Genomic DNA, 72,089 nt, shown 5'->3' on the forward strand with positions numbered 1-72,089 from the left:
TCAATGACCGGTGGGCTAATATTCAGACAATCAGAGCCTCTGATGTCACATCAAACTGGTCAACCAATGTAGATTAGTTGATTGAAGATGAATATGATGAGCTTAAAGCCGTATTTGAAGCTGCAGCGATGTTGGTCATCACGCGGTCGACTCCACGCAAGCTGTCACACCACGCTCTATGGATCGAGGGAGAATTCCGAAGGTTATTGAAGAGTAAGAGACAGTTTGAAGGCTTCTTCCTAAAAACTGGCCACCGATCATTTAAATGTGAGTGCTAAAAGGTTAGGAACATCTGTAAATGGCTATGCTTAGATCTCGTAAAACTTATGAAAGACTGTTATAATTCCTCCTATTAGGACCCAGCTATTCTTATTGCTGAGTATTTTGGGACACCAATTCACTCGATAAGTCCCTCAGCCAGGACACGGTTGAACAGGAACGTAATTTTATCCCAAATAACAAGGGTAGATGAAAGTAGGAATTACAATAAGAAAACGTTAGTATACTTAGAGTTTTTACATGAAAAGATTCTAGAGTCCTATCCAAGTATTATTATTATTATTCACAAACATCATATGGGTACATAAGTGCTGTGAAGAAACCATTTCGGGTTTACGTCAGTTTTTTCTCATCTTTAATTTGCCTCGGAAGTTTCTGTCTCTTTTTAATGACAAAACTGGCAAGTCCGATAGTTTATCGAAATATTTAAAACAATGTAAGCCGGTTGGAATTTCTTACGGATGAGAATTTACCAGTGAGAAGTAAAATACCGCTTAAGATAATCAATAGTTACTATATTTTTATGTCTGTAGAGCAATATTACGGACAAAACAATGGATGTTTCTTCTTCAAGTAAAAATTCTGTCGAGAAATATGCCAATTGTAATCGAATTGAAGTAATTCTTGATCTCATATCTGAACCAGATAATTGCAATGTTGCAGTCACTCCGGAAACCAAACTATCTTTTGATGCGAGTTCTGAAGATAATGACTATTCAGAATGCAAATTACGTTTGTCATCAAGACCTGGAGTATCAGAAGTTCATTGGGGACTAACAGTAAAAGCACGAGGTCCTTCAAATACTTCCCCTTTTGTTGTTGAACGCGTTAAAATTGGTAGGTTTTTATATGTCACATGTTTTCATGTACTTCGAATTTTTTCTCTCCCCATTCATTTTTACGTTTGAAATAGTATAGGATTGAGAAAGAAATTTAGCGAGTGATTTATACAGCGACTAATTTCACTCATCTTATTCTCCAGTTGTCTGTATACAAAGTTCGTCACGCTGTTTCCCACCTACATTCGTCATAAACGACACTTCTCGGTGATTCATTCACCTAAAATAATTTATGTGCCTATTCTTACTCTAAAATTGTGCCTCAAGACTGCATGAAGAGTCGATCGTAATAATTTTCAATCTTTTTAATTTCGACAGTCGAGATCATGAGTCAATTAAAGCTAGACCACCATGGAAAACCTGGAAGCACTGGACGGCCGTTTTGCTCAAAAAATTTAATTCTTAGCATTTGGTGGCGACCAGTAGTTGAATGGGTACAATAAATTAGTTGTAAGTGGGATCGATTTTTGGCGACACAGTTTCTAATTTGAAGTGCCACACATCTACTTTGGTTTAGCTAGTAGTCTATTAATCTTAGTTCCCATACATAAAATTGACCTAAACCTTCAATATTTGGAACCTACTTCTAGTAAATAAGTGACATAGATTAATAGTGGGACACAGAACTCTCGTCCAACTATAGTTGTAACTTCATCTCTTGGATTATGTCACAGTAGTTAACTGCGACACGCAAATATTAGGCAAGAACTAGAACAAAATATAGTATCTTCTATATCCTTTGACTGAGTCAGTCAGTCATACGCAACGTGGAACCTGGCACATGTATACATCTGTTCAGGTTGCCACTCCTCACTGACATAACATTCTCAAATTGTCAAGGTAAATCACAGAGTAGTGGTGCTAGTAACAAATTCAAACATACATAGGTTGACTTTCTCATCATTCGTAATGTGCTCCATAGCTTAACCAAAATATAGTTTACAAATACAAAATGAATTGAGTGAGTGCGTTAATTAATTTACTTATCTACAGAACTGAATTAATGGGCTTTCTTTATCTACACTTAGATCTTGAGTACAGATTTTCCTCAATATGTATATAAATATATATATTGATTTTCTCTTTTAGTGCTGTTGAATTGTTTGGTAACTTTGATGTAATAATTTGTTAGTTCAGACATTACTTTTGTCTTTTAGCTGGTATTTTGCATTATGATATCCAGATTACACTAGGTAGCTTTTCTTAGTTTCCTATCAATTTTCTGTCCCCTAGTATAGCTGGTGACATTTTTTGCTTACAGTGAGCACATAACTTTACTTGTTCTGTTCAACCTGTCTTTTAGTCATCATTATAATACTTTCAAATGCATAAAGCTGTCGAAAGGAGTTTCGCAAACTTCAATTGCACGGTTAGGTTTTTAAGATGAATTTAACCGAAGCGAACTAATGATGCCATATCGCATGGATCTCTGTGTTTTTATGGCTACCTTGGTAGGTAGTTAACTGCATAACAATTTTAAATTACTGTTGTCGTATCACTAAAAGTCTGTTGTTTTCTTTTTACTTCAGAAAGCGTTAAACTTTTCATGATATGGATATTACATTTTTATCATTTACTAAGATTTTCCAGTAAAAACCTAATTATCTCGTGAGATCGATTTCAATGCACGTATTTAAACATTGAAATTTACCACCCTTACTTAACTTGGTGGTCATTTTTTACCTAAAGTGTGTCAGGATTAGCATTAACTTCTAAATATTTTCAATTTAAGAGTTTGGAATAAAATTTCACCAGATTCTGAACTTATCGTACAAGAATCTTCTGAAAAAATAATTTACTGTAAGGTTCCTTCAGCACCTCGTGATTTATTTTCGCCCTTATGGTAGTACTAGTGTTCTAACAGGTATTCTCTTTCACCTTCCTTGTTATTAACACACAACATTTCAAACTTTGTGTACAACTATAATACTTCATTATGTTCCTGAGTTTTGCTCTTTCGCTGGGTGTATCAAGAGACTATGTTATATTATCATGAGATAAAGAGAAGATCCGTGTTTTATTGGTGTAGGGGGATTTCTGGAGATTGCAGAATTTTCATAGCTCAAATCATAAACCGATCTTATCTAAACACCACTGAATACCTTGAAGCACTGGACGACCGTGTCATTTTAGACACTTGCCATCGGATACCTCTCCCGTAGTCTAGAGGTTAAGGGTCGGCTAGTGAGACGGCTTTTCAATGCTTCCAGGTTTTTATAAGTGGTCTAGTTAAGATTCGTTATTTGATCTATATCTCGGTTTTATGGATAAAAGTTCTTCGAGGATTTCCATTAGACATAAAAGCTGAGAAACCAAGTAACTAAAACTGTACATTTTTTGTATAATACTCCTCAGGTAAGTGAGCTTATTGTAGTTCATTGAGAAATCGAACTATTCTGTTTGACATTTCTCAGACTTTCTTTATTCGTTTACATTTGTTTCATTAACATGCAACATCTAGGTAGTTCTGCAGATATCTGTGAATTTCAAAAAGGTGATATATTAGCTTCTATTGATGGCATAAACCTGGGTATCGGTCGAAAGAACACTAACAAAAACACAAGTCAAGTCGCAAACTTACAGGATCTAGAAAACCTGATGGCTCGGTTAGTTTTGGCCAACAAACCGATTACTGTTTCGGTCTTCAGAAAAATGGATGAGTTTGGTAGGAATTTGTGGTATTTTTCTTAAGATTCATAACATTGTAACTGACTTACTAATTAAGGCCACTTTATTGGATGGAAATGGTATTGTCCGTAAGATGAATATGTCTCAGGAATGATCCATAGGAACTGTGTGGAAACAGAATTCAGCTCCATGCGTCACAAGCTATCATATATACACGAAGACGTTTAGATGATCCAGTTTCGAAATTATGGTCCGTTTTTCTCATTTTTGACCTGCCTCGGAAATTTCTATCTTCTTTTTATGGCGAAACAGGCAAAGTCGCAAATTTATCGAAATATTTAAAACGATATAAAGCGAATAAAATATTCTGTAGATGTGAATTAACCGGCAGAAAGCAACCCCCAAAACATTTCAGAATACCACGTTCAAAGTCACATCGTTATTAGACAGAAATAAAATAATCTATATACTGATTTCTACACACTTTGTAATAACGCGTGTAGTGGTAAATACATTGATTTACTATAAAAAGTACACTGAACGTAGGTTAACCGGATTGATACGGGTAGTATAATTATCGCACGACACCAAACTTCACATATGTCATGTTAAACGTGGTACGTACTTAGTTTACGTAAGAAAGTATTGACCTTAAAACCTCAAAATGGACGAAACTCACACTTGTCGCCCTGGCAAGATTCACAATGCATAGGTTAAAAAAAATATTGGCCTAAATTATATCATCTTCTTACCTCATCGTGTCACTCTCTTCAGAACTAATTATTCCGTACACCACCATGAGAAAGCCCAAATAAACAGAGAGCGGGATTTCTCTTTTCTCAAGTGGTCAACAACTGAAACACTGTACTTGAACGAGTGGTGTCGGCCTTTTTATGAACACTTTAAAGGCTAAGCCCAAAATCCGACGTGAAACAGGCTTTAGGAGTTTTTACAGTTCAGTCAATCTACTATTTCAATTACTGAAAACTGAATACTGAACTATCAAAGTAAATATTATCCCATTTCAATGTTCCTTTAGCACAGTTATTTTGCTCAGGGTTGAGCTTGTCTTATTTGTGACGTTGACTTTGATCTGCTTTCATCCATGTTTTTCGATCATCCCTTTACCCCTGAACTTGAGAATGCCTAAACACTGAAGGTTTGTAATTGATTTGTTTCTATAATTGTAGGAAAGAACAATATTTCCGTTGATTTGCAACTATAATCAATAAATTCTCACTTGATTTTGGAATTTACATGGCCTTGACATTGTTTTGTTTGAGGTTGTCATTCTGTGGAATATTCGTATCTCGATCATCAGCGTAGTCCAGAAATTCAGACGCTAAACTATACTCTGTAGTCAAATACGTCCCGAAAATTAAAGATACAACAGTTGGAGGTAGGCCTGTGCTGTTTCTCATGCTTAACTCAGTCCTGATGGAAGCCGCCAGTTCTTATCCTACCTGAAATTTAATAAGAATATTTTTATTGTGGTGGCGAAATGTGTCATCATTTCCTTCTAGACCTCAGGCTTATGGGTCGAAAATAAAATAGTTTGTGGTGGAAATGACAACGAAAAAAAGACTCCATATTATGTTTGCTTGAAGGGTTGGTGCAACAACCTTATAGAAGCTTCCATAATATGCTCTAGACCTGCATAAACCCAAAGCTGAAATTTTCAAGTTCCGGAGTGGAAGGCAAAATTGGATCAGAGGTTAGTCTTCAGAGAGTACGAAAAATTCAACTGAATTAACTTGAATTGAGTGAAATCAATTAAAAGTCGGACGACTTCAGATTTCCGTCAGAAAAAATTCTGAACAGTAGCTTTGCTAAATTCGATATTGCATCGTGATCCTTGTGTTTACTGATAAGTTCTTGTTAGCGAAATTTTCATAGCGTAGCATTAAATGAAGCCTTAAAATAAATGATTCTGCAAGCCTTCAATACTGGTACTGATACACTGAACGAACTTTTGATGAGTCCGCTCGGTCATACATCAACACCAGACAAACATTGGGAGTACTGTGCGGCGCATTTCTGGGAACAACTGCTTATCATAGATCACATACTTCTAAATATATTGACGAACTCCCAAATATGTCTTTGAACTCCGTCATTCTGGTTTGGCTAAGTGTGTGTCACCCTCGAGTATAAAGGTGTTATTGGCAATCGTATTGAATATTCGTGACACCTTTAACGATGCAACTGTTCCTCATTTTTTAAAACATTATCCTTTAAAAATTTTCGTTTATTTGTCATTCTTTGACTCATTGTGTTCGATTCAAAACAGCTTTCCTGTTAAGGCCTGTGAACCGTAAAGGAGCATCATATGTTGTGGGTAATTTCAACCTATCTGTCATTTTAGTGTGAGCAAATAAAAATGTACCCTAACTAAAATAACTTCGGCCACCCTTGGAGCTATTATTTTGGCTTGTCTAGGTGTAACAAATATGTTAATAAACGTGTGATAAAATTTCATTGGTTTTCGTAACTGGTATATTAATAATACCATCAATTATTCTGTGTTCACTTATAGAGCTCTCCGCAGTTGTTAAGTGAAATGTCATGCTGTAAGTAGTGCATCCCCATGGGAAGCCTTACTCTAGTGTCCAACATCTTAATCCAAGATAAAATAGTTATTATATATATCCGAGTATTACTGTCTGTCATGAAGCGTTAAGCTAGATTCAGCAAAATCTACATTGGAAAGGCAATCAGGTCTTCACGAATAAGCTAATTTTGATAACCACTGCTTCATCACTTGATAGCTTTAATAGAAGACTCGACGAACACACACTAACCAATGGATTACTATCTCCCTCTTGAACCGGCTGCGTCTAGCGCACATCTCATGGATTGCCACGGTTATCATTGTCGCATATCAGTCACTGCCTTCTGACTTTCTTATTATCATCTCCGTTTCTCTTATTTCTTCAATTCTGTCTCCTCACACACTACCCATACGTAAAATATCTATGTATTTCTTCAAAGAATTTCTTCTTCTGGCACTTGAACTCTAGCTTTGTTATTTTTGCATTACGACCAACCAACTTTGTGTCTGATGGTATGATATCTACTGGTATCCAGAATTCCTACTGCCCTGAGACAGCTGCACTCTCCCAAAACACTATATAGTAAATCTGTGATTAAATACCGGTTTCTGTTTTCATATTAGTTTGTGATAAACATTTATATTGAAATAATTGTTTCCTGTCTATCTTATTTTCAGCTGGCTTCACAAGTGCTACCAGATCTAACTTTAAGTTTTTATTCATCAAACACAATTGTTATACCAATGGTACGTAATCAACCTTTCACATGGCGTTGTGGAATCACACGTTGGATGATTGATATGATATAGTGCATTTTTTGTTTACTATAAGCAATCTCGCTGTTTTGGTACTGCGTTTGTAATGCTGAAGAGTAACATTTTTCTTTCTGCAGAACACTGAGAATGGAAATCCAACATCAACCTGATGTACTTATCCATAACGCATCAGTCTTTTAATTACGGCAATGCTGATACATCGTGACAGACCGGTTCTTGTCATCAACTATGATTTAATTGCCTTGAAACTGGGTTTGCCTTTCAAAGTTGACTTAAAAATTGAATAGGTGCGTAGAAAAGTTTGAGAACTTATTATTAAATCGACAAGATTTTCTGTGCACTCGACAATTTTGCGGTTTTCTGAATGTATTGAGGTTTGATCACACAATCTAGATGAGTTTCCTCAAAGGTGTCGAAAATTCTGTGGAAATATTGAGGAGAAACCCAAAAATTTGCGGGACTTTTTCAAAATATTGTGCGATTTTGGTGTTTTCTCGATAAATATAGACCGATTTCCCTAGTGTTATGAGATTCTAGGGGAAGTATTGTGTAGATCTCCGAACTTTCGGGGTTTTTATGCAATTTCCCCCATCCCGAAAATTCCATAGCAGATTCCCCCGAATTCCCCTAAAACGGACAAAATTTTTCCAAAATAGGGAGATGTGGATATGAACAAATCCTCAACAAACTACTAAACTGACTAGAATTAGTGCAGTGAAGTGGATGGACTACCACTCACTGGAAATTACCAAATACCTGGAACAGTGCTGAAGAAAAAAAAGCGAACGCAAAGAAACCAATCGGTTTATACAAGGTCGTCATTAAGATATTGGATATATTGGAAAGCGGCTAGTCCAAATCTAGCTCGCCATTCAAGGTTAAACATTCCAGGTTTTAACATGTCAACGACCTGTGGTACGTAACTAATAGTTTCTGGGGATCTGTACATGAACTGTCGGACTTAATGTTTGTATATACACCGTTCGGGGATCATATTGATACTTTTGAAGCTGTAGTAATTAATACGGAAATCCATTATGGACTTCTCGAAAGCAAAGTAATTTTGATGCTCAGGATCTTAGGGAAGATTAAGTCTGTTCATATGCCACATTGCGACTGGTTCTGATTCACGATGTACAGTGTCTTTAACAGTTAGTCACAGTAATTGCGAGGGCACCAATCAAGTACACTTAACAGAAACTATTGTCTCTACCTACTCTTATGGCTTAGATCAGTGGGATCATGTCCTGGTGCTGGGTTTTAATTTGGTTGCTCATGAACCAGCAATAGTAATGAGTAACAGGACCATTATTCACTAATAAGATTCGAAGGTTTATGTGTACAGGGGACTAGAAGAATGAGCTGACCATTAAGAGATAGTGGAAATGTAATCAGGGTACAATTCTGTTGTTCACTGTTAACCCGTAGTAGGATTACAATGTTGACAGCTGAATTATCTAACTTACCAAAATAAAAAAGCTATAACAAACAACAAAACAAGATGAAATAATGATAGGAATTGCTCAGACTGGTTGAGGTTTTAATCAGCGTATTGGTAATTTGAGTTCATAAGAAAAAAAAACCCTCAGTGGATGTTCGAGAGAATATCCGCTTTTACTAACATCAGTTTTTGAGCAAGTAAGATATCTGCTCACTCAATCAGAAAATAACTGCGCAACAATTTGTTTCGTGTTACTATGTTTCTCATCCTTTTCCATTTAACTCTTTGTTGCCTTGATATTACCACCTGTTAGTATTTTCTTCATAACTGCAGTGGTGTTTGGTCTGCCGTGAGACGCCATACTAGACTTCATATTTACCCTTTCTGGCGAGATTACACTTTATGGACGAAACAATGGAATTATGAATAGCAAGTTTGTGTTCCGGCGCGAAAATCACTCATCTATATAATTACATTGCATTTTGGGATTATACTTGATGTCAGTTTGTGATAAAACCCGTACCCCAAATTCTAACTCAAAATCATATTACTAATTTATAACCCTAATAAGTAGGTGGGTTGCCCTAAAGTCACTTTAGCGCTGCTCGAAGGTTGTAGCCTCACCATATTTGATTTGTAGTGGTGGGAGCAATTTTCAATATTTAGTAATGTTCACAAATGATAATAGCGGATAAATGTTCAAACAAAGACAGTCAGTTGTCTAAACAGCTAAATTCCGAGTTAAAAAGGTAGTACAGCAACACATGTGTCTAGTTTACTGTATTCAAGTTTTACTGCAAATTGACCTACTGGGTGCTTACATTTTGCTTGCTTGTGGAATGGAATGTATTTCAATACCTTTTAATGTACAGTATTTTTTATAAAGGCTAGCCCTATCTTTTTCTTCGTTTTAGCTGCCTAGTCTAACAAAGGGTAGTTTTTCCTGAAATGCTGATATCGAAAGCAGTATCATTCATTCGTAGGTAAGTTGTAGACATTCATTTTGATAGATTAGAAAGTAACGTGAGTTTATATCATTGCATTTCAAAATTATTGGAGGACCTAATGTGCTAGAAATAAGAAGAGCGAGAACTGATTTGTACTAGTACAAATAGATATTACAGACTGATACTTGCTTTGGCTACATTCCATTTGAGACATTTTTCTTCGAAGTTATTTGATTAAAGTCGTATCTAAAGGTAGAGATTTGTTAGGCCCTTATGAAATAACTGGTTTATCGAAAGATATTAATAAATGGGGTTAGTGAGACTTGTTTTCATTTTATCTTCTTGCGGGAATAAAATGGCTTTCACATGCCAGCTTTTAGTTTATTAATCTAGCTAGAAACTTACGTACCAGTGCTGGCAAAATTAATTTTCCTTACTCCGTATTTATACGTAATTTTATTTCCTGTTTGAAAAAAATCGTAAATTTCTCAGGACTTTTATAAAAGGCATAAAGTTGGTCTAACCCCAACATTACAGTTCTGCAACGAATTTTTCAAGCATATATTTCCTCTGAAACCATATAGTTGACCAGAACATGCAACTTAAGTCATCTAATGAGTGCTGACACAGACAATCAGCTTTTGATGCTGTACACTACAAAACTTGGCAGCAAATCCAACTGTAGATGTCTTCCGAAAGAAGTTTGGAGAATTGATGTACATCTAAAGCTATTATTGTGGGTTGTATTTCTTTTTACATGTATCTCTCATCTAAGTGAGAGGCAAACCAAGAGTAGTTAAGTGGGATTTTGTCTCAGAATATACGAGCGCTAAATTTCGATGTGCATTTTATTCTTACGGTTCATCCTCAGAGATTCCCTCTCTACGTTGACCGAGCCAATAATTATCTGTTGGTTAAAGCGATTAGTCCACCCGTAAGCGTTTAGACTATAGTGCACTGCAGAGGATCCAGAAAGGTGCATCGATGTCTAATGTAACAAAAATTTGTTTCAGCCCACTTGGGTTTTGTACGAAAGAAAAACATATCCACTGAGTTGTGAGCTAGATCTATTATATGCTACTTCATTCGTACAATAAGTACAAACTGATTAATGTACCACCTTAGAGATGGAACAATGATCACTAAGACTATTTCGTCACTGAATAAACACGGCGATGTTTCTCAATAGTTTTGAGCATTGTTTCCAACAGATGGACTACATACTTGAACTTAACTTTCTAAGGTTCATGGAACCAGACTGTGTTACTGGACTTCGTACCATATATGAAGACTATATTCGAGTAAGCAAATAAACATCATTATTTGTTGGTAACTGAATATCTTTGTGTTGCGTATTCATAATTAATTTAATATTGATCCTTTTTTTCTAGATCACTTCAAATCAATGCAACCCGTGTTTATAGGTCATCGAAAGAATTGGTGGAAAGGTATTTTTATTTTTATTGAAATCACTTTAAAGTGGTGAGTCAGCTATAACTCTTTCTCCCGATGGAGCGGTTGTTGTTTGTTGGCATCCAGTTAGAAAAGTTCCTTATGAGTGTACTAAAGTAGGTTTTCTTAGCCTATCATTTTGTTTTAGCCTATTTCACATGACATTAAATCGCTACGCACTCCAACTTCTCCTCTAAAAATCAATGTATCCGATACAATTATCAAAAATTCTGCAGAGCCTACTGTAGTAGAACTTTCAAAAGCTTTCGGTGTTCCATGGTTTCATTTTCGACCTAAGTATGTTAATATACAACACAATACGTATTCTTTCTTTATTCAGGAGAAGTCAAAAATCTCGTTCACCTTACTTTTGGGCCCCACCTAAAGAGCGAAATAGCTTGTAGACTTTGAATGATAAACATATTTCAATTGCCAAAAAAAGTTTCGTAAATTAAAAATCATTAGTTTTTTCTTGTCGTATATCTTTACTTAGATGTTTCAATGCTACTATAAACGTACAATAGTAGTATTTTAAGATATCTTACATATATTACGATTATACAGTTTAAATTACGATATTTTTAAAAGGATTGTACATAAGTGTGAAGACAGAATCGCATGCAGGGAAAATTAGATGATAATATATATATGGTATTTCATAGGACAGCTAACGAATCAATTGTGAAAGTAATAGTAGCAAAATAAGAGAATTTTGCCAAGCAAAAGAAAATTATGCATACAAAATTGTAGCTTCAGTTTTTATGAAAGATAAAAGTGCATATTATACCTCAAATTTGTGAATAAGTAGGAATCATCCTACAAAGCCTTCTAGTGATCTAAATTTCCCGTTTGAAACCGTCGAAATCACAGTTATTAAGCTCGAATCGTCAGTCACAGTGCACAATATTGAGAAATTGTGTTCTTTTGGTGAAAACAAGAAAAACGAAGGCAGTTTACAGGACATGATGCTGAAAGAGATAAACAGAGATTTTAATTTCATGATGTCAGTTTCATTGTGTTTATCTTCCACGAACCTCTGCATGTAAACCAGTACAGAAATAACACTTTTGTGTTGAAATTTAAGAAAGCCAACTAATTTGTGTTTTTACAGTAAGATTACATTCATTTTTTGAAATGAGGCAATCAAATCGCTCCAGAATCAACAAAAAAGTGGTTTTTATGAAAATCAACTGAAGATTTATAACTTCCTAAGAAAACTTGTTTTTATAACCACACGGTTTCAATCTAAAATAGTTTACATTTAGATGAAAGTAAATAAATGGAGCTGACTAGTCAAGTATTTCCCCTGTATAATTTGTGTAAAACTTGTGGATTTTAATGGGTGATGGTTAAAATATGGTTTAAACTAGTGTATTATATGTAAACTCTTACGAATCAGTTTAGTGTTCTGGAGTCAAGGGGTTGTTGGTAGTCGAAAGGAAACCCCAAAATTAGTTTCTGTGCTGGTTTGCGCTTGTACTCAAGGTGTGCCTATAATCTCGAAGAGACTGGTGCTCTCTAGGGGATTCGAACCGCGTCACCTAGTTCTACAATCTGAGAACTTACTGTTGAGTCATTCGAGGGGCTTAGACTAGTGGCCGTATTGCAACTTGATCGATATAATTAGACCAGCACTGAGGAACAAAATAAACATGATATTGATCACTACTCAGTGATTAATATTCTGTCTGATGTTACTGCGGCTTTTTTTCGCGAGTCGATATCGAGCGGATAATATCGCAAATTGAGTGAGAGTGGATAGAATTTACATTACAAATAGACTCCTCTGATATTTACACCTAAAGACTTTACAAAGGTTGGAGAAGAAACTTATAGTTTACATATTAACCGTTCATCATTCAGTGAAATTTCGAAAATTGGTCTGATGACCAGGGAAACATAAGGTTTTGGTGCAGCGTTGGCGGCTGTTATAATTTATCAGTTAGTAGGTTTGTCTCCAACGTAAGCTTTTTTGGAACGTATGAATAATTTAACAAGTCATTAGTCTCTGTGACTAGTATATTGAATAATGTGTTCTTAAAATCTTATTTGCAATTTTCGTGTTCCCATTATATAGTGAATGTGTGTATTTTCTTAATATCGACAATGGAATTCCAGTTATCCTAATAATTCTAACCAACTTCTGGTGATTTGGGGTTCTTCTTATCGGTTAGTTTACGTTCATGATATCAAAAATAAGCTGCTCTTATGTGAATATGCTTTAATAATGTCTAAGGTTTAGAACTTATATAACAGTCGTATTGTAGGTTAGGTAAATAATAATGTCATTTAAATTATGACAGTTATCGGGTCTTACTTTATTTAAATTTGATGATAACTGCTGTTCTGGACCGTTTCGGTGTCTTTTATCAGTGGGTTTAAGTGGTTTTAGTGATTGAGAACTAGGTTGCACACTTTGCATCTGTGGATGACATTCATTTTTGTTATTATTTGATACGGTGAGATTCTTGGAATGACAATGTGAACAGTAAAGCAAGTTACGTCGAACACGAACTTCCACATCTGATAGACCATCACCTAGCGCAATTCCACATCTTGCACATACAAAACATGGTAAATGATAGTATAGATTTAAGGATTCAATAACCATTGAGTCCTCAGAATCTGTGTAGAAAGCAAATAAAGTAAATCATTTTAATCGGTCCGCGATGAAAGAGACTGTTAATTTATACACAAACTAAACTGTCGATTTTTATACTAGCTATGGATAATCTGGAGAACTGAAACCCATATGGGACCTCTAACGTTAGTACCTGTGCTGTAATTGCTGTTAAATATTTTGCGGCGGTCAAGAATGGATAGAATCTGACGAGCACAAAAAACCGTAATGTGACAACAGACTTTTGTATGTCATTAGGTAATATAGGGGTTAGTTATGGCTTGATTGCTCCGGCGTAAACGTCTCTATTATGGATACTGAAATAGGAGACTAGAGGTGTTTATTCTAGATGACAGACTCTGTTTCTGGGCGGCAACAAATAATAAACAGAAACAACGAGGCTATTACATCTGGTTCAAAATACTCAAATTTCGGGGCATGTATCTATCGACAATCTAGAACAAATAACGAACATCGAAAAAGAAAAGCATTTACGGAGATAGAGTTTTGAGATCTAAAATGTAGTTAGGTTTCCTAACTTTATACACAGGAGTCTCAAATAAAGGGTGTTGAAATATGTCCCTATAAACGCTTTAAATCTTTATAAAAACTTGAAGTCTGATACGAAATGTAATTGAGGATAAGTCCCGATGCATACATTCTGATAAAGGTTTAGGAATCCATAGTAATCGAATCTCACAGGCCAAGTGTAAGATTGATATCCATAGAGGTTGAAAGTGCGCATAAAGTTTTTTCAAACTGTCAGGTCTACTCTTAATTTTCTGGCTAACCGATCATTGTTCAGACCATTTTCTTCATCTAGTTTCCATATAGTACCCATATGTCGGTAGTTATTTTTAAACGAATTTTTTAATTTATTCAACATAAATCAAGTACAACTACTGGGCTCCTCAAAACAAAATAAATAAAGAGGGCCAAACCAGGCGATGAGCACTTTCGAGTTTTTTAATCACTAAGAAACCAATTGGTCCAAATTCTATGCGAAATTTTAGGGTTCTTGTAAATGCAAGATTTGTGCAGACAAAACAAACCAGTGTTACACAGGAAACAGTGTAAGATAGCGGGTAAATATTTTAGTTGCAAGAGTTGTGGGAAAATATACCAGTAAATAAAGAATCCTGAGGTAATTAGCTCACCACAACTCTGGTAAGCTTGTTCAAGCTACAAATAAAAGTTATTTGATCTTACTTTATTCCTTCAGCTCACAACTAAGTACTGTCAACCTTATGTAATAAAACTATTAATGATTCTAAAATGTAATTGATAAATTGGTAAGTATTTGAACCAAATAAATCGGTTTGTTGGGATTACCTAGTTTGGCATTACATGCTGCGCATAATTGATTAATATCAATTATTCGCACGCGTGGCGTCCGAGGAGGAATCGGTGGTATTTTAGCTTCCAAATCTTCGCGAATTTGATGTGGTGCTGGCAGTGGAAATCTTTTAGTTTCATCAGAAGAGCTGCAATTACAAGAGAAATAGCAACAGTGTTGTAATTGTGTTGAATGAAAAATCGATTCGATTTTTTCTTTCCGATCAATCAAACAATTTCATGTGATTAATCAGCTATATATATATATATATATATATATATATATATATATATATATAATATTCTGTTATTCAATGGCGGATGACATAGTCCTGTTTGGTGAAGACGCTGATGAAATGCAGAGTCTTTTGGTAGCACTGAGTAACAATGTCAGTATGTTTGGGATGCGTTCCTCCCCCTCTAAATGTAAATTGTTGCTCCAGCACTGGCCTGCGTCAACACCTGAACTAAGGATAGGGAGTGAAGTAGTCGAACGCGTCGACAACTTCACTTATCTTGGAAGTCTGATCAGCCCTAATGGGTTGGTGTCTGACGAAATTTCAGCACGGATTCAAAAAGCTCGTTTGGCTTTTGCCAACTTACGTCACCTATGGCGAAGACGAGATATCCGTCTATCAATTGAGGGACGAGTATACTGCGCAACAGTTCGCTCTGTTCTACTTTACGGCTGTGAAACATGGCCATTAAGAGTAGAAGATGCTCGTAAGTTACTAGTATTTGACCACAGATGCCTTAGAAATATTGCTCGCATCTGCTGGGATCACCGGGTAAGTAATAATGGGATTAGACACAGGGTATTAGGGAATGATGGTAAAATCAGTCGATGAGGTTGTGAATCTTCATCGACTGAGATGGTTGGGTCACGTGTTACGTATGCCTGAACACCGATTACGACGACGCGCTATGCTGACTAATATTGGCAATGGTTGGAAGAGAGTTAGGAGCTGTCAAACCAAAACGTAGCATCAGTGCTTGAAGTCACTAACTTCTAGTCTGAGCCATGTTGTTAGATGCAGACTGCTTGGTTGGGGTCCGCGTGACTATCGTAACCAATGGCTGGAGACTGTGGGTGACATGGCTCAGAATCGATCACAATGGCGTAGGTGTATACACTCTTTATCTTCCCTTAAACCATGAGGTTAGAATTGCTTTATATCTGTCTTTCTTCCTGTACTATATCCTTATATGCAACCTTTCTGTTGTATATTACCACCACTAAATTAACTACTATGAATTCGGTGTTCATCTTGTTTTGCTAATGAGGTATGGCAACTTGGACCGATGCATATATGTGCCTGGTACTACGTTGTAGCTGACTGACTGGTGGTTTGGGTACTTGGCTCTAGTTTTCATGCCTGAACATCTACTTGCAATTAGTATCAAATCGATACATTTATGACCTTATGTGTAACTGGATCTCTATAAAAATGAAGCTACCAAGGATATGTATGGTTAAATTAAAAGCACATTAAACAGCCTAATATTTAAGTCAGTAAGATCAATTAACAGATAATTGAAACCACTGGAAAACGACTAAGGTGATTAAACGAGAAAAAATGTCTGGTTAAAAAATAATTTTTTCTACATGGATTTCGCCAATAAAATATTTCAATGAGACTACAAATTCTATCTTCGAGAACAAAGACATACAACAATATATGTAAGCTAACTTTTGAAAATCAAATATACGACAAAATGTACTGGTTACACTAACTAACACCCGACATGTATTTAACAAACTTATATTGAGCTTACCTCAAAGCATATTTAACAGATGACCTTTCTAAACCGTATTCATTAACAAAATCTCCGGTGACGCTTTGCTTATCATCATTCAGCGAATCTTGAGGTGGCTGTTTCTTTTTAGCCATTGGTATTGGTGCAGCAGGTTGTGGTGAAGAATGAATGTTCGAAGCGTTGACATAAATATCGGATTCTGAGACACGTAGGAACTTGTTTTTTGTTGTGTCGGAAGATGAATCGGACTTAGCTGGAATCGTTTGGTTACTTGAACTGAAGATGGATGGACGTGACTCAGATTCAACAATCGTAGTGAATCCACTAAACTGGGGTGCAGCACGAGTTGCTTTAGGAATAGGCCGTGGAGGGACATGGGGTCGGAAGGAATCTAGTTGTTTTGATTTACACAAATCTGTACTATATAGAGGGTAAGATTGTGGAGGAACATTGGACACTGAATTCTGTTTATAGTTTGAGGGAAATGAACCTCGAATACCAGATATGTGAGAGGGAATATCATCCCATGTTTCAGGCAGTTTGGGATGAATATGGAATGTTCGCTGCTTTGATAAATGTCTTGTTTTGAGTAACGACGAAGGATGCGAAGTCGTTTCATTTGGGAATGTGGGTGTTGATGTGGAGGAATCTCCAAAAATATTTGGAACAGATGTTACCTCTTGTCCAAGTGATCTGTTCACAGCAAATTGTTCTGGACGAGTTATTTTCTTGTGTGTAAAATCAGTAGGCTTAATATTATCCAAAACAGAAACAGTTGGTCGTATTTCATGGGTCATTTGAATGCTTGGCTAAAAGTTGAAGAGGTAATAAGACGGGTTTAACTTCCAGAAACACTATGATGTTTCTAATATGCTTTAAAAATTCAACATTCTGCAGCTTATAAGTGATGTATCTTGTTACATAACGTACACAAAAGTCCGAAAACATCTTAATGATTTTCTATTTCCAAGTCTTTGTGGTTTACACAATTTTACTGAACCATACGATAAAGGATAACATACTCAAAACTTTATTAACTGCATATCAGTGTGATAGTTAAAACCGATTTGGAAGTAAGTATCAAGCATAGTAAAGTGACTACAAGTTCAAAAAGTACAGTTGTGAAACTTCCAATCGTATGATTTAACCTACTTAGTTACTTCACAGATGATATGCCGAAGGAGTACCGCTTCAAGTTGTAGGTTATTCCGATTCCCCGGTTAGTCAAAAACTGTCACAACTAACTTTAATTATGATTTATAATTTGATTTCGTGTTTTCTCTTTATGATCTTCAAATTTCAGTTTCGCGCTTTTGGAATTGGTTGATCAGTTGTAAATTGAATTGTTTAAAGTTGATGAGACGCCGTGTAATAAAATGTCAATTTTATTTAAAATCAATGAGACACTGTAATATATAATGTGTACGGAACTTTAGAACTTTTATATAGATGTTTTCAGTTTTAAAAATCAATAAAAATCCTGTGAATATTAGAAAAAAAACGACTTACAGATAGTGTGGATGCAGTTACTAATGAAAAAGAAACAGGTTCCGTTAAAGTTACTTCTACATTTTGTTTATGATATAAAGTACTATTGCAATTTGCTGAATCCGATGGAGTTGGTGTGTTTGATGACATTTCAAATTCCATAGCATTTGAAACTAATGAAAAGAAAACCATTCAAAGTGATAACGAAACGAAATGAAAACGTTGAAAACAGCTACAGTTGGATTTAAACAGTTTAATCTTTAAATCAGTTAGATGAATTCATTTCAGGGACACTTGAATGTCGAATGCTAAAAACACATAAATGTTGTAAAATCTGAAATCTATTCATTTTTCTAGTGTGTATATATTTCGAATTCTTTTGAAAATTAAAACTCACAGTCGGTCTAGTAGGAACCATCATTTTAAAATTCATTCCTTAATGTAAATTCCGGGGTGTTAATGACTATTCTTCACTTTATTTACTACAAAACACCTTTAATATCAGTTAATTATTCTTACGATGATACCTCAGTGACTATTTAACGATGCAATATTAGCTGATCTTTCCACTTAATATTAGCGCCGATTTTCTACCGGGAACACTTTGTTATGGGTTAGGATTATTGATGTGTTCTGGATGGGCGTTTTCACATCTGTTGCGAAACCCGAAAAATAATCGATGGAATTAAGCTTAACCAGGAGGCTATGTAACGCCATAGCTGTTTTAAGAACACGTCCTTTCTTAAATAGTGTTTAATGTATACTGTAACCTATCGAATTGAAATATTTAATAAACTTTACTCGGAAAGTACTCAAATACAAATGATTTTCTCCCAACACCATTTTTCGCATGACCTCTGTTCATTTTTAATTGTCTGCCGTTACTTCTAGTTCGTTTATTTTCTGCATCCTTGAAGGCCATGCTTTCGTTACAATATATACAATTGTACCAATTCAAGATGTTCTGCTGGAATATTAAGTTTTTCCAACACTTCATCTTTTTTTCCTGTGTTAACGGGTAATTATTGAAGTGCAATGTACTAGCTGCGGTTACCGAGTCCGCAATAAAACTTTATAAATAAAAATAGGTGAGTCGTTCCTTAATTCGCAAGTATCGTAGGCCAGTGGGAAACCTCAATATACTCAGTTGTTTATCAAGATCTAAAAAATACACAACAATCATACCCTGCTTAACACCACTTGGCTTTAGATAGCTTAAAGACTACATAGATATATTACTCGAATAATAATTCGAGGAAATCGCAACATGTTTTACAAAAAGCCACATACATGGAAAATAGGGAAATATTAAGGAACGAATACTGAAGATGCTTTACTTGAAACCGAATTTTTAACGGAAAAAGAGGGATGAACCGTATCTTTCAAAGTTAATTGCCAGAAAGATGTTGATTTTATTGTGTAATTGAACTTGATCAGCAAACAAGATGATATAAACCTATATTTATCCGTTTTTTTTATGTACATTTCAATAGTACTTGCTTCGAAAAATCACACCAAATTTTTCCTAACCAAAGGTTGAATTTAATGAAGAAAGAAACTGCATGAAGATATTTATAAGATATTAAAATTTACGCCAATACATAGAAGATACACCGAGGTTTATTTGATTACTAAACAAGATTTTAGAACTGTTGAAAACTACCTGAGACTAAAATGGTCAAGGTTAAATACCAATCTGTCGTCGAAATCATTAATAACATGTAAATTATCAAAACAGTATTGAATGGAACTTGTATTTTTTAAAATACAAATTTGACAAACAGAAATATTAATCGTTATAACACTATTATTTAATTGAAAATACAACTGGTACAACATATAATAATATACGTATTTTCACTAAAAGGTGTGCTTACACCAATTAAGTGACATAGTGATTATATCTGAATACGATTTATGTCCTCAAAACACATTTAATCTGATAATTTGACAAAAAAGGTAACATAGATTTACGCATCTCTTTGCATCTAATAAAAATATATAATGGATTTCAGAAAAAATCAAGATGTTTTTAAAAAAAATGTAGGACAGGAGGACTATTACCCCCTTTTTTTAATAGGATAGGTGAGTTTTTAAAGTTTAAGAAAAAAATGAGACAAATATCAAGGTAACGACGTGATAAAAACTCCATAAAATTGTTTGCTCTCTTTAATAACTGGTAGTAAGATACACTTAATGTATGACTGACAATTTACAGTTCTCTTACATAATATTATCGGCATGTATTTTCTTTTGAACACGGCAAGAATAGCATGATTTAACGAGTAAAAAGAAATTCATTTTATTTCACGGTTTGCAACAGCTGTGAAAATGAGATTAGATATCTGAACTCAAATCTTGTAAAAACTCAAGTATGTAGAAACTATTTAAAGAACTTACAGGTGAGAGACACATTAGAAGCGATAACTAGCTGAATATTTGTGACTTATATGAGTTGTTTGCATGTCAGTCATCTGATGTCATGCTTCCTATATACACAGGTTTGAACAATAATAGTGTTCCAATTATCACTGAAACTGATGTCCAAAAATGTCTCTAGTCACTTAACTTATCGCAATGCTTGGGACCTGATGAAATCACAAACCTCCTTTCTAAAGTGTGCTGATGTTCTGTATTATCCATTCAGGAGCATCTTAAATAGATCCTTCTCAACTAATGTCATACCGAAAATGTGGAGAAAGATAAGGATAATCCCAATACCTAAAAAAGTATCATGAGATAAGAATGTGAAATTTAAACCTATAGCAATAACTTCATCATTTCTCAAAACAATGGAAAAATTATTGATACTCCCACTTCAACCTGCTCTAAAAAAGCACAATGATCCGTATCAGTTTTTTTAAAAATTCAAAAGAAGCACCTTAGATGCTGTTGTTGTTCTGCATCATAATATAGTGTTCACCTTGGGAAAGGCTAAGAAGTATATTTGATGAGTTTTTCTGGACTATATTTCTGCCTTTAACTCTGTTCCTAGTCAACTACTTAACCAGTTAATCAGTGTCAACACTGACAGCTGGATAAACAACTAGATATGTTCCTACATGTCTGAAAGAGAACAGTACACTGTGTTTAGAGGAAAGTGTTCAACATATCTACAGCTTAATGAAGGTGTGCCACAAAGAGTTATTCTTTTTGCTCTTCTTTTCACTGTTTTTGCATGACCTGCTATCTTCCACAGAAAACTTTTTTAATATACAGACGATCTCACTGTATGTATGCCGATTTCTACTTCTTTATATTCCCTGAAAATGAATGAGTTCTTGTCTCGTATTGGATAGTGGTCTGTTGTTAATGAGCTCACACTTAATCCGTCTAAGTGTCGAACTGTTAACTTTAGCCTGAGACATGAACAACATTTAAACACTCTGTTGGAATGCCGTAGAGCTTATACTAATGGAGATTCTTTGATAAACAGTGTCAAAAGTCATTTACTTTGGCGTAAGTTTTTCCTCTAATCTCTCTTGATCTTCTCATGTTTTATTGTTATCCAAGAAAGTTTTCTGTCGGACTTACTACATATCGAGACTCCATGCTTTTGGGATTACTCGACATTTACTGTTACAATTTTTCAATTCTTGCACATTACTTATTATTCTTTACAGTTTTTATCATTTTTTCCAGGGCTTTTGAAAAAAGAAATTGATACATTGCCGAGAGTGCTGAAGGCAGTCAGTAGGGTGTGTGATGAGTCTTTTGAGGTTATTATTATTATGGTTGTGGATGGGACATCCAAAAACTTGCAAAATCCTAGCAGGTGTTATCTTATCAGGGTGCTAACCATCCACTTCATTCATATCTTTCTCCTTGTATATTCTCTGGTAGAAAGAGACGTCAATACATTAGAATCCATGCACGTAAGCAAAGATATAAAGGCTCTATAATACTTTATCTAGCAAATATACTATGTGAAGAATAGGTTGTTAGAGTCTACCTAGTCAACAACTTGTATTTCTAAACATATTTCTAATTTAGAAGTTGTACGGATTCAAACGAACTTAAGAAAAAAACATTTCATTTAATTCCAGTTAGTTTATCTACTTAAATTATGTATATATGTATGCAGTTATCAGTTTCTTTCACTTTTTTTATTTTTTGTAAAAGAAACTTTTTGAAATACCTTGTGCTGAGAATTCTATATTATACCAAAAATATAATATTGAATAAAGTCATTAATAATAATAACCAGACGGTCAAGCAACACTTGGTCTATGTATAAAACAATAGTTGAGATAAATTAAAATGTTACATTAGGGATCTAGTATTGTTCAGTGTTAGTCACAATTGCATTTCAATAATCTACACAAATTTGCACAATTTATAGAAAAAGATAAAACGATGAAAGCAGGTGTATTGCAGTATTTTACGGTTGTTGGAAGTTCAATAAAATATGTCGCATATTCAGAAATAATTGTATATTTATTACAAATAATTCACATTATACATAGATTTATTTATTGTACACTAATCAGTAATTCAATAAAAACAGATATTCCAATTAAATTAACAACTATGACAAGCAAAAGATTTCTTTCTACTCAGCGGGACCAATGATGGCGATGACGATGTGTGTCTGCTTGTATTATTAACAATCATCATCCATAAAAATGTGTCTTCTATAAAGTATCACTTGGGTTTGTCAAAATTCGATACAATTAATAGACGTATATTATAAATCAAGTGCTAATCAATGTATTTTTAATTGCATGAATAAGCATCATCGGTGAATAATTTAATTCATTTTGAAACAAAGGTGATAAACTGGTAAAATAAAATTCCAGAAATATGCCTGTAAATGTAGTTTCATATAGAACAAGTGTATATTGAAATATAGACATTGATAGGATTTTTAACAGTAGCAGTCTACAAAACAGACATTTATCTTATTGTGGGACTCCCCAGCAGTGTTAACTGGAAAGGACTGCCCAGGACAGAGTTGGATGGAGAATGCTGGTGGGTAGCCTATGCTCCTCCACGAGGGGTAACAGGCGTAAGTAACTCCACGATTGTCTTCAGTGATTTACTATCTCACAACAGACACGGTTGAACTCCACTGGCCACTGCGAGACTGATAGGTCCTGGGTCCGAGTCACGCGAGGCGAGATCGTGGATGCGCACTGCTGAGGAGTCCCACGATAGGACGAAACAGCCGTCCAGTGCTTGCAGGTTCTCCATGGTTGTCTAGCTTCAATTGAATCATGGTTTCAACTATAAAATTAGTGAAATCTCCAAAAAACCCTTCACATATTTATCTATTTATTCGAAAAATTTTAGTACCAATATAGACAAATGTAAGCACGTTTGTCAACGGCTACACAGACTATATTAAATAATGTTTAAACTATACAGGTATCATTGTCTTGTTTTGTGATAGTTTTATTAACAGAAGTTAACCTAGTATATGGATCATCAGAGTTGAGTAAAACATTTTAACACAAATACAATGAAATGAGTTGTTAATAGTTTATGCTAACCGAAGGACTAAGAATACGGCTAAATATTTATTCATTCCCATAACAAAGTTAGCACTTCTTCAAAATTATGTAAATATTGACCATTAAATATATGCCAAGATTTCATATCTGCAACAAAACGAAGACCGGAGATGAAAAAGACAGAAGCAATAGGTACCGCTAGACAGAGATGCTTACTCATGAAGAAAACAGGTACTAGAAAGTCAGTAATTATTGAAACTGACTGAGAAAAAGACGGAACCTAGGATGATCTGAAGTCTATTATGAAAACGGAAATAATGTCTGTTAGTAACATGAACCGGGAGATTAAGGAAATCAATGGATCACAGAAGCCTTTATTATTTAATCAGTAAGTCGCAAGTTATTAGTGAGATTGTCTTGGTAAAAGATGGGATGGTGATCCACTAACAGTTCAAGAGATTGAAACAATAAGCAGAATATTTTAGGGACAGATCAAATGGCCTTCAGCTACTTTTCAATGGCACACCATTCTAAAACAACTTAAATGAGAGATCAGCAAGAACTACAGACTCTAAACGAATATGAAAAAGCTGTGATCAATCTCAAGCGAACGGGGGTCAATAACACCTGATGAATCAATTCCAAAGACCCCTAAACATGATGGTTTACGTCAAATAACCCACAGATGTCCTAAAACTACGCTTTCTTTATCCAGTTACTTAGTGATTGGTATTCTTCTTGAAAACTCACTGGACAGAATTCAAGGTCTTCTAACTACCTTAAACAACAGTCTAAGCTTGTTTGTGATGGATTATTCTTCTTTAAAATACAGAATGTTGCTTCAAAACTGGTCTCCAATGTGCTGAATACTTCACTTGGAAGTTTCATCAGTTCTGATTGGTTGGTGTCCAATGGAATCTTCACAGGGATTCAGAAAGCTAGGTTGATGTTTGCCACGATGGATAAAGTATACAAAAAAGTGGAGCAACCTGTAGGAATTTATAGCTTTAAATGAAGAGAACATGCATAAGTTGCAGGTTATTGACCACAAGTGTCTTCGAGACATTGCCAGAGGATCGTGGAATGACCGAATTAATAATACTGAGGTTGAGGATTAGGCATCTGTGTAAATCTTCGTAGAATGAGCTGGTTGGGGTTTGTATTATATATGTCCAGATATCGCCTATTTTGATGTACAATATTGAGTAGAGCAAGTTGTAAGAAAAATGGTGGAGCGGAAACCAACACATGAGATCATCCCACGAAGTAATCGACTGCTGGATCGAAACACATTAGTATTTGGAGACTACCTAGTTTGAGTCCACACGGTAACTGTGATCGGTGGTTGGACACTCTTTACCTTTCCTAGATCTTGAGTTTTAGCATTCCTACAGGTATACTTTCTTTTCGGATGAGATTCTCAATGTTTAGTCATTTTCACTGTCATCAATACTACAACTATTTCAACTCATTTGGTATTTTTTTCGTGAATTTAATCTCAAAATGTTGATTCAGTTCATCAACTTATGTTATTAGATATTTGTGCCAGGTTCTACCTTGATTATCACTGAGTGTGATAGTACTCGTAAACATATTACATGTATGAATGAAAGTAATGGAGATGGATTGTCAACAACAGCAATATCCCAGTTGCTTGTCTTCTTCAAGAGTCAGAAGTCTGTTTGTGAACTTTCAATGTTTTTCTGGCTGGAGTTTATAATTTCCGATGTGTTGACTTCCTACTTCGTGGTGTTACATTATATATTCTGATTAACTGGACTAGTACAGTATGGTATAATCTGGAACGATGAACATTTGTTCCAGGTTCCACGTTATATAAGAATGTTTGATTATGAAGGTTTATTTATTATATGAATCAATAAATTTAACTTACACAAAGTAATGAGGAAATATTCGTTTAAGAAATTATTTAAAGAGCGTCACTTAAGAATGTATATTCGACACGTTTTAAAGCAATTCAAAATAAAACCGTAGGTATAAGTTCTAAAACAGAACCATATTAACCGATGACAAACGCGAAAAATAAATTATAGAATGAATATAATTGAATTTCAGTTTGTAATCAGGATAGAATCACAAAATATCTTGGAGATCAGAAAAGAAACCAGAATTATTTTATTTTAGGCTTGAAAAATTTGATCCATTTAAAACAAAACAAGTACTCACAGATAAATGTTTATAAAGAGTAATAATAATATACTGACAAAGCGTTCGGTGAAATCAAAGTCATGCAAAATATGGATTGAAGATTATGCATGCGTTTTCAAGCGACTGTAAGTCTATAGAAGAATAAATTGAATCGTAATTATAACAATAGTAAGGGTTGTATTATTCTGCTATTGCTACCTATGACTGAATTTTGACCAGTTATTGTTGGAGTATGTGTACTTTGAACGGAATTGTCTCGATATAACCATTTTTAAAATCAAGTTTTAGAATGTATATGAATTGTGACTAGCAATGGAATAATAAAACCATATCCAATGATATAAAACATTACACAGATTGAACAAGTTAGTCGTTTTGCGGACTCAAAAGCTCAGTGAATATTACGTTGGTGTTTATGGCGAAAGATATTGGGTTCGAGTCTCAAAGTGAACACCAATACTGAAATCACGACACACTCAGTTGATGAGTCAGAAATAAGACGAAACGCGCGTCCTGGATTACACCACTAGCATAACTCATATATCTTCAAAAAATTTTAAGTTAATTTAAGACTAAACTATATAGTTGATAAAATATTTTGGTCACCCAATAAAACTTGAAAGCTATGTTAAACATCACAAACTTAGCAAAACGCTAAATATTTGAAGTAAATTTGCCAACATATATACGTCGCTAGAACTCTACTGTACTCTTCTACTTAGTTAAAATTATGCATTCTAGAACAATTTAAGGAAAATGTCACATTAAATTATTACATAAAATAAACTTGTCAGTAGTAAAAATGATCACATTTATTTTATACTAATCATATGATTACATTAGTAATCTATTTTCTACGTTCATAGGATAGAAATTAGAAGAACCTACAAGGAGAGCTAGTAATATTCCGATAAAATATAATAATAACTATATAATATCAAAATGAAATAGTTGAAAGGATATATATATATATACTTAAAAAAAGAAGAAAAATTCACTACTAATCTTTTTTCTATAAATTATTATTAATTAAAGATAAAATATCGTACGTATGTTAAAAAAATTTACTTGCAATTAGTTTTACAGATGAAAGCAAAACTCTGTTAGTAACAAAATTTTACTTTTACCGAATTTAGATGCAAAAAGTAACTATATATTAAAATAACTAAGTAAATTTAAATTAATAAAGTGTTTATACAAAATCAATGAATAAACTCATTGCACACATTTTTATCAAGTTTAATAAAAAAATGAAGTTTTGTTACTAATACAAAAGCTAATAATGGATTAATTTTAAGAGAAACCTGAACATAGGAATTGTATTTGGTCACAGTTTGTTGATCGGAAATTAGAACATTAGTGGTATTGTTTAAATAATGTTGCAAATTTCATAACTAAAATATTGGTTGTATTTACTAGAAGTCACTTTTTTGCTAAGCAGTTTGTTAATGGGTGACATTTAACTTAGTCGACTGTCTTACAGACATTGAGGCAATGAAGAACTTTTGTATGATAGAATAAATTGCATTTTAAAATATTTGCAATCACAGCTCTTGAATAAATTAGTTTAAGACATCAGGTAGGATGCAGTAATATAAATTGAAACTACTTACTGGTAACTACATGTGTACTGTTTTATCTGATTTCAGATTATATAGGACACATGAAACTAAGTTTTGCTTATATTTGTCAACCGAAAAGCATTCATAATTGAAGGAAAAAGTGATTTGTTAGGACCACTAAAAATGGATATGCTAAAAAATGTAAATGTGTAGAAAGACGTAAAGCATAGCTATCACGAAAATACGAAAACATTACTATATACAACTGAATAGATACTCTTAAATAATATTCCAATAACATCAGGGAGACTGGTTTGTAACATCGACAGTTGAATAATAACAACTGACTCGAGGATTGCGAAAAATAAGATTGTTCAGTACAACCAAACTATCTGAACAGAGAAAAAGTTGAAGTCATATGATTGATCTGCATAATAGTAAATAAAGAAAATAGTCATGGAAATGTACCTTCTCATTTTTAGATAAACGAAAAACATAAAAAGAATATCTAGTTGTGTAACATGTACTACTAACAATTCACTTGTTAAAATGTGTAATGAATGAATAATAAATCTCTACATAATAAAAACGTCATTGCAAAAAAAGGGAGTAAGTTTCTATCACTTGTCATTATTACTAGTTTTCTGAAATAAGGAAGTTGTTTACAAGTTCCAAATTAATTCATTATAAGCAACAATCCATTACAAATATTTATTTAAACAGCTTTTGTAGAATGGTATTAAAACAACAGGATATATTTCTTTGTTATACAATTTAAATTGTTTTTGATTGACAAAACATTTTGTTTCCTTCACGTGATTAGTGATATGTATTAGTGAGACTGACTGATCAATGAAGCAAAAGTTTGGAAAATAACTAATTCATAGATAGAATTGAATATCTAATACTATTAGTAAACTACGTTAAAATGAAGTGAATAAAATAGATTATTACTTATTTGTAATATATAAAAGTGAAGCTTTCGGTATTTTACAATGTTGACAGTCATCAGAGATAAAATAAAAAAATACATATTTTATTATCTTAAATTGTATTACTTTGAATTATTTCGGGGCTGATATTTTGATCAGTCTTAGTTGGGCTTATTTGTATTCCGTACAGATTGCCTCGATATGATCTTTATATCACTATTTTTATAGAATAAATGAAATTTGATTAGAAGTGGAGTCCAGAAGGAGAGTTTCGTCTTATCTCAGAGTGAATATGAACTATGAGATGAAGGTAGATCTGAATGACAGTTCGCACATAGGACTAAACGCCCGACCTAGATACCCTTATTTCGTGGGTTTGCAGGTAAGAATTCTTATGGTTAAATATAACAATTAACTGTTAATAGTACACAAAATGGAACGGAAATAAAGCAAATCAATATTGTACATAAGTTGATTGTTAAAACCTGGAATTCTCGAATATATAGGATAGCTGTGGAGCCAACCCTGAAAGTTTCTTAATTTATGAGTGATTTTTTATTTCTGATAATGAACTAGTTGCTTTATAATCTGGATTACATCTCTCAATATATCTGTGAAAATAGTTCAAGTGTTTAGTTTCTTTATCAGAGTAACGACAATAAAAAAAACCCACCAATTGTATTGCTTGATAAAGTTTTGTATTGTATCAAAACATATATACTGACGTTTTTAGCCTCAGGTATAATTGTAGATTGACATATGAATATTTATGATTTTTGTGTTTGTAAAACTGTAGAACCCTCTATATTTATAAGACGTTATCTTGGAGGATAAAAAACACATAGAAAGAATTTCAATGGATTTACAAAAATTTGAACTGTTAATGAATTGCCATCTTTCACAAATATTCAAATACGGAATTATCAATAAAGATCTTTTGTTTAAACTGTGAACTTAACAATTATTGGTTTTTGTCTCGGAAATTTTCTGATATTAATCTCTAGTGTTAATGTAAGAGCTTACTTTGAACTACCTAATGAACAATGTCATAATCTCAATTTTATACACTGTAGAAACTATATATAGCACATGATTTTGAAGGAGATGCATCAATTAAATGCCATTAACACTCTGAACTTCAGATAAATCTACATTTACCAGTGCGTCTTGCAGTTCAGTAATATAAATCAGTCATCGAATATGTAAATATATGTATTTGATTTTCAGAGACATTTAACGTTTAAGGGTTAGTGAAATAATGCTTATGTTCAAACCAAAACATGTCGAATGAGGTTTGAACTTGAGATTCAGTTGTTAAGTCAGTTGAAAGACTAAGTTTTTTGTGAATGTAACTGGAGTACAGCTCTTGCACGAAAAACAACTTTACGTATGAAATAACAGAGAATTGTTTATTGGAAAAATAAGAATTAGCAGCATGGAAATATTTTTATGCAAAAAAAAACAATGTTAGTTTCTCCTATAATTACAGAGGATTATTTAAGCACCTACTTATGAAATTCAGGAAAGGAGAAATCGGGCATTTTAGTTATGTTTTGAGAAAGATGGTCAAAACATGAAATTTGTAATGTTCTGGCATCAACAAAAAAGGCTATGTACGATAGCCACATAAAAAACTGTCCATAAACAAAAATTATATATTATGGTAAATGATGTGCTTTTATAAGTAATGTAAATCGAAAGCATTATTTGAGGTTGAATGCTCTAAAAACACTACATGTTTCAGAATAGAGTATTCACTTGATCTATGCTTTTTTCGTTAAATCAAACAAAGAGATGCTTCCAAACGTGACTAAGATTAGGCTTGAGTAAATGATTATGAGTAGTTTTAGAGTAGAAAAAACTGATATGTACACACAGCATAAACGATTTGTGGTAATTCGTTTGAGAAACGGAGAAATTTGAAACCTACCCCATTAGGCCAAACTAAAAAAAAGATTAGTAGTGTGTGCCAGTAAATGTATTTATGAGTTATACTCCAATCCGTTTCCTGATTGAAATACATGTAGTTGTAAAACTGTGTAGATTAAGTGACTAACAATGGATTTATACTGGTTTCGATGCTCGAGAGAGGTGAGAACGATGGGAAAAGATTCAAATAATGATAATAAAACAACTGCTACAACATTATTGTATTTATAGGCACTAAAAAGGAGTAGTGTTAACAATGATAAAATCCTAAAGACGGGAAGCTAAAAGATATACATACATAAGTAAAAGAAATTACGTCATAATAACAGTAGTTAAAATTGAATATAATTGATGTGACGTGAAAGCACCAATAAAAGTAATTAAAGTGGCAGTAGTATCTATTTACTACTAACAGCTGACACCCATTCAGTTGTAAGAGAAAAATACGAATTTATAAAGAAAGTGACCAAATAGAAAAAAACATGGAGTACTTCATTACAGTAAAAGTACATATAATTGTGCATATGAATGACAAAATGTCAGCAAAAACAAAACATACAACGAGGAAAACACATCAAAAGATAACAGTCATTGAAAATACAGTAACATATCAATCAATGTGTTTTTTTTCTATTTTTGCAAAGAAAATAATGAAAGTGCTATGTAAAACTAATAAATGAATTAGGATACCAAGCACTAACATAGTGAGTAAATAAAACATGATAAAATCACAAAAACTACCAGTAGAATAAATAAAGCAGTAACAAATACGTTTTTATATTTTACATATGGAGGGATAGAACCACGGATCTATCATATCTACCACATCTATCAACACATATATATGTACACACACACACATTTAAAATATAACTAAACTACATATATGTTTATATACACATACATACACGTACATCCATCATTACAACGTAAGTTGGACAACGAAGTTTTGTTTTTTTTGACAAGAAAGAAAATAGATAAATAGCAAAACACAAAAAAATTAGGTTGTATATTGTAACAGGATAATAAATGCAAGTAATATATATATATATATATATATATATATAATATGCAAATGATCTTTGTTTTATTCACGAAGTCCGATCAAACTGTTCAATTTTTCGTTGTTTTTCATGAATAGATTCTAGTAAAAATCTCACTTTCTCTAAATTTGTGGCTTAATGCATATATTTCCTAAAACAATAATAGGGCTGTACAATACTCGAGTTTGCACAGATTGATTTTCATTTGATGTTAAAATTTTACTTGGCAAATAATAAGTTATTTTCATAGCAACCGTTTAATTAAAGAATGATGTTTTGTAAAGATATTAGAAATTCATGAGGAGGTATGAAACTTTGAAATATTTACCAGATATTTTATAACAATAATTGATACTGTGTTACTGACATTTCCGAAATCCAAAATGATATAGATAAAATATAATGATGGACATTTCTAGCCCAGGTAGATGTTTTCAGTTGTGTTGTGGTCAGAGGTTTAGTGAACAATAGTCGATAGAGGTGAAAAGACAAATCATGTTGATAAAACCTCCGAAGACAAGATCAGAGAGTAGGATAAGGTGAATTAGAACTTATGGAATAATTATAACAACTCCATGTACGTTAAGTGCCGAGGAAGTTGCCCAGAATGACAATTAAAGGTTCGCAGTTGAAATGCTAGGCCCAGAGAACGCAACTCAACCATATATATATATATAGTATTTAACTGTGATTACACTGAGATGGTACATCAATGTCCTTAAAAATTTTAATTAGTACTGATTACGGCTAAAATTCGGAGATTTGTTAGGAATCTTCGAGAATTCCCCGAAGACGTCTTCAGAAAACACCAAAAATGCTGAAAACCATTCCGTTCAATCAACACCTAATTAGAACTTCTCAGAAACCTCTACAAAAGGAAGGACTATGGCCCATACTCTAACCAGGACACAAAACAACTTTGTAACTAAATCTAGCGTGCTTCCGGGAGTCTTCAGAATGTGAAGGCTATTCATAAATCTGTAAATAACATTGAAGTAAAGCTTCCGTTCTTATTTTGTGTTTTATCTGTAAATTTGGAGGATCAAGTTTAGGAGAATTGTGAGAAACTAAAGAGCGACTAGGAAGTCATTATCAAGCATCTGAGTACCAGACACATGAAAATCAAGTTAGACATTTGAGTAAGACCAAATAAAACTAAAATATAAAGACTAACAGTTAATAGATAATCAATGTAAGATGAGATTTATGGGAAATTCGGGTTCATAGAACTTTTTTCGACCAGAACATTTGAAGCAATTTAAGAAAATTAGCAGAGGTATCGTAAAATAACAACACAGTAAATAAACTGATGCTGATGAGAAGTAAACTTCGTTAGTCACTAATATATATATATATATAACCTAATCTTGAACGAAATGTGATGATTTACTTTTTCTCATGCAATGATAACAAGTAAATACATGTTCATAAAATACTATCTGATTTTATGTGTTTGAACGACTTTATGAAGAAAAAAAATCTTGAGAAAAAATTAAATGTAAGTGGTAAGAGATGGGGTAATGTATTTTGATCAGACTGACCTTAAATGAACCCAAAAATTATACAGAATAGTTAGCCAAAAAAGCTATGCGAAATCTCAGACGGTATACGTTGTTAGAAGAGAGGAGAAAGTGAGAGCGAAAAAATCAATAACTGTACATTGAAACTAAGAAAAAACACAAATTGATGATAAGAATTACAGACATTTCAAATGTTGAAATATTAAGGTCATATAGGCTGCTGTTGCATAACAGTTAAGTATTTATTATTCACACTTTCAAATAAAAGCATTATGCAGGTATTGTTTTATATTAAGAATTGATCAACTGATATATAGTTTAGACAGAAATACTAATACAAGCATTTATGTTTTGTAAATGCTAAGTTGCATTTATTTATGTAAATCGCAAGGATTGAAAGGTAACTGTTTTTGTTGTATAGAGATAACAAAGAATATATAAGTGATAATAACAAGTTGTATATTGAAACTGGAAGATTAATTTCTAAAGTTAGCTTAGTTCTTAACAGTGGCTAGATAACAAATTGAGGAAGATGATGGTAATCAGTTACTTGGAAAAAAATGTAGTTTACAATCTATCAGTATTGTGTTGGTTCAATATATGTCTTTTCATACAACTATGTAAAGAGGTTTATGAGTAGCATCTCTATGTAAGCTGACGGATTGGTTAATAAATAATGTTTATGTCCTTAGATAGGAAAAATTAGTAAGGAGGGAGTAGAAGATATCTAGAATTCTTAACAGGAAATCTTGAAAAACTATCACGTACACAGATTTATACTGTTATGTATATACTATACTTATAAATAGTAAAGAGCTTCATTTTAGCATTGACCCGTCAATAAAAAAAGTCACATGAACAGACGAAATGATTAACCATTGATTATTTAGTTGTTCAACTATATGTTCATCAGTGCATAACAGTCAATCGAAAGTCAAGTAGTCAGATAAACAGTGATACCAATATGAATGAAATCAAACCATGGTACAAATAATTCACTTACTTCCATCTTTAGACTTATCTTCATTTGATTTAAATAATGGGAAATTTTCATTCTTGGGAATTAAACCAACTGACTTGGACGAAATATTAAAGTTCCCCTTCAGACAAGTGTATCTATTATATGGGGAAAAATTATAGCGTAAACAATTACTACTTTAACAATATTGAAGTTTGATGTAGTCATTATTAGGACAAAATGACCGGGAAAATAACCAAATACAAAGGTACAGTTTGGAAATATAGCAAGTATTTTTTAATTATTGTTTATCAGTATAGGGTTGTGAAGATTGTTGAAGTTAGAAATTATCACGGTTGGATACCAACTCAGCGGTTTAGAGGTTAAAGGTTAGAGCGCAAGACTGAAAGTCCTGGATTCGATTCCCGTACACGGGGTCGTGGATGTGCACTGTTAGGGAGTCTTATACTAGGATGAAACGGACGTCCAGTGCTTCTAGGAGTTCAATAGTAGTCGAACATTGATCGGCTCGTGATTTCAGTGAAATTATTATTTAATTTATATAAAATCTGGTAGAACCGAGTACCAAAAAATAATGTCCTACAAAAAGTTTTGTGTGGGCTGGGATACTGTCTGGGTGCCTAGACAGAAGTAGGTGATTTCCTTCGAAGGCTACTTTTAGAGCCTTTAACCTAGAGATATAGTTCAAAAGGCGATGGAGTATCGTCAAAAGATACCGCTTCACAGTACCCAGTGGCAAAAAGTAGGTTCATAAGCCATTTGTAACCTCAGGTTTCTAAAGCACAATTTGTCTGAAATCAAAACTTCTCAACTCCCTTGTGTGAACCCTTAGTATTCACCAACACGGTTTAAGAGCCTGATGTTCGCTTTTCGTTTCCTCACTTTTTAAAAAAATATTCTCAGCGTTTGGAGGCAGTGAGTAGGATTTCCCTGGTAGATATTATAAGAGAATGGTCTCATGATAGCATTCTGAGAGGGAGAGCAGACTCTTTTCTTCGTTAGCTGTACCAGGGCAATAACACAAACGCTTAGTTAAAAATATAGGAGTTGTTCCAAAAATAGTTATATTTACACTTTTGAATACCAGTGGAATCTAGCTGGATAGTAGTAATAGTTGTTGTCTGATCAGCTAATTAGACCAATTAAAAATATACCGTATATTTATTAAATTGAATAGTAGACAGAAAGGCTTTTCGCGCAAAAATAAATATTTCTAACCAACGAGTAAGCCGTGCATATATTATTAACGAACTATGTACAACTAAAAATGGAGTGTAAACAGTAGTAATGAGGCCGGATAATGTCAATTATCTGGCACAAATAAGATTGAATATACACAAAATTTAAAGAAAGAAAATGACCTGAAGAAGGACTTAAAATTTGTCTGATATGTAAACCTGGTTATCAACAACGCTAGTTGTGTGCTGTATTTTGGCTATCATTTTTGTTATATTTGTAACTTCCAACACAAAAGTATTGCAACGACAAGAACTCCTATGTAATAAGTAGATGACAGAAATTTTTTTATACTATTTAGAATCTTATCCGATAGTTAAGCAACACATCAGTAACGGTAACGCAGATACATTTAGGTCCTGAGATTTTGTTATATCCAGACGAGAATAATGAATGGTGATTGTTGAGATCTATTTATGGACTACTAATACTATACTTACATTTTTATTGTATAATCGTTAAGAAACTAAACTATGTATATTCATATTTCTCTTATTACAAGCTTTATTTCGACCTATAGACCATTTTTATACGATTTACCACTCTTAATTAATGTCCAGTTGATTAATTACAGTCTCCCACAATCACAGCCACTTTTGGATAGTTGTTTTACAAATGTTTTTTTATTTTATAGTGTGATGTAGTCTGTCTGCCTTGTATATAAACTCAGTATGTTTGAAATATATGATTCATATAGTGGAGGCTGAGATTTGTGTTCTGGACTCAAGAGGCAGGGCTAGGCAGGAAGAAGGACCGATAGGGACTCTAGATTGCTCGTACGAGTTTATGCGTCATTGGTCCAGTCGATAAGTCACTGTTCTCTGATTGGCGGCATTATTACGTTATATGTTGATAGGGTACAAGGCCAACAATTTTAACAGATTTAAACTAATTTCATGCTTTTTCTTACAGAAATCCATTCTTCTCGAATCATATTTTCCATAACCAATCGTTTTTACCATCATTGGTATCACTATTAACACTACGTTTACTGTTTCGGTATTTATACCGATAATTTTATCTCACTGTGTTGGTGCAATGTTACAACTTGTGAGAATTCATACATGGGTCAGGTTTTTTACGTTATTAATGACTGACTGGTCTTTTGACTCACAAGTCACAAACTATAAATAGCATTCAGGAATAAAGGACATTGATGGTTATTATATGTAGACGTTTGCGGTTTTTCGTTTATTGTCTCCATAATTGAACGAAGTGATACACATGAAAATTAAATGACGAAGTCCGTTCTATGGTGGGTTTGATGAAAATTATTTCCAGTAACTATAAGAACCCAGTTTTTAAAAAATATATCGAACAGTAATGTAATGCTAAGGTACGCTTTGAATGGATTGTCACAAAACTGAGCTGAAATGGCAATGGAGTAAGAGATATAATAATGAATTTTTAAGAATCTGTAACTTGGTGTTATTCAAATTAATTTATCTGCACATATGTACGGTGACCTTATTATCGTATGAACAAGAGCAATACCACCTGACTATAAGACCTAAATAAATGGAGTACCTTTGAACTCGTGATAGATCGAATGATAATCAAGTGATTCGACTAATCACCCACAAACCTACAGTGACAAAATTCAATAGTATCATTTTTTCAGGGAGCGAGCATGTTCGAAAAGAGAGCAAAAACTATTCAGCTTACATAAAATATGAGCTACTTGGATTCTAGTTTATATCTAAGCAGTAATAAACTAAAATTTACACTAAGCATACGTAAAATACATGTAGAATCTATACATACAATAAATGTTATTTTTTATTTTGAATATAACATACTCTTTTACTTCGGAGTTAGATGACACAGATGAATTGTTAACTTCGTCATCAGAAATCTTCAAGGAATTGATAAAATGACAGGAAAAAATAAAAATGAAGTGATTAGAAACAGTATTTTCACGGAAAGTATCAGTGATAGTAGACCTGACAGAATGTTTCAATATCGGGTATCAACTTGTCCATAAAATTGCTGCGTCAGAAGGAAGATTGGAGGAATGATAGCTCCCAGAACTAATTTCTGGATTATTATCATTATATGTATTCTTACTGTATAGTTATTAGGACTAGATTACTATACCTAGGCATTCCGTTTATCATTAGCTTTCGGTTAACACATAAACTAATGTCATACGACTGACTATTCCTATTTTGTTGCCAGCCTATTATTTACAGTCTCCTCTACTCACAGTCACTTTTAGCCTGTTCATGTATAATTGTTATTTTTTATATTACGGTATGCTACGGTCATGTATGTCTGTATATAAACCACGTTTGTTTGAAATACAGATATGGTAGAGTCTGGTTGTTGACTTATGGATTCAAGGCTGGGGCATACGGAGGGGCTAGAGCATAGTGGACCAATAGGAACCTGGTTACTGGTTGAAGGTCGTGTAATTGGTTAAGTCAAAGACACTAAGCCATAGAGTACATAAAAAGCCAAATTAGAATCAGGATTATGATTGGGCACGTGATATTGTTCAGTGGGTGAACGAGGCATAACATAAGTAGATTATAGTAACAGTTGCTAGTGTTAAACTCATGTCAAGAAAATAGAGAACTACAATACACTGAGAACGATACGCAGTGTAAACCATAATTTTTAGAGATGATTTCATAATTTATTAGAGTAAATAGTCAATCAATCATTGAAATAGAGCCTAGTAAAGATTAGCGTTCGCCAAATTTGCGAGATCGTATTAGGTTGATGAAACTAACAAGATGAATTTCAAGACAGATGGAAATAATGCAATAGCAATTACGATGAGAACGATTAGACATCTGAAATTTAATACGAAAAAGACTGATAATGTTTAGTGGCCATTTATGTCAGTTTTCTAACGGTTGATTGAAAAGTTTTCCTTCGAATTTTTCATAGCACTGTCATCTTATTTTTATGGTGCATTTCTTGGTTCTCTAGTATTCAAGCTTTTTTTCAGTGATTATAAATAAGTAGGAAACAGATATGTTAGTGAAAAAGGTTCATTGTTATGAAACATTATTGGTAGTATATATCGACTATTTTCAGGGGATAACAAGGATGACTTACTTGAATTGAACTTCGAGAAGGTGACCTATGACGTGAATGTGTAATTGTGATAGGTCTTTGTAAGACTGGGGTATCAACAAGAGATGTTTTGTGAGAATCTTTGACAACAGGAGAAACAAGTAACTCATGGCATTCACTATCGGAATCACTAATGTTACTTGGTGTGTGTTTGAATTTCATGGCTGTTGATTCGACAGAAAAATCTCCACCTGTGTCCGATTCGTCATCGTTCAGTTCATCTGAAATTTATCGTCCATTCGAAACATTTTATGAGAAAAAGAGTTTGCTTTTTATTATTATTATTATTATTATTCAGAAAGCCTTTCTACAACAAAATAGATATTTCAGCAAATAAAAGTTTCTTTCCAACAACTTCATTTTCAAAACCTGTACAATTGTATTTATAAAAGGTAATCTATGTAATGAATAAGCTTTTTATATTAATGTGCCTGTATATAATGGGTGGAAATCACTATGTACAGTTCGTATTAATGGGTGAAACCGATTAATTATTGATAAATGAATAATCATACTGACTATTAACTACAGGACATACAAGACAACTAAAAAAATGAGAGATTTAGTATGATTTTTTAAGTAGATTGATGAAGGTCAATATAAATGAGGACAGGAATTGATTGAAGGTGACTGGTCATATGATAATAAATAGAATAAATGAATTATTGGTGCAATATACTCGGATGTAAAAAAGTAGAGATTATATAACATGTGACTTAAAGATAAAACGGGGGTAATAAACAGCAACCAAAATATTTTATAAAGTAGTGTGCAAAGAAAAATGTAGAGGAAACAGTATAAAAAGGGATCTTGAAAATTGTTTTATATACATAAATATAGCTTCTTCTTAAGCATTTCCAATGCTTCTGTAATGTGAAGATCTGTGTGTAAGCGTTTCGTTAGAACCGATTAGATTTTATAAATGAATTTGAACGCTGAGTCTGATAGTACATGATCATCATCAACTACATGCTAGAGAACAAAAGATTTCACATACTCTTATGTTGTCCTTTATAGAGTCATATTATCAGGTGCCCTGCTATGCGTTGTGAGGTTCTCCTTGATAAAAGACATGTGCACCTAGATCCACCGGTGCAGATGAACGAAGAAATTCACGTCTGATCGGTCAAACGATAAAGCTAGTCCTTTACATATAGATACCCTAATAAGCTGATAGTGTAAACAACTCACATAGGGTCTGGATAAAATGTTTTCCATGATGAACTAACCAAACAGTTAATCAAGATTTCGTCCGCAATATTATCCTTAAACTCCAGGTCAATATGAATACTTTCGTTCTGTACGTTCATGAGCCTTAGTATTTTTCATGCTCATTTCAATAGACTTTGGAAGATAACCACTATCAATAAAATTAGCCTCAAGTGATCCTCACTTATAAGAAACATACATACTAACACATAAAACTTGTTCATCACACTAATTATCTCGTATAAATATGGTTGTACAGTTTTTTAAAATGAATCCATCGAAAAAATTTCTTTGCTAAAATATTAAGTCTATTTCTTGGTGAATTTATGAATTTCCTATAACAGCTTTTCTTCCTGAAGCCCAAAGAGTTAAAACTATGTCAATAGCACTTCAAGAACAATTCTTATGGAGACGAATTTCTACTTTAGTTTTGGTTACAACCCTTATTGAAAGATTGTAAGCAGTACGATGGCAAGTTTATCAAAGTAAGCTAAAGTAGGTTAAAACTAGATCTATCATGAACCTAAAAAATATATACCAGAATCTTATTAAATGATTATAGTACAAATATAGGTAATTACACTCTAATTCAAAAACAAATCTAAGCAAAGAACGATGATGGGATATTCCAAAATCTATAACAACTTAGAGTGGATATCAATTGAGACAAGAATTAGTGGACTGAAAACAACATCAACTGATTGAATTGTTTAATACAAAATACCTAGTTCTGTTTTGAAATACAAATAGAGAGATGTATTAACATTGTCCTTCAAACATAAATTTAACAAAGTATGTATTATAATTAACGAAGCTAAAATTTAATGAAATAACTTTTGACATGATATAGTTAGATTTCAGTCAATAAGTTTGTGGATACCTCTTTTTTTTGTTTTGAAAGCTAAATAGTTGATATTAATGTAAAAAAAATCATCAAGTGATTATATTAGTACTCTCAATTAGGAATCGAAAATGACTATTAGTCACCTCAAATATTGTCAATTCGATTTTTGTTGAAGTCAGTAGCTTATTCTATTAATAATACAGACAAACTTCACTACCGACTTATGTGATGTCTTCTTATAGCATTTTATTAGGAATTTTGCTCTACTCTATTACTTTTTTGTTATTATTAGTGGAACATTCTATATTATCTCATGTTGATTACGACACATTATCAGTTATAACAAAAACTTTTTTCCCACCCTAACAAATACAGTTTATTTTGTAGACAATGTCTGAATAAATTAAATCACTACTTTACACGTGTAAGTAACGGAAAGGTTGAAGAATATCTATCTGTTAAGAATGTTTATTCATAGTTTTGTTGTTATGTTACATAAAAATCAGTGTATTTTATGTTAATTTATACAAGCGTCTTTCTTATCAATAATGTTTAAAATTAATTAACATCATAGATACATATTTAGTGATGAAATACCAAATGATATTCAAAAACAACATATTTTACTTCTGAAATGAAATGAAAGGAGTTGGATTGCTTCTAACATAAAAAACATTTTCGTTACTAAGTGTATGGGGGATGATGATCCAGAATTCACACCCTTCAAGCGTGAGGTAATATAATAACAATTAAGTTATTTTCTGAATAACGTTGAATATAAAAAAACAGTAGCAAAGAGACAATATTAAAAGAAAAGAGGAAACAACTGTATAAGCAGAGTATAATAAGGTTTTAATATAAAGGCAAATAATTAATGATCAGAAGAAAACTTTACATAATGGATAGACTTTTAAAACTTAAAATCCAAGTGTCTAGTGAATTTCTAGGACGCAGAAAGTTATAATAACTGGCAGTACATTTTCGTGTTTAGTTTAGCTGTTACAACAACGAGAAATTTCTTTCATATTGGTTAACAAAACGATATTATGATTTCTCTGACAAAACAAACCAATTATCACAAATACTTCTTATACTTTCTGTGTAACAAAACAAGCGGATCGAGTTGTTGAGGATGTAGAAAAGGTTAACTATACTGTATAACAACCCGAATAAAACTGAAACGATTGAGGCAAGTAAAAAACAACAGTATATAATGTTTGAGAGTAAAGGATTCAAGTTTTAACCAGTAGCTAGCAGGTTCAAACCTCATTCCACATGCCTTGGGTTGAGCTACCAGACAGTACCACTAGCCGTCGCATAAAGTACGTGGCTTAAATTAGTAAGTCAATTACAATGTTATGAATCTTAAGAAAAATACCACAAATTCCTACCAAACTCATCCATTTTTCTGAAGACCGAAACAGTAATCGGTTTGTTGGCCAAAACTAACCGAGCCATCAGGTTTTCTAGATCCTGTAAGTTTGCGACTTGACTTGTGTTTTTGTTAGTGTTCTTTCGACCGATACCCAGGTTTATGCCATCAATAGAAGCTAATATATCACCTTTTTGAAATTCACAGATATCTGCAGAACTACCTAGATGTTGCATGTTAATGAAACAAATGTAAACGAATAAAGAAAGTCTGAGAAATGTCAAACAGAATAGTTCGATTTCTCAATGAACTACAATAAGCTCACTTACCTGAGGAGTATTATACAAAAAATGTACAGTTTTAGTTACTTGGTTTCTCAGCTTTTATGTCTAATGGAAATCCTCGAAGAACTTTTATCCATAAAACCGAGATATAGATCAAATAACGAATCTTAACTAGACCACTTATAAAAACCTGGAAGCATTGAAAAGCCGTCTCACTAGCCGACCCTTAACCTCTAGACTACGGGAGAGGTATCCGATGGCAAGTGTCTAAAATGACACGGTCGTCCAGTGCTTCAAGGTATTCAGTGGTGTTTAGATAAGATCGGTTTATGATTTGAGCTATGAAAATTCTGCAATCTCCAGAAATCCCCCTACACCAATAAAACACGGATCTTCTCTTTATCTCATGATAATATAACATAGTCTCTTGATACACCCAGCGAAAGAGCAAAACTCAGGAACATAATGAAGTATTATAGTTGTACACAAAGTTTGAAATGTTGTGTGTTAATAACAAGGAAGGTGAAAGAGAATACCTGTTAGAACACTAGTACTACCATAAGGGCGAAAATAAATCACGAGGTGCTGAAGGAACCTTACAGTAAATTATTTTTTCAGAAGATTCTTGTACGATAAGTTCAGAATCTGGTGAAATTTTATTCCAAACTCTTAAATTGAAAATATTTAGAAGTTAATGCTAATCCTGACACACTTTAGGTAAAAAATGACCACCAAGTTAAGTAAGGGTGGTAAATTTCAATGTTTAAATACGTGCATTGAAATCGATCTCACGAGATAATTAGGTTTTTACTGGAAAATCTTAGTAAATGATAAAAATGTAATATCCATATCATGAAAAGTTTAACGCTTTCTGAAGTAAAAAGAAAACAACAGACTTTTAGTGATACGACAACAGTAATTTAAAATTGTTATGCAGTTAACTACCTACCAAGGTAGCCATAAAAACACAGAGATCCATGCGATATGGCATCATTAGTTCGCTTCGGTTAAATTCATCTTAAAAACCTAACCGTGCAATTGAAGTTTGCGAAACTCCTTTCGACAGCTTTATGCATTTGAAAGTATTATAATGATGACTAAAAGACAGGTTGAACAGAACAAGTAAAGTTGTGTGCTCACTGTAAGCAAAAAATGTCACCAGCTATACTAGGGGACAGAAAATTGATAGGAAACTAAGAAAAGCTACCTAGTGTAATCTGGATATCATAATGCAAAATACCAGCTAAAAGACAAAAGTAATGTCTGAACTAACAAATTATTACATCAAAGTTACCAAACAATTCAACAGCACTAAAAGAGAAAATCAATATATATATTTATATACATATTGAGGAAAATCTGTACTCAAGATCTAAGTGTAGATAAAGAAAGCCCATTAATTCAGTTCTGTAGATAAGTAAATTAATTAACGCACTCACTCAATTCATTTTGTATTTGTAAACTATATTTTGGTTAAGCTATGGAGCACATTACGAATGATGAGAAAGTCAACCTATGTATGTTTGAATTTGTTACTAGCACCACTACTCTGTGATTTACCTTGACAATTTGAGAATGTTATGTCAGTGAGGAGTGGCAACCTGAACAGATGTATACATGTGCCAGGTTCCACGTTGCGTATGACTGACTGACTCAGTCAAAGGATATAGAAGATACTATATTTTGTTCTAGTTCTTGCCTAATATTTGCGTGTCGCAGTTAACTACTGTGACATAATCCAAGAGATGAAGTTACAACTATAGTTGGACGAGAGTTCTGTGTCCCACTATTAATCTATGTCACTTATTTACTAGAAGTAGGTTCCAAATATTGAAGGTTTAGGTCAATTTTATGTATGGGAACTAAGATTAATAGACTACTAGCTAAACCAAAGTAGATGTGTGGCACTTCAAATTAGAAACTGTGTCGCCAAAAATCGATCCCACTTATAACTAATTTATTGTACCCATTCAACTACTGGTCGCCACCAAATGCTAAGAATTAAATTTTTTGAGCAAAACGGCCGTCCAGTGCTTCCAGGTTTTCCATGGTGGTCTAGCTTTAATTGACTCATGATCTCGACTGTCGAAATTAAAATAAAAAGATTGAAAATTATTACGATCGACTCTTCATGCAGTCTTGAGGCACAATTTTAGAGTAAGAATAGGCACATAAATTATTTTAGGTGAATGAATCACCGAGAAGTGTCGTTTATGACGAATGTAGGTGGGAAACAGCGTGACGAACTTTGTATACAGACAACTGGAGAATAAGATGAGTGAAATTAGTCGCTGTATAAATCACTCGCTAAATTTCTTTCTCAATCCTATACTATTTCAAACGTAAAAATGAATGGGGAGAGAAAAAATTCGAAGTACATGAAAACATGTGACATATAAAAACCTACCAATTTTAACGCGTTCAACAACAAAAGGGGAAGTATTTGAAGGACCTCGTGCTTTTACTGTTAGTCCCCAATGAACTTCTGATACTCCAGGTCTTGATGACAAACGTAATTTGCATTCTGAATAGTCATTATCTTCAGAACTCGCATCAAAAGATAGTTTGGTTTCCGGAGTGACTGCAACATTGCAATTATCTGGTTCAGATATGAGATCAAGAATTACTTCAATTCGATTACAATTGGCATATTTCTCGACAGAATTTTTACTTGAAGAAGAAACATCCATTGTTTTGTCCGTAATATTGCTCTACAGACATAAAAATATAGTAACTATTGATTATCTTAAGCGGTATTTTACTTCTCACTGGTAAATTCTCATCCGTAAGAAATTCCAACCGGCTTACATTGTTTTAAATATTTCGATAAACTATCGGACTTGCCAGTTTTGTCATTAAAAAGAGACAGAAACTTCCGAGGCAAATTAAAGATGAGAAAAAACTGACTATATTTTCAAAACTGGGACATCTAAACGTCTGCGTGCATATATGATAACTTTTGACGTACGGAGCTGAAATCTATTTTCCCATAGACTTTATGAATCGTTATTGAGATACATTCAACTAAAGAAGAAAAATTCGTCTACCAATGGGATTTACCAAAGTTTAAACACCTCAATAGTTTCGAAATCATTTGGGTATTCGTCACGGAATCTAATACCGTGGCCTAATGTATCAATTATTTCACCCAATATACGTACAAGCACAAATAAGTTTGACTGGAAAGTATGACACGATAATGCAATCGTTTATATGTTGTCTCAAAGAACAGATTTCGTAATGTTATCCACGTTAATGTTTGTGGTATAATAAGTTTCGCTAAAGACCGATTTAGGAGCTATTTCCAAAATTTGGTTGTTCTACTTAACTTGACTAGACAGTCTTGAATAGATTCTTTCTTTTCTGAAATTCAGATAATCACAAACAATAAACAACCATCGTCATCCACAGTCACAGAAATAATCAGCAAAGAGCTTAAAAATCATTGAGTGCGAACAGTCAGTGAAGCATGCTTCAATTTGTTGGGAAACTAACGAGATGGATGTCTAATCCTCTTTATCTGTTTAAAAAAACTTTGGTCTAGTGCTTTCATCTAAAAGGTTGTTATTCTTTTTCACTACCTGTATTTCCTCTTATTTTTTAGTATTAAAATTAGTTCATACAATCCTATTTCATTTTCAGATAAGATACATCAATGACTAAATATAAAATCAAATTAGTTGAAAGGTACTGCATAAGTATATCACATGGTTTTAGTTAAACTTCATCTTTCATATGTCACTACTTTGCCATCTAATGTACATCAGATTGGAATGTCAACGGACTATCCCAGTTAGACTATGAGACCGATCTTTATTAATACTCAAAATAGCCACATAATAAAACGCCTAGAGAGGAAAGAACATAAAAGGGATAAGAAGTCGACTCTTAAAACACTTACCTGAACTTCAGTTTTGAGTTCAGACACAGGTGAGGAACAATCGGAATAAGCCTTCGAATTAGTCTCGGAGTCATTTGACTTAAAAAGATCTGAACTCTCTGTGTGCTGAAATTTATTTGAAGAAACCGATTGTGATGGTGAGACTGCATCCATTTGATTTTTTTCAAAATGACCGAAAGTGAGCGAATCAAAGTCGCTACCTGTTAGTAATGCGACGCCAGGACTATTTATTTTTGGTGGTGGAGCTAAATCTAAGGAAGAAATATGTCCACTGGAAATTAGATTACGTTGGCTCCTAGGATTGCAAGAAAAATAATGAAAACAGTTAATTGAATTGCAAGGCGTCAACTACTAAATGCGTATTATATTCAACATTTGATAACTACAGTGGTATGAAGAATTGACATGGAATGCTCTGGATCATTGACCACATGATTAAAAAGGAAAAAAATTTGAAGAGATATGACACTATCGATACTGAATATTCCATTAAAGCACACACTTTGTCTAAAATCATTCATACGATGAGACGAAACGTAACAAACACAGAGTATTACTCATATACACATGTGACGAAAAATTCAAGAACACAGAACGGATAGAGGTACCTAACTTTGATAGATGACAATCACAAACTGACTGGATAAAAAATAACTGGTTTAATATACTTTTCAACTAAGATTATGATTCCAAATCTTATCGATCAATAACTTTATTTTACTAACTTATAATTTTGAATGAACACATAATTTTATGGTATTTTCAAGTATCTTCTTAACTATAACAAGTTGCTAATTTACTCTTTTGCCGTATCCGAGGAGACCTTATAAATTATAAGCTTATAATAAACGCTTATGAGAACTTTAGGGTGGTTCGGTCTTAGTACAGATATTTCCATGAACTATTTAATGCCCTATTATGTTCAATCGTTTGTTCGTTTGGAATAGAAAATATTTTAAATGTTAAACAACTACACATTCTACATACTTGGCTTTACGAAGGCGATCTTTTATTTCTTCCTTACGTCTTTCGTTTTCCCTATTCTCACGTTCTTGAAGTAGGGCAAATTTTGTTGCCTCAGTGCGTAAGGCCTGACGACGTTTTTCACGCCAAACATCCAACTTCTAAAAGTAAACATAGAGTGCATAATTGGAAAAAAACAGAATAAATCCGATGTTTGTTCACTGATATGATTTATGATCGGTTATAGGACTTACAGTCGACCAGAAATCCTATTAATTAAGAAGAAAATTAATAAACCTAAGAAATCTCATGTATGACGAATGAGATTGGGTAATTAGAACCAAATCTATAATATTAAGAATCTGAACAGTACAGTAAAAATTATAACATTTAGTTAAATAGATATCCGAATGATAAAAGATACTTTTCAAAGGCAAATATTTACAATGCATAACGCAACTAATGGATTCTGATGATAAGAGCAAAATGTTTACTGTTAGTATTCAGTTTTCAAACAGCATTTAAAAAATTGTTTAGCAACAGTGTTTCTCTTAAGAAATAAATTTAAGTAATTATTGTTGAGCTACCTGATGAATACAGTTACTCGGGCCATCATCATTTTAGGTTTAGATTACCATTTTATCAGAGACTGTCAAACCCTGTTACATATTTTGATAAGTGAATGTTCAATGAATTTCCACTTGATTGCTGAATTACATTACTGATGTATACTTAGTTAACTGACCGTGACCGGGCGTATGCTCATTACCAAGCTATGTACCAACCTAATAGTATATTGGTGACTACATAAAAACACAAGACGTCATAAGACTATCACAACCAACGATCATATTCATTTAGGACAATAAGGAGCTGACAAATAGCTTTAATTGACTGGCTCTGATAACGAAATGATGGGGTCGACCGAGAGAAAAAAGTATCACAACCTTGTTCAGTCATAAAACATGATTTGCCTAAAATGGAACGAAGTGATTAGAAAAAGAAACATCGAAGTGTATGCGTGATGTTGATTAGTTATCAATGGTGAAATGTTTGACATATGTCACACAAAAGTGTTTCAAAATACAAAAAGTATGACCGCCAAAAGAAATACATCAGTCATCATGTCGAATGACGTACAGAAAACTAGGCCCCATACCTTGACGACGAAGTGAGAAAAGACCAGAAAAAGATATACACGATACTCTAAGTATATGTCGTATACTTGAGGCCATAGGATCTAAGTTATTATATGGTTATAACTCTAGTCCTTAAAATAATTTTGTTGAAACATAGGATGCTGGTGGTGAACGACGGACTTGAAGTGAACGTCGAGTATCTTGGTATATAAGTTGATTTCAAAGAAATGTCAACAACTTAAAGTATTTAGCTGTATTTCCTTCTGCAGACAACCTCAAGTTTCGAAATCAACTGTCTTCACTTACTGTCCTTAAATACTTCAGGATGAAAATTTCATGTTACACAAAGGATGAGATCAGAAAAAACAACTGGAAAAAAGATCACTGAATGTCCTTACCGACTGCCATTCTTCTTCTTCTTCAAAACAATTATTTCCCTGTAGGTATTCTACACCAGGTAATGATTGCTGTCGATCGGTAATTTTGAAGTGAGACTTTTCCCCAAAATTGGGTGATGTCGAATGAGAGATACTCATTGTTCGGTAGTTCGGGAATCTTGAAAAATAACATAAAACAAAGCTCCACAATCATATTAGATCACGAGTATGTGGTATATTCATTTTGTGAGATCTAATGAGAATGCTAAGTTGTGCAAAATGAAGTATGCCGAAAAACACTTGAAATTTAATAAGTCTCCAGTTCAATGAACTATTATCATTAGGTCGATAAGGTAACCATGTTTGATATATTTATCTAACTCATTAATTATATGAACCTGTAGGAATTGAGAGATGATTTGAACTGGCATCCGTTGGTACATCATAATTCTCTGATTCGGGTGGTAAGTACTATAGTACTTCATAGCATGTAGATTCTGCTTACTTTGTTTGTTTTATTAATAACATTAAAACTCTAGGAAGCGAAACGTTCGGTATTAATATCTGCTTCATTGTCATTACATGTCAGCATCTCACACTATATATCGTATTCTGGTATTTTAAAAATGCGGATGAAACTAGTAAATAACTTAAATCAATATAAGCAGCACAATTACATTCTTCGTTATTTTGTCTGACGCTTTACTTTCTGAATCGAATAAGACAAACGAAACCACCAGTTGTGCTTCATTTTAATATAGTAAAGATTAGGAAAAGAGTTGATTACATCGATAACGAAAAAAGGTAACGATTCAAAAATGGTAGTGATTATAAATTAACATATGTGATCTATGTTCCTTGATTCTACTTTAGAGCATACTGATTATTGACATAAGAACGTGTGAGTGATGGCATATGAAGATCTAGTGAAAAATTCGATAATTTTATAGATTTCATATCTAACAAAATGAAGTTAATACAGTATTTTTTCTGCTTAAAGTGTCTAAATTTAATTTCGCTTTGGCAGTTTTAGGTAATGAGACTTGGTAAAACTCATTGTGGTTCAACCATACTTAACTTAATTCCTACATCACTGGGTAAGAATGTAATCACTTTTAGGCATATTAGTAATGTCAATTTATACACTTTTACTTCATTTTTTGGCAAGACATTTTTTGAAAATAAATGTTGGAAGTTAATGGAATAAGTAAAATGGGTTGAAAGTGATGCATGTAGAGATTATTATTTCAAACAGAATAAGAATTCACGCTATATACTCCAGTAATAGAGGACACTAAATCAATCTAAGGGATTTTACGCCCTAGGTATCCAGACTAAAATATAAAGATAACGACTAGAAAATGAGTATAAAAAAGAGCTTACCTTACGTCCGATGAAGTTGCTAAATTCTCACTATCATTGCCAATAAGTTTTGATTCCAGTAAACAGAATTCATTTACATAGGGAGGATGTACTTGAAATTGTCCTATACAAATAAGAGTATTTTATGATAACAAGAACGGTGAAATAAAGCAGTACAGAATGTTTTGGACAAAAATCAAACCAGAAAAGAAATACATGGACTGACTTATACCTTTTAGGCTTTGTACTAATAAGTTCAGTAATAGCAGGTTGTACAGTCTCAATAAATTCATTTGAGCCTGAAGTTAACATATAATTAATATTATAGGTATCTATTCCCCTAATTCTTATTTTTTAAAATAACAACATTAAACCTCTTTCCATCTTGCCTGTACCTTGTGGTATCCGTTACTCTACTTCACTGGAATAACAATATTGAAGTATTCTGAAGCCAAGGGAACAGATACATACTTTGAAAGGATGGTGACTACGCAGTCATAATATAAACCAAGATGGTAGATTTACAGTTTTAAGAGAATTTATAATAAATCTAAGTGGTGAGTGGAATAACACAACTGTATATAGTTACGCAGCTCCGAGAAATCATTGAGTACGAAGTCATATACATGACAAACTATAGCTATAGATGATGAACTTGAAATATACCATGTCATAAACGTAGAGTTATTGTTATTTGAAAATGTTGGTACCACAACTGCTCATAATAAAGAATTACAAAATTAACTCAAAAGTTGTAGACGTAGTGTACTGCTGTAACTACACGCTTATATGTAGTACTGAGGTAGCCAACTAATAATAACTATTGATAAAACTGGTGTTTTTGTTTTCTGTTGTTCATACGTCACTTGACTTTGAAGTTTTGGTTCTTCAGAGTAGAAAGCCGTCGTATTACACCGAGAATCGTTACTATACACACTTACGTAAAACCAGAAAAGTCAGCGAACGTATGTCGTGACCGTCAATTATGGTTTTAAACATGAGAACCAAGGTAAAACTATACACAGATAATGGTTTTCACAATTGTGAACAATTAAAAATAGCTAATTCCCAAGTCCACAAAGAAGTTAATTAGAAAGATAATTGAAAAGATAAAACTCTACACTGAATTGGGATGTATTATTAATTTAAACTGCCTTATTATCATTAAAATCACGAACCGATTTAAATCAGACCACTATTGACAGCCTGGAGGATTTGGATGGCTATTTTGTACTAACGCGGTGCTTGCGGATGCGCACTGCTGAGTCACACACTATGGCGAAATGACTGCCCAGTGCTTGCAGGCTTTCAGTGATGGTCCAACTTAGATTGGTTCGTGATTTTAACAATCTCCACAACTCATCACTGACAACTGCCACATGTTCACTGGTGAAGAAATTTACGGAGTTCTAGTGAAAAGTCGTTACTAGTGGAGCTAATCCACGTCGGATGTGAGGTAGTTGCCTACCGAAGACAATGCAATACGGTCATGCAATTTCGTGGATTGACTGAAGTTGTACCTTAACACCACTGGGTGCCGACTCAATGGTCTTAAGGTTAAGCGTTCGCGAGAGACGGGGGGACCTGAGTTCGATTCCCGTGTGCAGGACCGTCGGTGACCATTGTCAAAGAATCCCGTAGAAGAGCAAAACAGACGTTCAGTGCTTCCAGACTTTGAATGGTGGTCTAACTTAAGTCGGCTCGCGATTTCAATGAAATCATGCACTTAATGTCGCATTAATTAAATTTATAAATGGTAAAATTCATATGGAATGGCACTTTTTCGTTTGTTTTTAGAATAAGGCCTCTCTGAAGTAGAGAAGTTTGATGGCTTCCGGTATTTTGTCATCGTCATCTTCAGAAGGTTGACGTAAGCCACCGGCAACACGATATAGGTAATGTCGAGAACAACCAATGAGTATTTAATCACGGTGACGGTTATTTAGTCTGTAAGATACTTCTAAACATCACCTTTGGTTAGCTAACCTATAATAACTCGGTGGAGTCATTTACTGCTCTTCAGTTGCGTATTCGTAGGTGCTATTGATTTATGACACGGTGATAAGGAGTGTGATAAAGTTGTGTCCACGACGCTTAGTTTTTTTAATACTTCAACGATGAGACTCCGAAAACTATACATCTCGAAGAAATTCAAATTTTGAGGTGACCTTATTCCGATATTTGCTTACATTTGTTAGGTATTATATTTTTTGAAGTAGAATACTCGGATGTTGCAATGGCATTGTTAATAAAGTGGCTAGGATCTCTACAACTTCCACTGGTGTACCTAGTTGATTGGCAATAAAATAATGGTTGAATTGTGATATGACAAAGCTTGGTAACATCATAATACATGAGCCTGCAACAAGAAACATGTTATTGTAACAACAGGTTTCTTGTCGTCATGACGACATTTACGCTTTACAAGAAAAAATAACACCTAGATAAGTGATGAAAAGGGCGGCTAAAATAATGAAAAACATTGATGCAAGTTTGGGATCTATTTTTGGAATAAACTGGACGGTTTATTTTCTCGGCATAATGTACATCAACTGGGAACTTACAACGATCGTTGTTTTGTGTGGAACGAAAACAGCAGTAGCGAATATTCTACTAATAAGTGAACAAAATATTTTGTTTTATGATATGAATATCACAGCATTACTAGTACATGTCATAAGAATAATCCGAGAAACCTACGATAATCCACAACATCCTTGACTTTTGACGAGAGCGCTTTATGAGTAACCGACTCGACTAATTAAATGTAGAAGTTTAATAAGCCGGATGCACATGAAATGAGTAAAGTCTGTTTTCAAATGACTTACTACCTAACAACCATGGTCTGAAAAAGTCGTACGAAAGTTCAACAAACACGCCCAAATGAGGACATAGATCTTTGGTTACTTCGCTTAAATGCTCTACTATTACTCAGGTCGCCATAATTCGGAGCCAAATTATTTTTGTAAAAAATGGTTTTGCTTAGACGAAAATGATCAACTGCAAGAGCAGATTTTCTTGGAGAAGAAACTGAAACACGAAGACAATAATATTGAGGCTTCTGACGCAAATAATTATAAATAACTATTTCGTAACTTGGGTCAGCTAGAATCAGATTATTGGAAAACTCCAATTAAAAGTCTTTCTAGCTGTAAAATATTTTCCAATCACGTTAAAGAAAAAAGTGCTAAGTCAAGTTTAGTGTTAGGAGTGGCCCTGTATTCGACAGGATCAGACCACATCGGTAACCAATGATTTTCAAACCAAATAATCCGGAGACAGATAAGTAGAACGAAAATGGTGCTTAGTTACTTGTTTAATTAGGCACATTACGTCTCCATAGACAAGAAATCTTCAAACAATTATGTTTTTGCCCTCCTTTTTAGTTGTCGCCAAGTTTTACCCACTCGTTTGATGTCTGTTTCCATCTCGCAATGGGGTGTTTTTCCTAGTCTACTTTTTTCCCTTAAGAACCTCAAGTTGTTAACGTGCCCTGTGACATGATTTCCTGACTTTCACAAAGTGTATTCTATCCACCTCCAGCATTGTTTTCCAAATTTCTCCTCGACTGGAATTTGGTTTGTTATTCGTCACTGCAGGCTTTTGTTGTCTCGAGTCAACGGATCTCGAATAGTTTGCTCAGACAACTTGTACCTGTTGATGATAATTGTGGTGCTTCTTTAGGTTTCCGTTCCGTGCAAGAGAACTGTTTCGACGTTTGTATTGAGAAGTGTGACTTCGTTCTTAAGCGACAGTTCTTAGTCCTAAATGGAATGTTTTACTTAGTTTTTCAATTCATAACTTAAAAATAACATCAGTTCCTCATTGTTTATTAACGGTCTTGATAAGGTATTTAAAGGATTCAACTCTTTATATTACTTCGTCACCGGCTGAAATTTCTCCGCCTATTGCCGTGATGTATTTCAAGGTTTTGCTTGTCGACTGAGTGTTAAGGTTTGTTTGCGAAGAAATAGCTGCTACGCTAGCCTCCCTGTTCTACACATCTTACTATGTATGGGATAGATGGGTTTGATCGTCTGTGGTTAAGATCGTTCAGCTGGGTCTCAGGTTTTGTGATATTTAAGAGTATTTGAAGTAAATTATAAACTAGTAATCCCAGAAACAACGCAAATCAATAGATAAGTATTAGATGAGTTCGAACGAATGTATTGTGTTTGGAATTCGAAATAAAACATTCATCAATACAAAGGAATCATTGGTTCATACAAACATCACACCCGCCATAACTTAAGTGAGAAACCAAATTTCTGCGATCAATCGTGCCTTTTCTCTTAAGGTTCATCACGTATCTGCCGAATTGTGTAATAGATGTAGACTCTGTACAATCTAGAATACAATCGTTAGTATTGGAATTAACAACCATAATTGGAACAGACTCACCCGATTCCTGGAATTGCATACTATCATCATCCCGGTTGTGTAGTGAAACCACTGATATCTAGAATTTGAATCATAGACTTTCCAACATTATCCTCCCCTATGAAATCATGTTGGGTTCTTACGTCGCAATGTTATAACCAATATGACGTTCCTAATTTACGTTATCTTCTCAAATCTCACGCTTCGATTACTGTATGTGAGTATCTGGGGATACACACTGATATATAATTTGAGGTATTCCATCATGTAACTATGACTTATATAAAAATTATAATACATATTCTTTTTGTTATTCATATCAAAGTGCACAAATAGATATGCATTGAAATATGTAATTAACACATGTGATTCATCCAGGCTTGATTCACCTGCCAAACAATGGAATTGAAAACATGCATCTGCCTCATACTCATTAGGATAACCTTGGACTTGATTTGGATTCTCTACCTGTAATAGTAATAATAATAATAAAGTCTCAGCATGTCATAGGTTAACTTAGTCGAATAGCGAATTCAACATAAATATTGAAATATGAGTCTGAGTAGCAATCGTAGGGGAACGACCTCAGTATTACTGATAGATTGCCTCGTCCTCAATCATGAAGAGCCTGAAACAAACAAAATGTTTTGCCTTAAATCGACATTCGCTGTGGGCGCTTCTTTCTCAGTTTTGAAAGGTGATTCGACGATCATGTGTTCACAATTTCTTTACCTTTTAAACACTCTTCATACATTTTTTAAGAGCATCATCGTCTCCTTATTTGTCAGGCATTTTCTTGTTCATGACCATAATTCAGCTCCGCCACTTCCAAGGTCTGTCCTTTCAATACGATTTGTATCCAATGGGTCTCACTCATTCCAAGAAGAGAAATAGTGGTATCCTCTCGTCCTCGTAGCCACTGTGTGGTCTTTCGCTCCTCCTACATTTCTCGAAAATTTCATTTACCTATATGAGTCGTTATTCTGGCTGTTAGATGGGGTAAGAGTTTGGTGAATTTCAAGGAATCTCGGCCTACACCGTGAGTAATCACAGCTATCCTCGATGTAGAAGTGTTACTTTTTACAGGACGAGATTGATAAACCTTTTCCCAACCCTCCTCATTTACTAGGACAACAGACCGACAGTGACCCTGCAAGGAATCTGAGTGGAGTTATTCATGACTAGTGGGAAAGACATGTCACAGTACGAAAACGTGAGACTTATAGCCTGGGTATTTAGATAGCACAAGGTGTTCATATTGTGCCGCCATGTGAAAACTGTGATAGTTTTTGACCTATCTTCTCTGATTTGTGGTGTTCATTAAAACAAGCATCGTTGAATGCCTTTAATAAATTTTACTTTTCAGGGCTGTTTCCCGCTACATTTTGGTTTTCGGCATCACTAGAAGTCTCGGTCCCAAGTACGAGAATAATAAGAGGCATGTTATCCAGATATGTGGATATACTTTGTAGGAAATGGTGCTGAATATATTTTGTTGATTAACAGCGTACTCTGTTCGTTCACTTGAACTGGATGGCTGGGGACGAATGGGTTAAGTAAGAATTAGAATATGAATGTTTCTCAGTGTATATTAAAGTATTTTAATTAACTTTCATGTACAATAGTAATAAACCAGTAAAGTGAAATATAATTGAATGGAAGCAACTTGACTGAAATTATGGTAGTGTTGTAACAGTACCCAAAGTAGGTCTTCTAGTGTTTGAGACTGACAATAGAATTGACAACAATTATATTTGAACAGAAATAGCCCTAGCACTAGAACATCTAGTAGCTGTATTGCAGTTAAAAAGTCAAAGATTATATTGTACTAGTTTAACCTACAATATGTTGAAACGGATACAAACATTCCAGAGTGTTATTTAGTCTACATATTTCAAATATTTACGGATTGATATACTGGTGAATTATGATTAACGGACAGATAGACAGGTAGGTAATTAAATAAGAATGTATTATTATGATTCCAATATAAGACATTTCAATTGATCCCACGACTGAGTACAGGTTAGGCAGCTGGATTTAAGTAACGTACTTAACCGTTACATGCCATCGAATGATGTATTTTAAGGTGAGTATTCAGCTGTGTAGATTTACTATGTATGTATTAAACATCTTACTTAACTTGACAATCTACTCCAACCTGCTTATGTCTTATACCAAGGATTGTTTCACTCCGAATCTCTTGGGTCTTGGCTTTTTATGAAGGAGCATGTCCGAGGAAGTCGAATAAATCAACTCGTATATCAGGTCTTCAGACAATTACAGCATTACCTTTATTGGACAAGTTTCTCGTCACATAGAGTCTAACTCTGTTAATGAAAGAGGTAGTTTCTCACTTAGACGTTTCGCTGACCAGGGCTTGCATTTGCAGAGAAGCCCATCAAACGTTACAACGTTTGGTGTGAGTAGTGTGACTGATGACAGTAGCAATTTGTTTTAGGCATGATGAAAGTGAAGCGCACTCTCTCAGACTCTCAACAAACGTATAGAATAAGAATATAAGCCATATAAGACGAACGTATTTACCGTGCTGAACTGTTAATATCAATCTACTGAAAAGTTAACAAAAATCTCAGTGTGAACTTTGCTGGATTAGATATCCTGGAAAATATCTGCCACGAAACTTTGAATAAGATTATCCTGAGTGAAATCTTGGTACTTAAAAAGAGAAACCTTAAAAAAGATCTCAACGAAACTCAGATTACTTCCATTGAAGAACTTAACAACGAGGAAGCACGTATTACTACAGCTCTTGGAATTAAGAATCTCACCAGGCTAGACACTGATGAAATATTGTGATTCTTTTTCAATGAGCAAACAAACCAAGTACATCAATATTTCAAAATTTCAAGGAAAATATAGTCAACTACCTAATAATTAGGATTTCGTTTCGTGCTGTAGTAATTGTTAACATAGCTAGAGTGGATTCCGAATACGTGTGAAGATGAACAAGACTAGTGCTACACTTGATCCAGTCGTGTGAAAACCATGGATTAACTTAAAGATGCCATAAGTATTCAGAGTTTGACGAAGCTTTAACCACCACCAACTTTTACAATCGAAACATGCCGACCCAGTGAAACCGGAAGTCAGGAGCGAAGAGCCTCGAAGATATATTTGATAAGCTAACGATATATCGGGAGTGATCAATCCAAACTGGCTAACGGTTGTTGGAGATGTGTAGCACGGCTCTCCCACTTGTGATCTGGTGCGGATGCGTGATCGAAAGCCATCAAGTAGGTGAGTTCAGTAAAACTAATGTAGTTAGCATCAAATATCAAATACTTGCATAGCTATTGATTTTGGGGATTTATTTACCATCACAAGCGTATCTTAATCGTTCAGGCAGTTTGACCACAGATAGAACACGCCACCCAGTCATAAACGATTTGAAAAGCCTATCAAGAAAAATGAACTTAGATGAACACCCTGTTTATTTATCTTACAAAAATTTTCTCTGATGAGCTACATACGAAACGTCAGGTATGTACCATTCAATATGTAACATTCCGTAAACATCATAAAAGCAGATGTATGTTAGAAAGAAAACAATTTACACACGCTGAGAAGGTTTTTCATTCAGGATACCAAAATAAACAAACCCGACAGTTGTATTATTCCTAGGTAATGATCCCAAATAAATTACAGTTAACTAGACCCCAGTTATACGAACTGTGCACAACCTACTATTTGTATGACTTCACAGGAACAAATAGAGACTTCAGACACATCTTAATGCATCAAAATATCTGGTGCGACAAAAATAGTATCATATCTAACTAACTTAACAGTTAGATGATATTTATCCAAATCCTCGTGGTGTTTTATGAAAGAATATATGCTTTCTACACGATTGCATGTATAACCTATTATTCAAGTAGTGCTTATTCAAATGGGTCCTCGGTCTCTTCTCTCTCCAAGAGCCAGTCTACTTGAGGCTGCAAAAGCAAGTGTTTGATAGAACTGGAAATTTCTGTAGGAATAAGTACACTTAATAATACTGGTAATGAGAAACTTCTAAGTGAAACAAACCTTTTGTTGTAACATGTGGTGTCCGCAAGCTTATGGTGATACTATCTTCCTATTCACAAGCCCGGTCATTCTAGAGAAAAAGTGAAGTGTTTTAGTTTCTTTGAGCTATACTGATTCACATGTATATACAGTTACTCAAGTAAACATGAGTTTCTTTAACTTAGATAATCAAGCCCACTAGTGGTTAATGCTTCCTTTTCAAAAGCAGCCATTCATACGTAATCATCTTCACTTGTCGCTTGGCGATTTCTGACTGGCACAGCATGTGTTCTGATTTGGCCATTTGTAGCTGGCCTGCTACTTAACTTTATACACTATCAGCGATTTCTGACTTTAATATTAATTGTCAGTATACTATCTAGACCTTGGTTTTACTCAGTGGGCTCAACTAAGACCAATTCCTTCTCTCGATATAGTCATTCCCTTTCAACTACTTTTCACAATTTAATAAGTGTATTTCGAATTAGAAAATTATCAAGAAGAATAAAAAAGGTACACAGTGTTCAAGGGTATGAACAAAGCTAACAGAATGATCTATTTTAACAGGCGATTCAAACAATACAAACTACAAACCACGGAGAGATGAAATTCATGGAATTATTATAGATAGAATATGTAGGGTAAATATATATGATTGAATCACCGTCGATCTAAAATGTAGGTAGTTAGTTTAAGAAACTACTGTTCAGTTGAGCATGCGAAATAAATAAGTAGGCGGATGAGTACGAATGATCATAATTACTCGTCTAAAGTTATATATTATCATTGTCATCCAAAATTAATGTGAACAGACATTGGGTCCATAAAGAACAGTAATATCTATGTTGTTCGGTTCTCGGGGTGAAGGGGCCAATAAAACACAGGTCAACTGCTTAGCGAATCAAGTGGACTGTCTTGCTACGATGCCCAATACAGAAAAGGTTTACCTTGGTTCCATCTTGGGTAGGACTCATGAACTCTTATCATTTGAGGAGGTTTATGCATTATTGGATAACAGGTTTAATGTACCATTAACCGGTGCTGGGCTGACTCGTTGACTGTGACTTAAGTGTAAAGAAAATGACTTGTCAGTTAATGTGATAAACTCCTCCGGAGGGTGGCGGTGTGAAAGAGTATCATTTAATTTGAAATCCTTAGCACAAGACGAGATGATTCGCGTTCCCATAGCCTATACAATGTCACACTTGAGATTGGAAGGCCTATCGTTGCCAGCTGACCCCATACAATCAAAAATGCTAGGTCTGACTTATTTGTGCATTCCGAAACTGTTGAATAAAAGATTCGTGGTTTTAATTGGCTATAGTATCTCAGAGGTTAATCAAGTTATATAACAAAGATTTATATGTAGCGATGAGTTAAATCAAACAAAAACATCCTAGGGTTGACTGGTAAGGGGCTTGGTGCCATCGACGATCGAAGTCTCTTGCGCCACGATACGGTCAAGGTCGGATGTAGAATAAGTAATAAGGCACATATTGAACGAAGAAGTTAACGACAGTAATCCAGAAACAAAAGCAGAGCCCAATAAATATATGAGGGCAGTGGAGTTCGCTGACAGGCCGTATGATTGCCACAATGGACATTTCTCTTTAAGTCTTCCCTGGAGAACATAAAGACGCAGGTTACCGTGTAATCGTGAGGCAGCAATTAATCTACTCAATGAATTAAAGAGAAGATTCGAAAGGAACACTGAGTTGTAGACAATTTACAAGGAAGTAATGCACGAACACATAAAGAAAGGTTATCGGAAAACACAACGGGAGGGTGGTACTTGCAACAGCGTTCAGTTATCAAAATAAAGAAACTGAGTAAGGTCACAGTCGACAAAGCATAATAGTCTGTCAATAAAGTGGACCTAATCGCATAGCATAACTGTTGAGTGTTTGTTTAAGGTTCATATAGTATCTAATCGACATAGCAGCCAATGTAGATGTTTATAGAAGTTAAAGTGCCCGAAGGAGACAGAGATAACCTGAGGTTCCTTGGTGGGATGATGAATCGAGTAAGACCAACTCTCAGTACAGGACGACCGCATGTCCGTTTGGTGCCCCGCCATCACTCCTCTGTACTAACTACGCCTTGCCTCGAGTGATAACGACTTTGATCCGGATAAACCAGAGTTGATGGGAGTGGTAGACAAGCACTTTTATGTAAAGCATTGTCTCTCGTTTTTCGAGAGTATCACAGTGGCACAATGTTTCTCAACATGTACTCAACATATATTGCTGAAGGGAGGATTTAAGTTGAAAACATTTGTTTCCAACCCCAAGGAAGCAATGCGAAGAGTGGAGTCACCAGATCAGAAATAGAAAATGCGCGATTTAACTATGGTGCCACCACATACAGAGGACACTGTTGAACTACAGTGAAACTGTGATGTTTAAATAAATCAATGACTTCTTCGTATTGATGACTGTTGTAATTTTGAATTCCAAATACAATACATTCGTTCGGGCTCATCTAATACTTCTTGATTACATTGCGTTATTCCGGGGATTACTAGTTCATACTACAATTCAAATACTTCTAATTATCATATTGGCGTCGCGATGGAGCCTGCGATACAACAGTTGGACATTCATTCAACTTCTGATGCTTTTGAGGAGTACATGGAAAGGTTCGAAATCTGGGCTATGACCAAGGAAGATGATGAGGATTTTAATATTGTGGCCCATTTCCTTACATTCATCGGGAAAGAAGCATACAGCCTTATAAAGATTTTGGCACTTCCAGACAAACCGATTTCACTCCCCTATGCAACTCTCAAGCAACTTCTGTTGGATCATGTAAAGTATACAAATTCCGAATGCGGTAAGAAAGGAAAATCCGATAAAATGACTCGTCAGAACATCAGGAATTCCACTTATTCAAACAGTCGTCGTAGTTCGATGCGTAATCAAATTTATTCAGATGATACTTCATTGAGTTGTGAAACAGTCCATGATGATGAGCACAAGTTTAGTAAATGCATGTTCTGCCGCAAGTTTCACCCATGTAATTCATGTATATTTCGTAATTCTAAGTGCTTTAAATGTGGTATAACTGGACATATTCAGTCAGTTTGTAATACCATGGTTCATTTCGCTGAAAGTAATGCTAAGATGGATGCTTCTAATGATCAGTTATCTTTATCTAGAAGAGGTATAACGTTATATAACAGTCCAGAGTTGAATGAAACCCAGAGTCATTGGGAGGCGAAAATTCTCAACCAACCAACTTATCAGATTTCTCATGTTATTGTACCAGATATGGTTTGTCGTAATAATTCACATACTTCTGATGTAATTTCTTACAACTCTGAGAATAGAATGTTAAATGAGTCAAATCATGATCAAAAACCAAATTCAGTCATGGTAGATGTTGAATTCCCTGATGATCCATTACCTAATGAAACTCTTATTCAATCTGAGGAAAATATTTCAGAGAAATCGAATTCTGATATCATGTCAAGTGTCAGTGGTCCTCACAATCAATTTATCTCTAATGATATTCCTAATGAATGTGACAAATATGTTCCTAATGAGTCGAACTCTAGTCACATTTCCGATGTTCTCGTATCAGATGTTGCATATTCTCACGAACAATGTGTTTCGAGTAGAATCCCTAGTCAGTGGTACGATGAATCAGATGGGAAAGCAAAATTTCCCGAAGCAACCAGAGAACCAGTTTGCCCAGATGTGAAGTTTGCACAGACAGAGAATCCAAATCAATTTCAAGATTATCCTAATGAATATGAGGCAGATGAATGTTTTCTATTCGATTGTTTCGCAGGTAAATCAAGCCTAGTTAAATCACATGTGTTAATTACATATATCAATGCATATCCATCTGTATATTCTAATATGAATAACAAAAAGTATATGTATCATGATTTTTATTCAAGTCAAAGTCACATGATGGAATACCTCAAATCATATATCAGTGTTTATTCCCAAATACTCACATGCAGTAGTCGATGCGTAAGATTTGAGAAGATAATGCAAATTGGGAACGTCATATTGGCTAAAACATTGCGAAGTAAGGACCCAACATTATTTCGTGGGGGAGGATATTGTTGGAAAGTCCATGATGCAAATTCTAAATATCAATGGTTTCACTACAAAGCCGGCATGCTGATTGTATACAATTCCAGAACCCAGGTGAGTCTGTTCCAATTTCGGTTGTTAATTCTAATACTAATGAGTGCATTCTAGATAATACAGAGTCTACATCCAATACACCGTCGGACAGATGTAAGATGAACTTAAGAAGAAGACGAGCAATCGATTACAGACACTTACACTCCAATTCGAGCTGTGGCGGATGTGATGTTTAAATAAATCAATGACTTCTTCGTATTGATGACTGTTGTAATTTTGAATTCCAAATACAATACATTCGTTCGGGCTCATCTAATACTTCTTGATTACATTGCGTTATTCCGGGGATTACTAGTTCATACTACAATTCAAATACTTCTAATTATCATAGAAACACATTGGATGATACAATAAGGTTTGCAGTAGATGAGGTCAGGAAACCAACAACTTGAAGAGCAATACTATCAATGCTATCCTCATTGTTTGATCCACTTGGACTGTCAGCCACTTTCATTTTTTACTCTAAATTGGTATTTCAGGAGACCTGTAAAAACAAACTGGGTTAGGACCGAGTGGTTGATGGTGTGCTGGCCACGCGCCGGACAGAATGGATGCAGTGTTTCGATTCTGTTGTGCCGTTATCCATTCCGCGACATATAGGATTGAACGTAAGCAACTAACGATCGGAGTTGCAAATAATCTGCGATGACTCATAAGTGGGATATAGAGCAGCGATATACGCTCGTTTACTTGGTGGTAAACGTAATACACCTATTGAAACATTAAGTAAGTACCAGTCTTTCTTATTTATTTGGGAGTAATCAAACAGACGTGCTATTATTACTAGAAAAGGTCCTAGTATCCCCTTTAAGGGAATTAGAGTGCAGCTGGCCAAAAAGGGCAGGATGAACCACCTGTTGGTGATGTAGTAAACGAGAATGCGAGTGAGGATAATCGGACGTATTTGAACACAAAATTATAGAATTTCTCAGTGAAATCTGAGAATCATACAGTAAATACTTGATTTGCAAAATATCAATCAAAAGTTTCAAACTTGACAATTCTTTCGTAAATGTCAATCAATCATCTCAGACTTCACTGTTCCTTCATTTTCATACCTATCGCTTTCTGTTCCCGTTCTTTCCTTCTCGATTTCCTCGACCTTCTGCTGTCAGACATTCTGTTCTCGACTAGCGTTAATTACTACTTATGTAGATATAAGTAGCACACACCACAGTGAAAGTAACCTAAAATTGAAGGCCATTGAGCACCTGTTTCAGGCTACTATGAGAAATTCTGCACTACAACCGATGTTCGTTTACTATTCCAGTTGGTGTAAGCTGCTGAGAGGCGTTGGATAGCTAACGAGAATGCTGGAAGCATAGATGTGCTAAGTGCTATAACTAAGAAGTAGTGTTTAACAGACGAAACGCTAGAGAAGTTTCTGACTGAAGCCGAAAGAGTCTTGAGTGATAAACGATGTTACAGACTTGGAGTTTTTAATACCGAATAAATCACTTTTACTCGGAAACGACGAAAGCTCGCCCGGATGTAACTCTAAGCCTGACTGCATCGTCAAGAGATAGAGATAAACGAAATAATTAGCAGATATCTCTTGGAGGAGATGATCCAAGTAATGTATAACCACTCTTCAGGTTCAAGACAAGTGGGAGAGCTTAAGGAGGAACTTCCAAGGTGGAAACTTTGCACCTATAGCTCGCAAGCCGGATTCAAGTGTCTGACCGTTTGGAGTAGTATAAACATCAATGAGCATGGTCTTGTAAGGACTTTTTGTATGAAGATTGAGAATGACTTTCCAGAAACGTCCAAATATTTTCTTAACTGAAGTGTTCAGACGATAACCGGCAAGAAGACTGAGAGTCAAGCAACTTCCTAACCTAGCAAGGATATTAAATATGAGGGAGCACAACGTGAATTAGAATGATTCTGTACTCAATCAGGTATGGTGATGCACAAGGCAATGATCTGTTGTACACAAGCATGTATGTACACTATGTTATAATCCCCTACATATTACTAATGATAGTTTTGAGTGATCGTTTTCGTCGGGCGGCGTCACTAATAGTCTGTGGTCAACCAAGTCTGTTGGCTAACCAACAAGAAGCAGGAAACAGTCCACTTGCTGTTCGTTTAATTAATTAATTGTTACCAAATTATTACCTCACTGTTATTTAGTTTGCTGATTCGTCTTAGGTCGTGTGTTATCATTGGGTCAATAGTGTTTCATAATCACAACTGGGTTAAAGCGATCGGCGTAAGAGCTGTATCGAGGTGATCGGACAGTGAAGAGCACTTAATAATTAGCCAAACGGCCAATAATGTAACCTCAGCCTACCAGTTAGTGTCCGTGAACAGTGAATAAGAGGAGGGGAAATAATCTGTTGAGCGTTTGAAATCAATTATAACGTACTTTATGCTTCAGATAAAGCAAAAAAAGTGACCTTGGTAGTGACAATAAAAGTTGATAAATTCAAACACATATCACATTCACATAATTGTTCCTGCTTAATTTACCAAGATATGTACGTATTTATACCATTAGTATTTAGAAAATAAACTTCAAGATAAAATACCACCAAAGAGAAAAAAATCATACTTATGAGTTTCAAATATATTTTTGTAATTAAATAACATTCAATCATCCTGTTCGAGAAGGCAAACAAAAAAGGAATAGAGATGTAAAACAAAATGAAACTGTGGTATATAGGGAAAAATAAGTGAAGTTTATATGATTTCAGATGTCTGAGTCTATTTACATATAAGTTTGAGAATAAACTGTATCCAGAAACGATTGAAAGGTTGAAAATGCAATACAAATTTAATTGCTATACTTTTCTTTGTAAGTAGACTGATATTACAGTTTTATCAAATTGAAAAGTATTTGACAAATGAGATGTGTAGTCAAACTTTCAATTAAACCACTTAAAAATCAAAGAAAACTGATAGGGATAAGATAATTCAAAGTGGTTAAAATTACTGAATGAGAAAGTTGTGCAACCTGATAAATTTTTTTCAAATCGGAAATTCTGAAAACTTAATGAATTAAAACAAACAGTTTGTTTTCTGTACTATATATTCCGATTTTAATTTTCGAACATGACATTAGAATACACAACTATAAAAGAGTTATATGCTTTGATTTGTTGTATATTCCGAATCAGATTTGGGTAGCCGCTGAAACCAAGTCATATGGTTTTCGGTTTTTGTTTTGCAATCTTAAAACTTATTTATCTTTCATATCGCTGTGTTACCAATTATGAAAACATGATCTGGTCATAACCGCAGTTTACATAGGGCGTGGTCAAACAATCTATAATGTCTCATTAGGCTTCGACTAACTAATATGAAACATGCATATCATTTCACTGAGCTATATGGAGAAAATAATATATATCCATTTTTAATTAATTATTTAAGCTCCATATAAATCCATGTACTGTGAATGATTCTAATTATAGTTGTCATAAACATGAACAGAAATAATCTTGAGTAAAAGAAAAAGGATAACTAGTACAAATTATTTAAAGTAGTTTGATACAAGTACTATATTTGAGGCAAATATGAATGTATATTTATAAAGTTTTTAACACCTGAAATCATATCTGTTGATTAGTTTTACTAATATTATATGCAATAAATAAATAGATATGTATGCTGTCTTGTATATATATACAATAAAATGTTTATAAATTGAACATATCCAATCTTTACTAGTTAATGTTGTATATCGTGTAATTGTTGATTGAAAAGATTTTGACGAGTAATTAAATCGATTAATTGATTTTGTACTATCATCTTATCATTAGTGTTATTTTGTGTAAAATGTTGATTATGCTGAAGAATTGGATTACGATTATGATTTGAATTGAAATATTGTTGTTGATGTTTCATGTGTAAATTTAATGTTGCTGCAGCTGCAGCAGTTGACATAGCTGCTGATAAAGTTTGTGTATCATTCATAAGGAATGGGGATAGTATTGAAGTATCTACACATCGATTTATATCATCATTTATTGACTGTGCTGTTTTTATGTAAGGTAAAGTTGTCATCAGAAGTGGTACATGATTATTATTACTATTATTATTATTATTACTGTTGTTATCTGTATTGATAGTATTAGTACTGTTATGTTCCATTTCATTTAACCGGGTAATTACGTTAGTATTACTAGCATTATTAATAAATCCATTTGGTAATGGCGGTAAAGGAATAGTTGGTGGTGAGTGTGTTGGAAGAATTCGTGGTAAATCATAAGTTTGTGAATCTGAATATCCTGTAGATGTTTGAAAATCACCGGTACTATTAATTGGTTCATATGTTGGTGTCACATATGGTAAATGTTTCATTCCATTGAATTCATTTACAAGTGTTCCATTCCCAGTAATAAAATTGTTTGCTGTATAAGAATTGACCAGTGTATTCGGTACAGGATTGAGAGAATATGATACATTATTGTTATTATTACTAGGATTAATACCACTATCTTTATTATTATTGGATGGATTACTCAATAAGTGATTACTAGTAGATGAATGTGGAGGTGATTTTAAATTTTCTGATGCTGGTGAAAAAGTTCGATAAGAATTTTCTGAAGTAGTATGATGTAATAAAATTTTTGAACGAACTTTATACCGACTACGTTTATGAATTCGTAACAAACAACATCCAAATATAAAAAGTGTTAATGTCACAGTAAATGTTCCAACAACTGCACCAATCATTTCAAGTACAGAGAATTGTTTCTGTAATGGTAAATTTTAATAAGTAAAAATTTTATTCATATAACTCATATTATTTGTAATTACAATAAATATATTTGTATTAATTTCGATTTGTCTAATAGTAACTTTGCCTTGTAATTGTTAGTTTGATATAAAAAAAAGGACTTATTTATCGACAAATAATCAAACGTAATCGATTGGCAAATACGTTAGTGATTAAATATATCTATTAAACAATAGGATTTTTACTGATATTGAAGTTGGAAAATAGTATATATATTACTAGTATATCGTATTGTTGTGATCGATTAAATTGAAAGGATAATAACAAATGGATTGTGCTGAACAAACAGAATAAATAGTAAATATGATGCTGTAACCTAAGCAACCTATGACTTATTGAGTAGTAAAATATCGACGATCAACAAACCTTTATACTGATAAGAACTATGTACTCACTACTGAAAAAATTCGACAGGAAATTCCAGGAATCCAAACAAAATGTCATGGATAGAGAAGTTAGACTATTCTAGGTATGAGATGGTTATCTGCTTCATTCAATGAAAGATAGTTGCACAATATGACGAATCGATGAAATTTAGACGAGTACACTATTGGATGATAGTTCAGTTGTCTAATGCTTAAGTGCTTGCAGAGACATTTGAAGACTTGGGTTCAATCTTGGATAAGGTCTTGTTCGTGCAATACTGAATAGTCATTTATTGGGTCAAAAAGGTTGTCCAATGTTTGTTGGTTTTCGATGGTTGTTCGACTATGTTCGGTGGGCTATGTAAACTTTGAAAATCAAACATACTCCACAAACCCCATATACTGAGACGAATCATCCATTTGGTTAAATTATAACCCTTTATATAAATTTTTAATCAATCTAAGATAATTTTACTAAGTATGTTGGTCAGTCCAGTGACAATCATTATAACAACCAGAATTATTCAAACTATTTAACATCATCATTTGAAATCTAAAACACAGAATCTTTACTATAATCAACGAATATAAGTCGTACTATGAAGTCACTTATTATATCTATCATACATGGATATTTAACCAATCTCATTAATACTAATAAGGTATTAATTTCGTTAAAGTACCTATATTATAAAATAAATAGCCCTAGGAGATTAGTCTGTTTTTTTTTACTTTAAAAAGAGAATTTGTTGTGAGTTTGAATGGTTGTGAAAGAAGTTGCCGTAAGTACTATGTCCGAACAAAGACCAAATGAATGGTGACTTGTAGGACTTATTTATGGACTATTATTAAACACATAGTCTTATCGTATAATTACTAAGCAACTAGATTATTATTATATATATTCTTCTTATCATAAGATTTCAATTAGCCCATTAACTGTTGTTTTATGATTAACTATTCTTAATCTTACGCTAGTTTTATTATTTACAGTCTCTTCTACTCACATCCACCTTTTGGGTTGATAATGTATAATTGTTCCTTTTATTTTACTGTGTGATGAGATTAGGTCTTGTATATATATCGATGAATGTCTGAAATATAATGACGATCTTGGACTGGTCATCGTTGGTCTTGTATTCTTCTTCTTTGTTCGGAGCTAATTAGTAATGGGCCTGCCGTCAGGTGTAAATCATCACTCTTCTCGTTCTTGTTGAGTAATGGTCGGTATTAGGACATAAATTGGCGACAGAGATGGGATTTAAACCCAAGCGGAGAAACGCAAATGAACAAATAACAGAAACTATATAATAAGTGTACACTTTTAAAAGTACATCAGTAATCTTTAAGTTTTACAAGCACACATCTTTTCACGAGTAAAACAAGAAATCTGCTTGGAAAGAAAACTTTCGCAGTTTATCTGTAAACAAACTACTTACAATATTGTTGTAAACTGGAAGTGTGATCGTGGTTTAATTCGAAAAGCTGAGGGACCAACTAGCAAAAATGGTACTGATACATGATAAACCTGAGTTTGCTATAAATGGTTTAGTAGGAAAGAATATCAGGAAATAATCAGATGCGTGAAATGGTGGTTAGAGACAACAGAATTAGAATGAGCCACTTGAGATGAGCTCACCATGATGAACTCAGGAATGAAACAGGATATCCATTGGTGAGATTAATCAATGTTCATTGTTTGGCGATCAACTACTGACTTTTCGTGCTTAAAGAGATGTCACAACCGTTAATAAAATGTTGATTTGCGTGAGTGGGATTAATTAGCTTTTTCTAAGTATTAAATACTTCAGTACAGATAAAAAAACTTCAGTGTACTAATCATGTTAAAGGATGTGCGTTTTTTTTTACTACAAGATACCATTAAACTGGGATCCTGTTCAAGTTTGTCGGTATTCCTTACTCAAGAGTTACAAAATAGGAGGCTTTCCAAGTTTATCATGGTTTTCTGACTGAGAAATATTGACTCAATATTAGACATGTATGATGTAAATTTATTATTCTATTAAGCCATTTAATTCTATAAAAATTTATTGTTTTTTGATAAAGTATTAATTGAAAGAAATCTAACATTCATAAAGTCAATTTAACTATCGTATACATATATATTTATAATGTTTCTTACTGTTATTCCTTTAGGCAAGGATTATCAAGTGATTTTTTAAAATTTGTATATGTGTGTATATAGGCATCGTTAAGAAAAATCTTTACCGAATGAATGTGTGACTAGTGTTAGGATCTGTAAATTTTAGCCTTAAGAATAATCTGTATCATCACGTAGGTTTGAAAACTGTTAAATGTAACTAGAGAGCATTGGTTCAACTCTTGCAAAGAAGGATACCCGTTTTCAGAACTGAAATTTCATATTGATTAAAAAAATGTATCACATCACTGATTAAAAAGATTTTAAAGACATATAACACTAGTTACCTGAAACAACATATTTTCTGGATCATCTTGTAAAACTGTATACCAACCAGGTGTAATTTCATAGTTACCTGTAGAACGATCATTGGTTATTCTTGTTTTATCTGTGTTTATAATATTCTCATTAATATCACTAGATAATCTGTGATGATTTTGAACTTTAGTCTGTAAATTAACAAAATTATCTGATATCATTCGTAAACTTTCAATAGTTGGCCAATGAAAAACTATTTCAGCACTTGTATTTCCGTTAGAATCAGTGGCAAAACAGATCAATTTCTCAGTTGTTGATATTTCAGACTGATTATCAAATTGCTTCAATGAATTATCATCTTTTAAGTTTATTTTTCGACTTAACTTTAATTCGATTCCACCAGACCTGAGTATTTTTGAATTTGGAATACGAATAAGTTGTTGTTGATTTGGATGATGTTGAGTTCGTGTAAATGAGTATGACTGAATATTTGTTAGTTGATCACGATTACTGCTGTTGTCATGGTTAATTGGACGATACCAGTCCATTTGAAGTTCTGGTGAACCTTTCACATGACATCTGACAGTTATAATTAGAGAATTATCATTTTCTTGTTCAAACTTTCCCGATGTTAATTTTTTGTTGTTATTTTGATTTTGGTAAAAAGTTGTTAATTGACCTAAGTCAACTTCAATAATTTGAAGTTTTGGTGTACCACAGTAAAAATCTGATACAGTTAATGATTCAATACTTCGTCCGATTAATCGTCTTGGATTATGACATAATGGTTTTAATAAATCACCATCCAGTGGTGTATTATGTTGATTCATTTCCATTAAACTATTTGATCTATGTAATAAATTTGTTTCAACTTCATCGATATCCCCACTAAACATCGACAAACCTCGTGTACGCCGTTGTACTTGTCGTTTGTTCAATAGGGATACAAGCCAACTTAATTTGCAATCGCAATTAAAAGGATTTTGTTCCAGGGATAAACTTTGCAAATGAAGGAAAATAGGTTCTAGACGACTTTCTAGAGTTATTAACTGATTGCCAGATATATGTAAATTTTTGAGTTGTTTACTATTTATCAATGGTAAAAGAACATTGTAACTCAATGTTTTAAGACCACATTGGTTCATAGATAACGAAACAATAGAAGTATCTTGAAAAGCACCTTCTTCAATACTTAAACCGAAATTTTCGTCTAGACGTAAAAAATCCAAGTGCAAGCCTTCGAAAGTACCTTTTAAGATTGTTTTGATTCGATTTTGAGATAAATCTAATTGTTGCAAACTTTTCAATGATTGGAATGTACGTGACTGAATTGATTGGATACCACAATTACGCAGAGTAAGACGTTGTAGCTTAACATTTTGTTGAATATATGTGGAAAAGTTATCGCTAGTTAGCGTTGGATTATTAAACTTATGACCCATCAATATCATGGACTGAATGTCAGAACTGAGGCGATCTGGTAAGTGTGTAAGTCCACCTTCTTGACAAGATAACGATCCAGCAATGCAACCACTGCATGTTTTGTTTAAGCATAGTTCGTTGGAATTCAAACTTGAAATTGTTTGGAATATACTTTGCAAAATGACGAAAAACAGAAGAAATAGGTTTTGGTGAGACTTTTGTCGATAATTGTAGTCCATTGTCCAAGCTAGTTTACTGAATAATTGTTACAAACATCTCGATGTTATCACTGAGTACTGGGTGTATTGTTTTGTTGTTATAACTTCTCTGATGGATCCTATATTAAGTACATAAACAAAATTATTGCATCTATTAGCGGGAATAATAAAAAAATTTTTTTCTAATAATTAAGAATTAGAATACATTTAACTATTTTTCCTAGTTTATTATTTTTTATGGTTTTATCAAATGAACAGTAGTATAGTTGTTGGATTAACATAAAAATCCACTGGTTCTGGTAAACTTGAGTAAGTTGGGTGGTTAATTAAAAACTAGCTGTTGTTATGGACTAACCGGTGGAGCTTAGTCAAGTGGATAATAAAGATGTTATCATCAGTGACATTGGGTAAACATTGTATTGTATCGTGAACTGATGGAACTTAAAAGCGTTAACCATAATATCTCAACAAAGTATCCCTAGGGTAAGGCCATTTTTCTCGAGGCATGGGTGTTCTACGTTTCACTCCAGGAGGAGCTTGATTTCATTAGTATCCCAGAGTATGGTGAAACGAACATTCAGTAACTGCTTTTCAGTAGTTCTTCAATTGATTTCACTGCGTAACGAAATGCATCTTAAAAAATGAACGATTCCAGAATATTACACATATCTGTAATACCTGATTTAAGATGTAAAACGTATAGGTTGGATATATATGGTAAGTGAAAATGAATGGATTGAATTTTTTAATATCTCAAGTAGTCTGTTAAAATCACTAACTTAAACAAATAATTGAGTCAATTTGAAATGGAACTAAACTTTCAGACTTTTCTATTTGATTAGATTGAAGTGAATACTAGCTTCATTTTGTCTC

The 72,089-nt window shown here is 33.8% G+C and overlaps 3 protein-coding genes across 3 annotated transcripts; 1 reads left to right on the forward strand and 2 right to left on the reverse strand.

Annotated features, from left to right (window-relative positions):
* Positions 1 to 7,952: 7,952 nt before the first annotated feature.
* On the forward strand, positions 7,953 to 11,386 carry Smp_008770 (putative mitochondrial 28S ribosomal protein S32 (S32mt) (MRP-S32)). The gene is made up of 6 exons (XM_018796727.1): positions 7,953 to 7,989; positions 9,430 to 9,498; positions 10,854 to 10,910; positions 10,943 to 11,030; positions 11,063 to 11,211; positions 11,255 to 11,386. The coding sequence occupies exons 2-6, from the start codon at positions 9,464 to 9,466 to the stop codon at positions 11,316 to 11,318; spliced, it is 393 nt and encodes a 130-aa protein (XP_018651840.1). The 5' UTR covers positions 7,953 to 7,989; positions 9,430 to 9,463; the 3' UTR covers positions 11,319 to 11,386.
* Positions 11,368 to 49,586, reverse strand: Smp_126840 (hypothetical protein). Its single transcript, XM_018796728.1, has 14 exons — positions 49,495 to 49,586; positions 48,133 to 48,289; positions 46,620 to 46,756; positions 45,633 to 45,927; positions 44,139 to 44,442; positions 41,467 to 41,670; positions 38,005 to 38,243; positions 36,738 to 36,793; positions 33,727 to 33,839; positions 18,137 to 18,288; positions 16,646 to 17,436; positions 14,867 to 15,018; positions 13,232 to 13,539; positions 11,368 to 11,882 (listed from the first exon to the last, which is right to left on the reverse strand). Exons 2-14 carry the CDS (start codon positions 48,268 to 48,270, stop codon positions 11,868 to 11,870), a joined length of 2,904 nt encoding a protein of 967 aa, XP_018651841.1. The 5' UTR covers positions 48,271 to 48,289; positions 49,495 to 49,586; the 3' UTR covers positions 11,368 to 11,867.
* Positions 49,587 to 65,720: 16,134 nt separating this feature from the next.
* Smp_008710 (hypothetical protein) lies at positions 65,721 to 71,238 on the reverse strand (the record flags this gene model as incomplete). Its single annotated transcript, XM_018796729.1, has 4 exons — positions 69,606 to 71,238; positions 66,515 to 66,749; positions 66,176 to 66,403; positions 65,721 to 66,028 (listed from the first exon to the last, which is right to left on the reverse strand). The coding sequence occupies exons 1-4, from the start codon at positions 71,235 to 71,237 to the stop codon at positions 65,721 to 65,723; spliced, it is 2,403 nt and encodes an 800-aa protein (XP_018651842.1). The 5' UTR covers position 71,238.
* Positions 71,239 to 72,089: the final 851 nt, after the last annotated feature.

The sequence above is a fragment of the Schistosoma mansoni genome, chromosome 4, assembly GCF_000237925.1.
Source record: "Schistosoma mansoni strain Puerto Rico chromosome 4, complete genome".
In the NCBI taxonomy this organism is placed as follows: domain Eukaryota; kingdom Metazoa; phylum Platyhelminthes; class Trematoda; order Strigeidida; family Schistosomatidae; genus Schistosoma; species Schistosoma mansoni.

Excerpts from the sequence above, each read along its gene's own strand:
- Smp_126840 (XM_018796728.1), bottom strand. The coding sequence starts at position 48,270 with ATGAGTATCTCTCATTCGACATCACCCAATTTTGGGGAAAAGTCTCAC. Across the intron at positions 44,443-45,632 it reads AACTCAAAACTGAAGTTCAG|AGCAATATTACGGACAAAAC; the intron begins GTAAGTGTTTTA and ends TTATGTCTGTAG. Across the intron at positions 17,437-18,136 it reads TAACTGCATCCACACTATCT|CCAAGCATTCAAATGACCCA; the intron begins GTAAGTCGTTTT and ends TTCAACTTTTAG.
- Smp_008770 (XM_018796727.1), top strand. The coding sequence starts at position 9,464 with ATGCTGATATCGAAAGCAGTATCATTCATTCGTAG. Across the intron at positions 11,031-11,062 it reads TTCCTTATGAGTGTACTAAA|CCTATTTCACATGACATTAA; the intron begins GTAGGTTTTCTT and ends ATTTTGTTTTAG. Across the intron at positions 11,212-11,254 it reads TGGTTTCATTTTCGACCTAA|GAGAAGTCAAAAATCTCGTT; the intron begins GTATGTTAATAT and ends TTCTTTATTCAG.